The sequence below is a fragment of the Diadema setosum genome, chromosome 3 (genome assembly GCF_964275005.1).
Source record: "Diadema setosum chromosome 3, eeDiaSeto1, whole genome shotgun sequence".
Classification (NCBI taxonomy): domain Eukaryota; kingdom Metazoa; phylum Echinodermata; class Echinoidea; order Diadematoida; family Diadematidae; genus Diadema; species Diadema setosum.
The window spans coordinates 40,104,968-40,165,915 of NC_092687.1; the positions used below are offsets into that span (position 1 = coordinate 40,104,968).

The 60,948-nt window shown below is 37.8% G+C and overlaps 2 protein-coding genes across 2 annotated transcripts; one reads left to right on the forward strand and one right to left on the reverse strand.

The window, feature by feature from the left end:
* Positions 1-35,233: 35,233 nt before the first annotated feature.
* On the forward strand, positions 35,234-38,557 carry LOC140226590 (transmembrane protein 101-like). The gene is made up of 3 exons (XM_072307042.1): positions 35,234-35,373; positions 36,639-36,816; positions 38,108-38,557. The coding sequence occupies exons 1-3, from the start codon at positions 35,234-35,236 to the stop codon at positions 38,555-38,557; spliced, it is 768 nt and encodes a 255-aa protein (XP_072163143.1).
* A 3,970-nt stretch (positions 38,558-42,527) lies between these two features.
* Positions 42,528-60,704, reverse strand: LOC140246860 (nucleoporin NUP35-like). The gene is made up of 10 exons (XM_072326187.1): positions 60,594-60,704; positions 55,572-55,699; positions 52,838-52,964; positions 51,517-51,574; positions 50,120-50,237; positions 49,439-49,492; positions 47,439-47,508; positions 46,233-46,361; positions 45,675-45,863; positions 42,528-44,899 (listed from the first exon to the last, which is right to left on the reverse strand). The coding sequence occupies exons 1-10, from the start codon at positions 60,702-60,704 to the stop codon at positions 44,822-44,824; spliced, it is 1,062 nt and encodes a 353-aa protein (XP_072182288.1). The 3' UTR covers positions 42,528-44,821.
* Between the last annotated feature and the right edge of the window lie 244 nt (positions 60,705-60,948).

Sequence of the window (60,948 nt, forward strand, 5' to 3'; positions counted from 1 at the left end):
TATAACGTTCGAACAGCTGGCAATCTCTTTAATGAACATTAATTGGAGAGCTATTGTCTGACCATTATACATATGACCTGCTTGTAAAACATTGCGAAGGTGATCGATAGTTTCCTGAAGATAAAACAAATGTTTGAATCGTTATATTTCTAGCGTAAGTGACAAATGATTTAAATCACAGGTGTTGCAACAAAGACTAGGTTTGAAAGCGAGACAACCCAAGTGTATCTATTTTCAGAAAACGTGCTTTATTTTTTATGCCTCCGCCACAAAGTGGTGCCGGAGGCATTATGTTTTCAGGTTGTCCGTCCTTCCGTTCGTCCGTCCAAAATGAATTTTGTGGACAGCACAACTAAAAAACCTTTTGAGGTATCCTCATGAAACTTGGCATGTATGTGTATTAGGGGGTAAAGTTGTGCCTATCAGCTTTTGGGTGCACGTGCTCAAGGTCAAAGGTCAAAAGGTCAAGGTCAAATGCTCAAAATTTCACCATTTCCCCATATCTATGCAATGCCTCACGATATTTTCTTCAAACTTAGTGTATACATGTATTACCCAATTAAGATTGTGTGGTGAAAGTTTGGGGTCATGAGGTCAAAGATTAAAGATCAAAAGGTCAAGTAAAAATGTTAAAAATTTGCTTTTATCTCCATATCTTGGAAATGGTTCAAGGTATCTTCATGGAACATAGTATATATATGCATGTACTGACTAGCAGTGGTTATCTAGGAATTTTAGGTTCATGGGGTCAAAGGTCAGGGTTAAAGGTCAAGGTTAACACTTCGGAATTTTTACTATATCCGTCATATTTATGCAATGCCTGCATGATCATTTTCTTTTTAAACTTGGTGTATGCATGTTTAACCCAATAGAGATTCTCTGGGAAGTGTTTTCTTTTTTGCCAAAAAGGTCAAAGGTCCAAAGGTCAAACATAAAGTAAAAGTGCTGAACTTTACTTCTTCCTCCATATCTCGGAAGTGGCCCAAGTTATCTTGAAAATTAGTAATATTTATGCATGTTCTGCCTGACAATGATTTTCTTATGAATTTTAGGGTCAAAAGTCAATGGTCAGATGAAAATGGTAACAATACTATTCAATACAGAAATTGCACTTTTTCTCCGTACTTTGAAAATTATTCAATGAATAAACTTTAATATGAAGGGGTCAAAGTCAAGTGAAAGTCCTAAAATCCCCAAATACATGCACACCCATTCATCCAATCAAACCTAGGTCAAGGAATGTGAACAGTCAACACATTTGTGACAAACGAGTCATTTTGATATTTTGCCAATTTTGTGCAAATGTAATCACACATTGTCCACATGTACTGTAGACCTATTAAGAGAATCATACATTACGGCGGAGGCATACCAGTCGCCCTAGCGACATTTTTAGTTTCTTTTTTACAATCTGATGCCAGAACGGGGCGTTGCATAGTGAAAGAAATGTGTATGCATTATCGGCTGGGCATGTAAATCCTGTTTGTCAATCTCACGGCTAAATAAAGTGGTTTGATTCATCTAGCATCAAGGCCACTCTAGTCGTTGTAATTTGTAAAGGCGCTTGTAAGCTTATTACGATGATGTTTATACTGAATGGATGGATTCACAACATTAACTGAATTTCTATAACATAAATGGAATCACAAATATTTCATACAGGGGTTGCTATTTTGTATGAATACTTGTTTTGTTTTTTGTCCATCCCTTTATATTTTCTTTTAGGGATGCAAATTATTACACTTAGTAGCCCTTCTTTTGGTCATTAAATGTGTAGCTTGTTTATCCTGCATTATTGTCCACAAAATGTATTCCCTGCGACCACCTAATTATTCTTTGTTATTTACTTCATGAACTGTGTTATTATTTAAAAAAAAAAAAACCTATGAATAAAATGAATGTAAAATAGTAATCAAAATGATACATGTATATCCTCAGTCACAAGAACTTGATATTTGCATAATCTTCTCCTGAAGAATAGTGCTACTCCGCGTCCCCTATCTCTTTTCCTTTTACTGTCATTAAAATGTCATTGTGAATAATGAATGATCTAATAGTTATACTTCAATATATCGCAAGTGTAGTCTTTTATCGACAGAATAGGTTTATGCATTGGAAGTCGACAGTACACTGTTACTCTACGTGGAGTATTAACCTGTATAACAAGGGAATGTATTCTTAATCATAATGAAATTACATTTGGAAACGTTGATTGCAAAGTTGGTGGTATTGCAATTCTTGTTTGTATAAGAAGAAACAAAAGTCTAATATAATACTATGCACTGTGCTAAATAACAGTATAGTTAAACCATGAATGTTATAACATTTAATCGTGCCTTTTTCAATTTATTTTCGACGAACAAATTAAGAATTTCATCGCAAACGAGATAACTCCAGTCTTGTTAAGTTAAGATATTAGTGAGTAAAGCTGGATGGGATATAAAAAGGAGGTCCCTTTTGTGAGTGAGCTATAACTCCTGCACGTAACAGATCCCGCTTCATTTATTCACAACAAAGCGTAGGGTGTCTAACCCAGTGAAGTGGCCCCACCTTACACCCAACTGGACCCCATGGAATACTAACTATTGACCGATTCTGTGACGCGCTATGTGTATTTTTGGCATGGGCAGCGCCATTACTGCGGTGTCTCAGCCGACCCCCCCTCCTCTCTCCCCACCCCTCTCACGCGCGCGGAATGAAAAACTGATGCATGGTTGCATTAGCCAATAGGCGTCTCGTACTGAGTGCGCGAATGCTTGCTTAGTGCGCGAACCTTTGTTACAAGTGCGCGATAAACATGTTGCCCTGGGGGTGGGGGAGAGCAGGGGGGGGGTCGGCTGAGACACCGCAATTTGAGCTCATGGCTGCGCCCACTGCCGTAAAATGTCTGCTGCCCTCAACGAACCCGAATCGGTCAATATATTGCAGGCCTGGTGAATATGGGTTACCCAGCCATCTTCTCAGATGGAAAATGAAACAAGCGAACATGCCACAAGGTAAAAAAAAAAAATTAAGCATTCAGTATGACTACGCGCTATTAAAAATAGGTGAGATTATTTCAAATAAATAAACATAAAATTCGAACGTTCTGTCTACAACGCATGAACATACATTTATCATATCTGACCTTGATATTTTCGCGGCAGAAAACTAGTTCAGAAGTCAGTGGACGGCTTCCAATCAACTCGCACTCTAAAGCTCTGTAGGTTGTAATGCGGCTTTACCCAGGGAGGGTTTAGCCCATATGAAATTTGCGGGGTAACGTTTGAAGAGTGCGGTATACTTTAGAATTGACACCAAAATACCTTGAAGCACCGCAGAACCACTATTTACGAGGAACGGCAGGTATAGGGAATTATGAATTCTCCCTTGATCTCGTAGTCGGTTTGTTTTGTTTTCAAATCAGAAATTCTCGACAGATTTTTGGCGACGTTTGGAGGATTATTTACTTCTAATGGTGCTGGAAGAGCGTAATGGGAGACCGTATATTAATTCCGAAGAAGTAAGGTTGTGTGTTAATCAAGGCCTATATTCAACCCTCTGTCAAATTCTGACTGACTTTGCAGTCATAAAAATGCCTTCTTCATTGTTTGTTTGTTTGTTTTTTTACATTAAAAGAGAGACAGATTCGATGTGTTCCTATATACGTATATCATATTATATATCGCCATGGGTGTCGGTCTCGTGGGATGACCCCGCTTATACATGCATATGCATACATATGTTCGATTCTTGCTTGACTATTGTTTGTATATTTTACGTTGGTTGATTAGAGAAACATGAGTAAGCACATCATGCTCAATGTTATAAATCAGATCAATCTATATATTACATGTTTGTGACATGTTAGTAATAGATGATGAAATATAACATTAAAAGTAGGGACTTGTGTTCATTGTGAATTTTTTATATTATGAATAAAAAAGAATGTTCATTTTTTTATTACATGTATTGATTAGTGGCATAAATCTAGTAAATCATCATGAAGAATATTACTACACCTCCAATGCATGTTATCAGCAATCAGATACGACTTTATCTTACCGGATGTGAGATGTGAACGATTGTAAGTATATCATTCATCTATAAATCAAAGTAGAGGCATTTGCCTGTGACTGAAATGGCAAGACATAAACCAACAACAAAACAAAAAATTAAATCGTTTCATTCTAATTACTCTCTAAACAAAAATCGAGTGAAAATATTCACTCTTAAAAGAGTGAATACAAAAAAGAGTGAATTTCGAGTGAAATTGGAGTGAATTTTGAGTGAAAATGTTCATTTTCACTCATTTTGGAGTGATGTCAGGGATCACTCCAATATCTTCGAGTGATCCTTGACGTCACTCCAAAGTGAGTGAAAATGAGCATTTCCACTCAAAATTCACTCCAATTTCACTCGAAATGCACTCTTTTTTGTATTCACTCTTTTTAGAGTGAAAATTTTCACTCGATTTTTTTAGAGAGTACATTTATTAAATTGTAAAATTCTGATAACATAATATTCAATACCAACAAATTCAATAATAAAAATCATTCTCGAAATCAAACGTTATCCTTTAAATTCACATAATTATTCTCTATCATACCGGAATAAGTATAGAAGTGTTTGAAATATTATTACTTCATTTATTTATCATTTATTCATTCCTGTATAGTTGGAAGAGATATGACGAAAATTCATTAATAAATAACTGAAAAAACGGGTTATGTATTTAAAAAAAATTCTAGAAACCATCAGTAGTGTTTTGGGAATAAAAGTAACCAGTGGGACTCGAACGTGCCATCTACTTCTTTTCGGGCAGCGGCACTACCATCAGGCTGGCCCTGGTTGCCGGCAGTTAAACGATGAACATGATCCGAATATTTCGATAATGTTGGTTTCTTTTTTTTTTTTCCCGACATGTTTGTTAGTTTACAGATCAGCAGCAGCGATCTCAGCAAATTTAATTTGTAAAGGGAGAGAAATTGAAGAAACTCACATCTGAAATAAAATCTTTTCCCAAAACTTATTATTTCTTCTTTTTTTTTCCTGAAATAGTATTGATATTAATAAATGGGAAAATCATTTTACAAGTAGCTACAGTGAATCAAAGTTAATTCCCCTCAGTGATATTTTACAATAGCAACAGTTTACAATAGCACAAATGGTGGGATGCAAGTTTGTTTGTTTGTTGTTTTTTTTTTTTGTTGGATGTAAACAAACAGGTAAACAAACATTGAATAATGTTTGTTTACCTGTTTACAATATTAACAAATGGTAGACATTATATCAATATCAACAAGATGAAAATGTCACGTGGTGAGTATAGGTATTATTATTTAGGAGTTTCTACTGTACTGTCAATATCTTGTAGGAATTGGGTGTACAGTTATTTATCAAACCATCAAATGAAGAGTTTGTTCGAAAAAACCGATAAGTCCATTTTTGAAGATTTTGAAGTACGGTCTTTGTCATAAAGTACAAAATAGTACCTTTTAAATGATACATCGGTCACTACATATAAAGGTACATTTTTAAAGTTATGGTCAAAAGAAGGAACAATTTTCTTACTATTCTCTTTATTTTTCTTGACCTTTAATCGCAAATATCTCCATTTTGCAAATATTATTATTTATACTGAAACATTTTGTTTCAGGGGAAATCATACCTAAGTGCATGGTCAGTGCAAAGCCAAACAAGTTGAGGAAATGGATAGAAATGACTAATTTTCAATGGAAGTGGAAGATAAATGAAACGAAATGGACTTCTACCATCGAAAAGTACACGGGTCGTATTTGTTTTTTTCAGCTACAGTCCATGGAGCGACATATTTGGGAGGTCGGCGCGAACTCACTCATGTCAAAATGTTGTATATCATGCCAACTGAAAATGTGTGGTTAACGTGCAATGCAAGTAGAAAGGACGTGTTTTAAACCTTTTTGTACGGTAACCAGGTGGCCTCCGTATAAAGTCTATCGGCTAGTTCAGAATTCAGTATGGAACGGGTTAAAGCACATGGGATTGACCATCTTACGAATCTTGCACAAGTTAGAGTTCGTGTTTTGAGAAGCAGGCAGGCGAGGGTATTTTACAATGCGACCCATGCACGTCTGAAGCGCATCGATGTTGCACAACACTGTGAATATCAGAGAGTGAGCTGTATGTCCACTAACGTCACTTAATTCTCTGCATTATGTTTTTTTATAAAATCACGCAAGGCATTGTCACGTATTTAATATACTCTGAGTGGCGTTAGTATCGATACCAGTCATAGATACCCGGCTATCGGTGAAAATCTTCGGGCCGCGGGGCATGTTAGGTGAAATTAATGAGTAACGGGTCATATTATGATTGCGCGCCAGCAATATTTGTGTTCTTTGTTATTACGATCTATAACCATCACTTTAGATGAGTAACCTTTCATGTAATCACATGACATTAACGTTGTATCGATGGATATGAAGTGAACAGACTTAAAGAATCGATTATGGCAATGAATTACACTTCCGTCGTAAAAAGGCCGTCCCCTAAGCATAAACGGGTGGTTGCGGATTCATGCTCCAAAGGTAGGCCTACATAACCTTCAGATACACAATCCCCCATGTTAATCAACCTAATGGCATTACAGTAATACCTAAGGTGTACATAGAAAAAAAAAAAAACAGCAAAAGCATAGGCAGTGTACAAGTTTCACTTCATAGTATTTATATGGAACAGTATAGCGGAAGTGCAATAAGAGTAATCCGAATCACGAACTGTCTTCTAGGTATAGTCCCGTGATTGAAAAGTCAACATCGAGGCTTATAAAATGTTTTGAAATATCACTAACCTTTCATAACCAAAAATTTCATAACTTATATTGAAATCAATCTGGCAATTGAAAAAAAAATAGTTCTCCGTAAGGTTCTACACTATTTTATGCCTGTCAAATGGGGTACTTTGGACACAGTTGTTTCCTAAACAGAGACGGAAAAATCGTGCTGTTAGAATCCAGTGCGTGTTAACATCTACGCGACACACACGATAGTACAAAGTCCATCAAAGCCACGAAAGGTCTTTCAGAATGTCTTTATTCAGTGACGCTTCTTCGTAAACGTCAGCATTTGAAAAAAAAAAAAATCTTTTTGGGCTGATCAAAAAAAAAAAAAAAAAAAAAAAAAAACTTCACCAGAGCACTGAACAATGTTTCTACTTTCATCTAACACTAACATCATTTTCCATATTTGTGGGCGCCTAGTTAAAAAACAAAACAAAACAAAGAAAAAAAAAATAAACAGGAAATAGACATTTAACTTCCTGATTTCTGATCCTTCTTCAGATGTTTTTACTGAGGGTCATAGCCGCGTCTACCTCGCTGGCCTGCATCACAGCAGGTAAGAAAAAAAAAAGAGCATTCATTACCAAGTTATAATTTCCCGACCATTAGAGCATAACAAAGTCATAATATTTCCTTATCGGCATTAGATTATAGTCATTTGCTTGATTACCATGTATACACGCATGATTGTGATTGTATGGAATATCAATTTAAAAGCCTATGACAGGACAATTATCTTGAGAAACTTCGTTATTATCTAAATAAACGTCATTTTCATTATTGTTAGAACTGTAACCATACCATAAAAACGGTACCAATCACCATCGATATTGTCAATCAGTGGCAACGTTGAACAAAGTTTGTGCCTTTATCATGTGTAAATTTAGCATAAACTTATGACCATAAGGATAATGAGAAATATTTTGATTACTACTCTTTTTTTTGTGCATTACAAAAAAAAAAAGTGGTAGCAATAGAAGGAGTATAATCATCACTACGAGATATAAGACGGATACAAAATGAAATCATATTCAAAGTAATTTTTGTTAACTCTTTTTATTGTTGCTTTTGCTCCCATCCGTTTCCGTTTGAAAGGAAAATTATTGTCCTGCCGACAGTTTGAGCTTTCCAACCTTTGTGCTTTCACCCCCGCCGAACAACCCGGGGGAGGATTTCAGTTGACGCCAAAGTACATCACCGGTGACTCTCTCTCTCGCTCTTTTCACAGGCAGTCAAGATCGAAAGAACGTGACGGTTCAGCTTCACTGCACCTACCCAGGTTAGTGAACTCGGGGAAGGCAGTTTGCCAAGAATGTAAATTTCATTAATCACACTTTGTTTGATGAAACAATAACAGGTAAAACATATTAATTGTGTATGTGTGTGTCTATGTTTGTGTATTTTCGTAGACTGTTATGGTATGCTCCAAGGCTTTTTTTATGTTTGTGTGTTTCTTTTTTGTTTGTACTTTAACAACTTCTTACGGGTTTGTACTTTAAAATCTAAACAATATAATTATCTTTTAAGATATCTACCAGAAATTCAGATGCAGCACCACGTTGTTTCTTCCTCTTTCATCTCTTGTTACTACTGCCACTGCTGCTACTCCACACGACAACGACGACTACTACTTCTACTACCTCTACTCTAGTACTGATACTATTATTATTATTACTACCACTACTACTACTACACTATTATTACTACTGATATTACTACGGCTACTACTATTACTACTCCTACTACTACTACACTATTATTACTACTGATATTACTACGACTACTACTATTACTACTCCTAATACTACTACCCCTATTACAATTACTATTAATACTTCTACTACTTCTCTACCACTACCCTTTTCTACTACAACTATAACAAAATCATTACTTATACTATTCAATATCCTATACTACTACTACTACTACTACTGCAGTTTGCTCTCGCAATAACACATATAGTTAAAGTTCAGCGTGTCTTCGTAATAATTGCACTGCTTTTCAATCCCTAATGGTCAAAGCAGCTGTCTCACTGATACCTCATCATTTTATTGTTGTTGTTGTTGTTGTTGTTGTTGTTGTTGTTTTTATTCTCCCTCTTTCTGTTTCCTACCAGCGTGTTTATCAAATCCATGTCGCAACGGTGGGGAGTGTCATAAATGTCTGGAGGGCTTTGACTGCACATGTGTTGGATCATTCTACGGGAAGACGTGTTCAGATTGTAAGTGTACCCTCGTTTGCAAGCGGGAAAAAAAGAACAACAACAGGCAAATATTACTTTGTGTATAACCTACCAACCAATCACGCTCCTCCATCTACCGCACGGTTAGTCCTTCTCCCTTCCTTAATCAAGCTCCAGCATCTCCGATACGATTAGTCCCTGTCCCTTCCTTAACACTAAAGTGTTATTCAGATGCCATTCACGTTATTCGTGCCTCTCATGAGCATTGAGCAGAGAGGACCATTGGGGTTTTGTCGCGCATTCTTGCCCTTGCCATAATACCACGTTTCTTTTCTTTTTTTTCACAAGTGAAGTTCCTTCTTGTGCATGCTGTGCACAATAGTCCATACTGTTTGCTTATAATCATCCTGTAAGTCAATATAAACTTATCATCTGTTAAAAGTGGGGAGGGGTATAGTATCTGTTTAGGTGATGATTCAGCTTTTAACTTCATGTGGGACACTTATAAACCACTCTATGAAACGTTCAAAGGGATACAATTCTAACAGGAATTAAATATTGATTTGATGGAAATCGGTTCTGGAATGGCTGAGATATCAAAGAACAAAGAAAAAAAAAGAATAACAGTGGTTCTCACTTTTTATTAGATTCGCTGAGGTTTATGTACCTCAGTCATTTTAACACAGAGGTTTAACTCAGAGGTTTTTCATTATCTCAAAAGAAAGATCATCTTTCAATGTCATCTTTAAAATGTTGGAAACCCAAGTCCCATCTCAACCGCAAGTACACTGTCCCTTAAAGCTTCTCTGGCACCATAGAAACATTAGCTATATTTTTGTAAAGAAATATATTTCTTCTTATTTTTCAAAAATCGCACATTCTATAACCCGAACTCAACTCTGCTGACAAACGAAAGCATATTATATATACTTCTCCAATCCCAGCTGAATATTACTGTGAAACCAGCTCAGGCAAATATGAACCCTGCAAGATTACAGATTGAATAATTCTATGATAATGCTATTATTTCTGTACATGCGGAATTTCCAAACACTAACAATAGATGGACAACATAGTGACGTTATAAAATGGGTTCAAGAATGTAGCCAATTGGAAGCGCTGAAATGAGTCACGTGTGCGTGCATTAATTTCTTAGTAAATGCATAAGAAGAGTCTCTCTTCCACCTCCCTGGCCTGACGTACGTCACAATGTTTACACTAGCAGTGCGCACTCAATCAGTTGTTACAAGTCGTGGGTCACGCGCTACTATACGCGCTGTCAATCCTGTAAACAACTTCTAGTTCGGGCCGCGGGCTGCCACAACAGCCGGCGGCCTTTCTTGTGCATAACATGTGGCGTACGTATACTCTTATACGTACGTACAGTACTTATGTGCGGGATTTCCGAGTGCGACGTGCGTAAATGTTTGGGACGAACGTCTTCAGACATCTTGACTTTTGAGCGAGTGCTACATGTAGCTGACTGGTATTGACCCACAAAGGTACGTGAATAATGCTGTTAGTTTTCGACCCATTTTATAAAACAAATGATGCACAGGATTATTTCGTGGCGTTAGTGAAGGTGCGGCGCACTCTCGAGTATTGACAACGGTTGCAAACATGCACTCGGCTGCGCCTCGTGCATGTCGCACCATTGTCAATACCCTCGAGCGCGCCGCACCTTCACTAACACACTATCCTGTGCATCATTGTATAATATGCTCATCTCAATCATATTGTGATAGTAATAACTAGAACGTTTATTAGTGAGATTACCGAGGCTTTCTTGTCTCATTTCATGAACACCCAAATTGTCTTATTGGTTTATAGTGATGGTCTTAAAAGCATTGTTTATGACACGAGTTTGATCTTTTATATAGTTCCATGTATTTGCAAAGAGTATAAGATGCCAAAATTACAGGTACGCGCAGTTCAAGAAAAACAAACAATGAAACAAAGAAAGAAGCACAAACAAAATTCCATACAAAACATTAAGTAATAGGAAATACAGTACTCATGTACGAATATAATTGTCGCAGCATGCTTTCATATTTGATAGTTATAGTGGTCATAGACAGAGTTTGCTGTAAATAACGAGATCAGAATATGCGACAAATGTGATAAGAATATGGATTGACATTCAAGAACATCAGACAAGTTTTGTCACTTATTGCAGCAGGCCTTTATATTTAATTTTACTCCAGCCGGAATAGAGTATCTTTACATCTTTCGTGTCATATTTGGCGGCCATAAAGCCATTTTAGATAAGTATTTGGCAAAATAAATTTATCAGTGATATCTTGTTTTTGTTAGATACGTATAATGTTAATTCAATTTTTTTTGGTACGCGTATTAACACAATATGTGGCTATTTTGGATACCATTCAGTTTTTACTGATTTGACAAATTCGCTAAACTGACTTGTGCCCCCCCCCCCCCCTCCAAAAAAAAAAAAGAGTTATTGCTTTTTGCTCAGGGTTTATTCCCCTGCTTCACTTAAAATCACGGTATTTCATTTATAAAAAGAATGTAAAGCAACTTGCATTTATACAAGACATTCTTGAACATCTAATAACTTTCGAAGATGCAAGAGTTGCACCAAGGAGGTTCGGCTTTAGCACCCTCGAGAGTTAGGAAATATTAATATTGCAATTCCTATAGAATGCACAAATCGCATCAGCTAGATTCGTCTTCAGTTCCCACGAAATTCCTTGAAAATATCCAATTTATTTGTTTATTTTTTTTTACAATTTGGAAGGGAAAGTCCGTGTTTAATGGCCATTTTGGTAGTGATCTTGAATAAAAGACTCACGGATTCGAGGGCTGAAAATACCAAATTCTGACAAAATGTAAATATATCTGTTTTTTTGTTTCTTTGTTTGTAGCTATGTCTGCGTTTCCCAGAGTGTGTTTTGTTTTGTCCTGCGTGTTCTTTAGATAATCGTCTGCCCTGGCGATGCATTGTCCCCAGACTCCTGCTATATCTACCGTCAGGACGAGCAGCCGCAGCCCTGGGAGGTGGCGAGGGATGTGTGCGACGATCTGGGAGGATATGTGGTCTCCATAGAAACGCCAAGTGAGTTGTCCAGCATCCGAGAGGACGTTCTCATCTCGCACTACGGAATGACAACCTTCCCATGGATCTGGATTGGCCTGAATGACAGATCGACGGAAGGACTACACATAGGAGGGTGTCGGCAGCACCCTACCTAAATTCTCAAGTAGTATGTGGAAGTCAGATCAGCCTAATCCATTCTATGCTGCCGATCAAGTCTGTACGAGCTTCAATGGGTTTAAGTTCAGGGATGATCCATGCAGCATGGAAACTAGCTACATCTGCGAATTTGGGCTTTGACTTGACAATGTCGGCACGTTTAAAAAAAAAAAGAAAAAAAAAAGCTCATAACAGATTTTCAATCAACTGACTTTGCATTGATCATTTAACACTTCCCATCCCCCTCATGTTTCTTAGTTGTTGCGTTTCCCCAATATCACTTCATATAAACTTTACCGGATAATAGTACGACTGTATAATGATTATGCCATTATCATACGCGGATGCATTACTGTACTACCTAGATATAAACATGTGTTACTGTATATATATATATATACATGTATATATATATATATATATATATATATATATATATATAATTGAAACAAAGAAAGAGAAATCTGACCAGAAACAAATGATAAATAGCGAAACTTTGAGCAAAGAAAATGAGAAAAGAAAACGAAACCGATGGAAACCCATTTTGTGTGCTCAAAGTTTCCGTTATTTTCATTTGTTTGTCATAATCATTATTGATATGTAGGGGGATTCAAACCGCTCTTGGCCCTAATTGATCATTGAAGAAGTATGGAAGAAATGACAAATGGGACAAAATAGGTGTACCAGTAAATTCCAGTTGAATGCTCACAGATGCCATTTCCAAAAATGCCCGAAATGCCTGATTTGACCCTTATTTGACCTTGAAAGTGACCTTGAGAGGTGATTAGTGACCTTGAATTGCAGAAGTGATATTTAGAATCACATTCTCTAACCCCGTAAACCCTTCCACATAGGATTCATTACTTCGATCAACCTTTTCAATTTGTAACTGCAGTTGACCTTTAACCCGGATGGCGGCCATATTGGATTTCACCAATATGGCGGCCCCAAGGATTTTTAGTCTTGTCGCCCATCAAAAATGGAAAGAGTATGGTACAAGGGACATATGAGCCAAATTTGGTGCTTTTGGAAGAATTTGAACCAAACAACCCCCTTTTCAGCCCTTAGGCCCCCAACTACAAGAATAGTCAAAGGTTCAACTTCATCTTCACTGCACTAACCCAGGTAAGTAACCTCGGGGGAAGGCATTGTGCCATTGAAGAGCTCGGTCAGTCTCTCAGCCGTAATGGAGGTGCAGCACTTAATACTACGATGCAGCAAGTCAACTATGTTAAATACAAATATATATGTGTGTGTGTGTGTGTGTGTGTGTGTGTTGTTTGTGATGAACAGATAAAATGGGACGTCCACATTGACAATGTGGTAAAAAAAATGGGGAAAATGATAACCTACCTTGGTAGATTGAGAGGTGTCCTAAATGATTCTATATTAAACCTAATTCTTAATGTTGTTATTTTACCACGCTTTGATTGTGGTGATGTTGTTTATGGCTCTGATTGTAAAATGCATGTTGATAGATTACAGAAACTACAAAATAGGGCCGGCCGGTTAATACTCCAGATAAAACGGGAATCTCATGTTTCTAATCTGGAGATTCACACTGCTCTGAAATGGGACACTTTGGTAGAAAGAAGAAACAAACACCTGATGACATGTTTGTTTAAAACACTCCATGGTATGACCACAGACTATTTGTCTGAATCTTTCGATTATCTCTCTCACCCTTATTTTTTGCGTTTCGGAAACGAACTAAGTTTACCCAAACCAAATACTGAATTTCTCAAAAGATCATTTACACATCGAGCGGCTTTTATGTATAATAACCTACCGCCGGCTGCTCGATCAACCTTAAATGTGAATGTTTTCCTATTAAATGATATGTACAAATTTATGAATCCCACTTGTATTGTTTGTTGTGACAGGATAGCCATGTTTATTTTTGCTCTGTTCTGTTATGTAATATTTGATTAAGTGATGTCATGGTTGTTTGTTGTAACCTTAATCTCTGTCGGTTTTTTTTTTTCTATTTCCAACTTTATCTCTATGTATCATTCTATTTCTTTGCATAATTATTGTAAATGCTTGTTTGAATATTATGTAACTGGACCCCATGGAAGTCTAAGGGCGGCCATGGCGGCACCGCTGAAAAAGGGCATTGCAGCCGTTTTAAACTGTAATTTGTATAGTTTTCAACGGAAATAAATACCTATATCTACCTACCTTATAGTCAGATACTCAATTGACTGAAAGCATCCTTTCCGACGGCGTGAATAGCGAGACTTGCTGGAGTTGCCTCCAAAATTCAAGAAATGACTGTGACATGAGCCTTAAAGGCTGCATAAAGCGAGAGATCCTTATATTCACCGATGACAGAAGAGCAAGAATACGACTTGAATAGGCAATAGCTATAGATGTACGAGATTTAAAAAACATCCTAACGATTGTAAGAATACATTTTGATTTCGGACCATTGTAGCTGAAAGGGGGCGAAAACTTGGGGGGGGGGGGCGTCATTCCAAAGAATAAGTAAGGTACTTTCAACGGATTGTACAATAAGCCAGGTTTCTTGCTGTGTCAGAGCATAATTAAATAAATATTCTCTTTTTTTGTTAGCCATAATGTAGTTCTTAGTTGGATATTACAGTAAAAAGAATAACCCAACCAAATTGGTCTATTAGCATGCGTGTATTATGTGACCGTGCATCACAAAATAAGTAAAAGGTCGTACCCCTTGATTTTATGTAAGGACTAAAAAAGGTGAAATTTGTCAACCAAGTCATATTCAGTTTTCTAAAGTATTCTAAAGTTTGGGAGCATAACATGAATTTGAAAGTGTGTTTTCAGCAGTTTTTCTACAACCCAATTTTGAGGGAGCCTAGAATAATCAGTTAGGTCTGAGAGGCCTCCTTTCATTTCTTAAAATCCTCTGCACACTCTTCACTTTCCAGTCTAATAACTTTTGGAAGGATAATGCTGCTGCTTTGAAAGTTGGCATTAATCATGGAAAGAATGTGTTAATAGAACATGTTTTATTTCAGCTTAATCTTAAAATCTCTTCATTGTTGTTGCTCCACTGGTTTACATCCCGTGTTTTGTCCCTTTCATATCAGCACGGCTGGCACAGCTTGTAAGAAATTAATCGCTTAAATAGACTCTGTACTTCACAGCCTTTTTTCTAAGTTCATACTTTTCCACAGTGTGTGCTTTCTCTCCAGTATTTAGATACGTTAGGGAAGTCCATTTGAATTGAGTTATATATCATTTTAAAGCTTAGAGTCTGCTCTTTAAGAATCTGTTCTTAACTAAAGATCTATGTCTGGCGACTTTTTGTTGGTTTTGTGATGCAGGGCACATATTTATTATTGTAAATGTTTTATGTTATATATATCATTGTCTGAACTATCTTTCTTTTTAGTACCAGAGATGTGTTCGTCAACTGTCTTATTGTAACATTTCATAAAAATTAGTGCAGTTTTGAAGTCATTTCTGACTTCAAAAATGGTCGTCAAAAATGAACAAATTAACGTTCAATGTGCATGCACTTTGCTTAGACTATGATACAACAAGTCTCTATGGTGGGTACGTAAAGATGACATTGTTTATAACATTTTTTTACAAGAGACATGAAATATTATTTAACTGTAACATTTATAAAATTTATTCACAAGGAATTCATATGTGAATTAAAACGAAAAAAAAAATCGTTACTTTCAATCTATTTACGAATTTGGATTAGTTATAGAAAACCACATAATATTTCTTCATGAAATTAACCATGCACCCGACATGTTGTCTTTGCAATGTGAAACATTATGGTTGCCTTGACTTTTTTCGTCTTTTTTTTTTCTTGTTGATTAAAAAAAAAAAAAAAATTTTTTGTATTTTTTTAAGCAAATGGTCTTCAGTAGGACTATTACTTTACTCACGTATGTTGCTGAAGAGAAGTTGCGCCATCTACGGCGAGTATTCACGCCGAGATGAAATTAGGTTGATGAGAGAACCTAGTAAAAAAAAAAAAAGAGTAATAGTCATTATAATAATAACGCTCAAGGTGGAGAAATTGTATGAACGACAATGGCATGCACCCAAACATAATGACAAGTAGTTTGCTTGCAGGATCACTTGGCAATGACGATACGAGCTGTTTTGACGAACTAATTAACGTAGGATCTTTAATGAAAACTGAGATCAATCAATTTACGTACGGCCTACGTCAGCATGTACACGACGTTGCAGACTTGTATGATCGATTCATATATATCACTTGAATATACATATATATGAAGACCTGAATATAAGAACGACCCAAGTCCAATTTTTGGCCAAATTCAGTTTGACATGGAAAATTGTAGCTTATGCATTGACTCATCTTGTGTATAAATGATAAATCCGAATTACCCCCGGAAGTGCCTGAAATGAATGGGTTAAATATTATATGAATGTAAGAATGAAGGATTTGGGTGATTCTTACATTCATATTATAGCGCCCTCTCTCATCCTTCTCTCATCTCTATAGCAGAATATCATGTATATGATTCACAGAACGACCCAAGTCCATCACATATAATGTCCTCTCCACAATTAGTGTAAATGTTAATTGTCATAATGATATATGTTCTAATTTGTATATACAATGTTGCCTTCCCATCACAGTTAAATAGAATATTATTGGACAAATAAAAAAAAAATGATTGTTTTTTTGTTTGTTTGTTTGTTTTTTTTTTTGTTTACTCGAAATGGTCTTCCATGGACTTGGGTCGTTCTTATATTCAGATACTCATATGACCGTGCATCACAAAGCAAATAAAAAGTAGCACCCCTTGATTTTACGTGAGGACTGAAAAAAGGACGGTGAAATGGGTCAACCGAGTCATTCCTTTTTTTCTTTTTTTTTCTGAAAGAGCTATCCTTCTTCTACATCATTCTTTAGTTTGGGATCATAACATGGAAAAATGTGTTTTCACCAGTTCTTCTACAACCTTTTTTTTTTTTTTTTGGGGGGGGGGGGGGTACAATGATAACATATTTCTTAGAGGCTCATTTTCATTTCTTGCAATCCTTTGCACACTCTTCACTTTCAAGTCTAATAACTTTTAAAAGGATATATACAACACCATATGTGACCCTGCACCACAAAACCAACAAAAAGTTGCCAGACATGGATTTTTAATTAAGGGCAGATTCTAAAAGAACAAACTCTAAGCTTTAAAATGATGTATAACTCAATTCAAATGGACTCTCCTAACCTATTTAAATTTTGGAAAGAAAGCACACACTCTGATAAAAGTGTGAATTGAGAAAAGAGGCTCTGAAGTACAGAGTGTATTCAAGCACTTAATCTTTACGAAACCGTGCTAACCTGTGCGATGAATAGGACAAAAAAAAAAAAAAAACAGGATGAAAACACTGTAGCAACAACACTGTAGCGATTATCAGATTAAGCTGAAATTTAGCATGCTTTATCAACACATTCTGTCCATAACTAATGTCAACTTTCAAAACAGTAGCAGTATCGTTTCAAAGATTATTAAGAAAAATGAAGAGTGTGCAAAGGATTTTCAAGAAATGAAAAGGAGCCTCTCAGACAAACCTGACCACAATACTCTACCAAAAAAAGGTTGTAGAAAAACGGCTGAAGACCCACTTTCCCATTCATTGTTATTATTCCAAACTCAAGAACTGACTTGGTTTACTCGTTTCACATTTTGTGAGTCCTCACGTAAAATCAAGGGGTGCGACTTTTTGTTTGTTTTGCGATACACGGTCACATATGCCTTTACAATGAGAGCCTGGCAGTCTCGAAAGCATCCCATGCTTGTACTAGGATGCCTATTCATAAAAAGACTGTACTTTTCAGTCACACCATATAATATTTTACAAGTAACTCTGAGTGAAACCAAATGAATAAACAAGACACCATCGCAAAAATACACACACATTACACACAAACATAACACACACACACACACACACACACATGCAATAGGCCTGCATAGGGACAGCCGAAGAAATAGAGAGAAAGAAAAAAAAAATAATGTCTACTCATATCCAGTTATGGTAAACATTTTTTTTTTTTTTTTAATGCATAGGCCTACCCTACAGTAATGGCACATTGATACTTCTCCTGCTAACACTGGACCAACTACAGATCAAGAGTAATAAATGACATGCGCACGACGTACATAGGCACAAAATATTTTGCTTGAGTGGTCTGAGAACTGTAATATCATTATTATTAATTTGCCCAGAAACATTACCCGTCTATTCGCCTCGGCAGTCTGAGCGTCGATACTTTGCAAAACGTTTGCGTGATTGCATCGAAGCCAGTGTCCTGCAGCTGCTTACCGACTCAAACAGTGTCATAGGAAAGTGCCGAAAACTGAGGTCAGTTGATGTAAATTACATTGCGGAATATTTTCTTCTGATGTCAGAGATTATCAGCTGATCAACATACATTCGAGATGTCGTTATGACATATTGATAATATACATTGCCTTTATTTTTAACAGGTGTAATGCAGACTTAACTTTTATTGTCGCCATGAGAGTTGCATTTTCAACAAACATAATTATGTCTCGAGAGGATGTGCATAAATGTATCCATGAAATTCAACTGAATTGTATTTAATCGAAACAAGTATCGTGTCTTTTTTTATAGCCATATTATTTGAAAATCTCGCGTGCATTGGCAAAAAAAAAAATGCTGTATTTGTAAAGGGAAAGACGCAATACAATACATTTGATTTATTTCGACTATAGGAGATGAGGATGCAAATATGACTCAAACGAAAATTAGAAATTAGAAGAAGTGATTATGATTTTATAATTTTCTGCTGTAACTGTAATTAACCATACGTTCATAGTATAATTTTGGCTCTCATTTATCAATCATGACTAATTCAGTATTCACCACTTCTTTTTTTACCAGAGAATCGCTACATGCATAATATTGCAATTTTTATTCTTTATAAATGTGACCCGCTGCAACAAAAGGATCCGAAAGTCGGGGGAGAAAAATTTTCTGACAATGGCATGACATTATTTTCTTACTCTTCTACTAAATGTCATATATAGCACAATTCATAAAAGTACGCAGTTGCGGAGATATCGACAATTTTATTAGCGGATGTCAAGTGCTTGTGGAAATCAGAGTTTCGAGAAAAACGCCTTCAAAGTTTATCTTCCGACGCTATCATGATCAAGGGGAGGCGAGACAGTTTTCACGGCTTGACAGTAGAAGGTATACTCCTAGCGACCTCCGCGATGACGACCAATCAGTAATCAGGATGCCACTCACTGACCAATAAGATCACTCCCTCGTTGCTAGGGGCGAAGTCTAGCTGCGGCGCTAAATCAAAATCTTTGGACACGTTTCTATTACGTTGAAAGTCGGAAAATCATGGCCCAGAAAAACGTTGATATCTTGCCTTTCCTTTCATCATTTAGCTTCGAAATTTCGGCAGATGATAGGCAAAACATTAAACTACAAAATTATGCCAAAAACAGAAATCAGATTGTTTTGACCAATCTTGATGATGTGATTTCAAACTCGATTTTCTCGGCTCAGCCGTCAGCGACTTTAGGATCCCTTTTATAAAACTAATATATATATATATATATATATATATATATATATATATATATAAATATACATTTAACAATTATATATATCTTTTTTTTTTTAAATTCCAATGATAATATATACGCTAGTGTATACATTTAATTCAGAGATAGCAAACGTGTCAAACTGGAGTTAAATGAACAGATTATCACATAGTAATGAAAAAACACAATATATCCATTTGGGCATATAAAAACTCACACGAATGATTATTTAAAAATGATTGATTATGATAAATGACAAATTATACAATTAATGTTGGTCTCCCGATAGCAACAACGCATATCGTCCCCTCTTTCAGTAAACCAATTTTATTATTCTAAATTCCAGCCTATCTGCCATTGTGCACCTTCAAGCACCTGCACACACATTCACCACCACCACCACCATCACACACTAGAGTTTATTTTCCCCTGCTACTTTCGCAGCAGAATTTATATCGTTACGAATCTAGTACGTCCTTATCTTTTCCTCGGGCCGGCCATCTTTTCAAGCAATGCTTAATGGCGGCTCTCTGCATAATCGTTTCTTAACTATAAATGCTATTCTTATCACTGCTGCATAGACATGCATATTGTATATTATATTTCTTTCATATCGTTGTTTATGCAAGTCAAAAGACTGTGTTAAATTTATTTTATACATTTCCTACATGTTCATGATTATGTACTTATATGTATCGTGGTTTATGCAAGTCAAACGACTCTGCGTTGAATTTACTTTGTATACTTCCTGCATCCTCATGATTATGTAACTTATGTATATTGATTTGCAGAAAATAAAGTATCTATCAAACAAACAAACAAACAAATGTATCTGTTTAACGTAAAATTTCGATAATTTTTAGGTATTCTCATCGATGAAAACATAACTTGAAATGATCACTTACGTTATGTTACAACCTGTATTTCCAGAAATATAGTTATTCTTTGACAGACGAAAACTTATCTTTATGAACATACTGTTTTAATATTTTACACTGCCTTAATTTCTACCATTATGGATTGTAATCTAGTGTAGGCTACAAGTGCAAAGATCTAAACTCAACTTTATTTATTTATCTCAAAAGAAAGTTATTTGAATTTGGACTGGCTCAAAATAATTAACCGACACTAATCCGCTTTTATCAATTAAAAACACTGGATATATTTCATATAAGTACATTTTACTCTTTGCTTTTTATGTTAAAATTTTTTCAACTTTTTCCTTCTACATGTTAATGATTTCTTCAAAAATAACACTGTTCATTCGTATCCCACTCGTAATTCGTAAAATTTCCATTATGTAAATCCCAAATTGTTAATTGCACAAAAACCTATGAGACATACTGGACCAAACCTTCTATTTTTTTTTTTTTTTTTTGAGGCAAGATTGAAATTTACGTTACTGTCAGATTTTCATGTATAAATACAGGATCTAAATATAGATTTTGTTTTGTTTGATCGGATTTTTTTTTTCAGAAAATTGGATTTAAAACAACAGTGAATGATTATACATCACAGTACACAATGTTTTTGTACCTACCATTGCATTGACATTGCCACGACCGTCGTGTTCAAGCATTTGCATATACTGGCAGTCCTTCTTCCGCATGATTTCTCATAGAATTGTTCAGAAATCTGGAAATAAAATAGATATTCTATCAATAGCAATGATTTACACACACATATTTTCCTTCTTCGTATCATGCAAATTGAAATCTGTATTCTGATATTTTATGTGAAATTACTGAAAAAGAATCTTCATCAGTATTCAATTGTGTTAGAAGAAAAATAAATCAAGCAACCAAAACAAACAAACAAAAATAATTATGAAGAGTTAGTGCACAAAAATCCATTTGTTCCGACTTGATTTATTTCAGATTGCTGGAAAACTCAAGCAACAATAAAACACTATGTCCTTGTTTTGGTAAAATTTTAAAAAATATTCAAACCTGTGTAACAAGTGCAGTATAATTTAAAAGTTCAATGATTACCTTTGTTTTTCAAAACTTTGAAACATCTCTTCTGTTTTTTTTTTTTTTTGCATTCATCCTCTTGAGTATGTATTTATGCATTGTTATCGCAATTGGAAAGAGCACAGTGTCCCACATTGTGTCGATTGCGTGAAATTTTAAGTATCAAGACGATTCACACTGTGGTGTGGTTTTCATATAGTGTTCACACAGTAATGTTTTGTTTCACACTGTGAATTAACGATTCACATTGTGTTCATAATGTGGTTCTCACACTGTGGGGCACTGTGTTCTTTCAAGCAGGGATAAGCAAGCAAAATCATCTGTCACGACAGATTACTCATAAATTTCATCTCGACATCACAGAATGAAATAAAGAATAGATTCAATAAGCAAGGAAAACTTGGAATGAAAACGTTGAGAAATGCACGGGACTTATGGGCTGAAAGCTATATTCAACAGGATCAATTCAACCGAACAAAGGATTGAAAAGTTGAAAGTGTTAATATCCTTGTCATAGCATTTTATACTAGTAATCAGTTTTGTTCAAGCTGAAAATAATATGTAGCATGGGCGGCAGTGATAGTGATAATGTGTATTGCTAATTAACGACAATAACTTGTGATGCATATGAAATTAGTTTTAACTTCTAAGCAATTATCCATGCAATTACAAATTAGTGTATAATAGGAACGGTTAGGGACGTAAGAGTATAGTGCAGAAAATAATAACGTTTCTATAATTATCTATGAAAGGCAGACACGATGGCCATGGTTACTGAGGATATCACTCACTGTTTAGTTGACCAATGCCAAGTTGGCAAATTCATTTCTGTTGTGATGCCTATACCATTTACCTTTACGATGATATTTGATATGGCATACAATGTATATCTAAAGGGATTGTACAGTTTCGGTTGAGACCTGGCTTCAGATTTCTAACATCTTCGGTGAGATAATGAGAAACCTTTTAATGAAATATAAAAGAGCATGTAATTTTAAGAGGAATTCAGGGTTCATTTGATGAAAATTGGTTTTGAAATGGCTCAGGTATCAAAAAGAAAAAAAGAAAAAAAGAAGAAGAGTGATTAAAGGTTGGACCCAGCTTTTATTATGATCGCTTTGTTTTACTTTGTTTTTGGGTGCCTCAGCCATTTCATAACCGATTTTCATCAAATAAACTTTGACTTCCTCCTAGAATGATATCCTCTGTACTATTTCATTAGTGGTTTCCTGATATCTAGAAAAAAAAAAAGTTAAAAGCCAAATTCTTATCTCCACGAATAATAAACTATCTCTTTAAAGGGAATGGCTAGTAACTGATCAATTGGAATCAGTGGAAATGCTGGGATGATTGTTCCAATCCTTGTGAGATTCATTTAAGAGTACATTATATATCTATTGTTGTGTGAAAATTATTTGCTTTGGAATGGTCTCATAGTCAAGTAATGTGCAGTTAATCGTCAACGATCGCCCCGTTACTGTACAGTCATGGTAACCTGGAAACATTTAACTGCACATTACTTGACTATGAGACCATTCTGAAGCAAATAATTTTTACACAACAATAGATATCCACAAGAATTGGAACAATCATGCCCCAGCATTCCCACTGATTTCCACTGATCAGTTGCTAGTCATCCCCTTTAAGGTTATATGTACACATGTATACGGTGTTATGGCAGGTTTCTAGAGGTTTACGGCTTCGGGGGACGACAGTCAGACGGAAATGCAATTACCTTGAAAGGGTATTTTACAATAACGACCACCCTGTTTGATAATTCATTATCTTGAAGTATGGTTAATTATAAAGATGGGCATTTTGCCTGTTCTGATATTGACTTCATTGCGATAGCGTGCCTACCGTGTATTCCACAGAAGGAATATTTCCCGTTAATTGGTCTCGTAACGATTTTTTTTGTTTGTCTGTTTTGTTTTGTTTTTCTTTTAATACGAGTAAGACTGGTGCTGCTGTCTCCGTCAACCAGTCAATGACGGCCCCAGAGTGAGGTTCGGAACACACCATGCAGCCTCTAAAATGGCTTCACGTTGAAATGATTGTGTCCATCATAACCTTACCCGGACGTAAGTAATGACTTTTATGGTGGCATGGTGTAAATTATTAATGCTTAAATTGCATTTCTGTCAAAAGACAGGTGATGTCATAATGTTCCTCTTATATACTTTCCTCTCTTTCTCTTTCTCTCTCCCTCTCTCTGTCAACAACACCTCATTTATTTTTATATTAAGAATAACAGCGACCTATAATGAGCAAACATCCTAGTTTCAAGTTTTCAAGTTTTCAAGCTTCAAATTTCTTTATTTCACCAAAACAAGGAATATAAAAAAAAACATACATGAACAATCATTCGGATGCATTGACAAATGTATCAGTAAACCAGTGAAAGAAAACAAAATATATATAATGACAATTTTACATAAGTATGTAGGTTTACAGACATGCTATGGTAGGTAGCGGCCACAAAGAAAATGTCAATTATTTTCAGCTGACCTAAAAATTAATCATTCAATTTCAATTATCTATAATGTGTTCAATGGAAGGTAAAACGTACAGTAGGAACAAGACAAGACAAAGGCAAAACAAAACAAACAACGACAATGACAAAATACAATATGTCTCAAAGTATAAGGGATAAAAGATCATACTCTTGACTTCAATAAGTTTAGGTGTAATTATCGTGGAGAAATTATTTTTTTTCTTTTTTGCCTACATGCCGACACATACGCATATTTATGCATTATTCCCACAGTTATCAACTGTATAAAAATTATATATCCATGTTCATATACAAATTATACACATATATTATTGTATGCGTTGGCGTTTGCAAGTTTAATTGTATTACAGTAAAATGATTTATGTTTGTTTGCTTGCGTTTTTCGGGGGGGGGGGGGGGCAAACCATGATTCTGTATGTAGAACGTATGAAGGGATGCACGTTTTGATACGTAGCCAATTGCAACAAAAAGATAGATTTGATAAATTTTCACCACAACAAGGATTTCAGTATTAAAAAAAAAAAAAAGTATACATGATTTCATTATTGCACTTCACACAGGAATTTCATTTTGGTGAAAAAATGTTGCTCATACAACATTACATTCACAAGTAAGTGCATACAATTTCCCCCCTTGTAGTTTGCCTCGCTCTGACTTCAAGCGGAGAATCATGTCCCAGTTTACCATTGGACATTGAAAACATTTGCCCCGATATCTTCTCGGAGAAGACCGGAAGTTATGTCCGATCGGCTCCCAAGTACATTTCAAGTGAGCATCCCCATTATGACGTCATAGTTCCAGAAGCAGCGAGAGGAAAGACCAACCTTTACTGTGGCCATCCAGGTAGGTTGTTGCTTCTACTTGTTCTTGATGGAATTGGCTTGATTTGACTGATTGTTGTTCTACATCTGAAACATAAGGTCGAGATAAGAGATAAGACAACCGTTGCACTCATGAAATGTGAAGAACATAGTTAGAAAGCAAAGTTTGTATTGTGTCGGTCCAGACATGAGGATGTCTTATTCATAAACTAGTAAAAAATAAGGATTATAACTATTGTATTTAATATCAGTTATTTAAGTCATTTGTAGAAATATACAAGTAGATATTTTGAGATACGCAGGTAGGGAAAAATAAAATTGAAAAAATAAAAATAAAGTATATAGGCTGATATAATTGGCAGCATTGGCTGATAATTAGGATCACTTTCAAAAACCTGCAATATAAGTAATCTAGAGTGAGGCCCAAAAGGTTTATGCGAAATGAAAACGTTGACGTTACAAGATCCCGGTCTTGTTGGCTGGATTGATATGCAAGAAATTGTGACCCTGCATCACAAAACCAACAAAAAGTCGCCAGAAATGGATTTTAAGTTAAGGGCAGATTCTGAAAGAGTAGACTCTCAGCTTTAACTCAATTCAAATGGACTCCCCTAACCTATCTAAATACTGGAAAGAAAGCACATACTCTGGAAAAGTGCATGTGAACTGAGAAAAGAGGCTCTGAAATACTGGGTTTATTTAAGCGCTTTATATTTACCAAGCCGTGGTACCTGTGTGATGAAAGTGCCAAAACACAGGATATGAACAACCCGATCAACAACAATGAAGGGATTATCAGATTAAGCTGAAATTGAGCATGCTTTATTAACACATCCTGTCCGTGAGTAATGCCAACTATCAAAGCAGTAGCCTTATCCATTCAAGAGTTATTGAACTTAAAAATGTAGAGGAGGCAAAGGATTTCAAGAAAAAAAAGGGGCTTCTAAAGACATATACCTGATCATTCTACTCTCCTCCCCCCCCCCAAAAAAAAAATAAAACAAAACAAAGTTGTAGAAAAACCGCTTAAAACACACTCTCCCATATATGTTATGATCTCAAACTAAGGAATAATGTAGGAGAAGGATAGTTCTTCAGGAAATATGAAAAACTCAAGATTGAATCGGTTGACCCATTTCACCTTTTTTGAGTCCTCACGTAAAATCAAGGGGTGCGACTTTTTGTTCGTTTTGTGATGCACGATCACAATCATATTGATATAAACCTCTCATGGTAATTACCCGTTTTGTCATGATGTATTTCTGTGGTGGCATTGAGCAAAATAATGATAATAGTAATAGAAGTACCAAGAAGAAATAATTAAGATATGTATGTATGGGCGTTCTTGAAATCTATCGACAACATAACAGTGTGCAATATTACTGCACATTTATGATTCACAGCTAAAAACGGGATGAAATTATGTCGGCAGCTGTATATACTGAACAAAATGTATAAGAGCCGCGTAGAATCCATGTCAGAAAAACGAAGTATGCTAAGGAACTGAATAATTAATACACATCACTTGGAATTTTCCTTCGTGATTCAGGAACATAGTCGTAACCGAAGCAGTGTGTTATGCGTTCGGCTCGATATCTCACATTTTATCTAAAATAATAGACTGTCTGCCAGAACCCTGTCTGAATGGAGGCAGCTGCTCGGAAACTCTGGAAAGCTACACCTGCAAGTGCCCGAGGTTATTTGGTGGAAAACGATGTGAAGTGGGTATGTGCCTCTCAAAGGTTATATGTAAAAATTGTAATGCCAATAAGGCCTCTTATAAATGAATTCATATTCATATATGATCCACTTTAACTTGTATAATGTGTAATGGATACAGAGAAACGCAGCAGCTTACAGATCACGTATGATAATGCATCCGAATTCCGAAGAGAATCAGTGATATTCTGTATGTTTGTAGTTTAAATGTTTGTTTCAAATATCTAGCATATCAAGTACACTTTCCGTCTAGCCGAATTGAATGAAGGGGTAACTCGGGTTAATTGTCAGAATCCTACAGTGGAACATTATTATACATTGGTTGTACCGTACTTGGTACAGAGTTTCAGAATTTATAGTGAATGAGATAAGGAATCAGAATAATTTCAAAATTGACAAGAAATAACAATAAACAAGGATCATGACTTGGACCCCGTTTACAGTGCGGGGCTAGCCCGAGCCGCGGCCGAGCCCAGCCTCAATTGCTGGGCCGAGCCCCGCAATTTTGTCCGTTTACACTGCCGGGCTCGGCCGCGCTTGTAATTCAAACCTTTCAATATTTTGTCGCATTTGGCCCAGTTTGCGTTTACACTGAGAAAAGGCCGGGCTCGGCCGCGGCCGAACCGTGGCCGAGACGTGCCACCTCCAGAGCGTGGCCAAATGCGCGGCCAATTTTGGCCCCGCATTTGGCCTTTTGCGCGTTTACACTGAAATGAAGGCGGACTGGGCCGCAGCCGAGCCACGGCCCAGCCCCTCACTGTAAACGGGGTCTAAGCAGCTTCGCCATGCATATGAATAGTCGTGGCTCACGGAAGCATAACAAAAGAACAAAGCATGCACGAATCATACACAGGTGATCTTCTTACGCAAGCTGTATTGTAATGGATTGCATTGCTGCTTTTCTGAAATAGAATATATGCAAGCCTTTCGATTCATGCATACTTACGGTGAGCCCCCCCCCCCCCTTGCCGCTCATGCAATCTTATACACGACGTATCAAAAAAAGTTACACTTTTGAAAAAAAAAATTGTCTAAATTACATTTCAAAACATGTGGAGGATCTTTTCATATTTATGGATGCCCAATAGTCTCATTTATCAAGTGCAATCAACAAAACAATTTTTTGTTCACTCTTGGCTGAACACTGGCCCTCTTTGTCCAGAGTGTGAAAAATGACTTGCGCCAAATTGAAAGAATATAGAAAATTCAGCCAGCAGTCCAAATAAGTGGTTTCATTCAAACAATTAGCTCTTTTGCTCACAGTTTTAATCAGGTTGTGATAGTTTAGGAATTTTCTGGCGATTTTCTGTCACGTTGTAAATGATTCCTTTGTGTTATGGAAGGTGGATTAACAACATCAAGATCTTTTAAGCACAGTTAATCATGCACAGACACAGCGAACTTACATGCCACTCACTCAGTAAAGAAGAAAAGTACAAAATTAATGCATCCTCAGATCATTCCATCAGTACCATCAATCCAATCAATAAATCAATCAATCAGTCAATCAATAAATCCAATCAATCAATCAAGCAAGCAAGCAAGCAATCAATCATTCATTCAATCAGTCAATCAATCAGTCAGTCACAATTGTATGCATGTTGAAAGTGGCAGATCGACATAGGGAATATCATGCACCTTTCAATCATTCAATCAATACAATCAATCCAATCAATTCATCAATCCTATCAATTAATCAATTAATCAATCAATCAATCAATCAATCAATCAATCAGTCAATCAGTCAGTCAGTCACAATTGTATGCATGTTTAAAGTGGCAGATCGACATAGGGAATATCACCCCTCCGTGGCTTAAAGGCTCGGGTTTTTTGTTTTGTTTAGGTTTTTGGAATTTTGTTCATCCAAAATGGCCACTGCTCTCTTCCCTTGTTGTTTCCACCACCAGCGAAAGAGCAACTTGTTTGAATTGGAGCACTTATTTGGACTGCTGGCTGAATTTGCCATCTTCTTTCAATTTGGGGCAAGTCATTTTTCACACTCTGGACAAAGGCCGTTAGTGCTCAGCCAAGCGGGAACAAAAATTTGTTTTGTTGATTGCACTTGATAGATGAGACTTTCGGGCAATCATAACTTTATGAAAAAATCTTCAAAATATTTTGAAATGTAATTTAGACAATTTTTTCAAAAGTGTAATTTTTTTTTGATACGCCCTGTAGTGAAACTGCTACATGGTTCAGTGCACTTTGTTTTGGGTTTTCAAAGTATTGGTTTCACTGCTCAAGGACCACATTATAATCACACAACATGTGGCGTATAAAATCACTTGCTGTAGAAATCGTCCATTTTGTCCTAAAATTACCGCTTGAATGTATTATTTCACATGGTAGGCGTGATTATATCGGTCTGTGTTTATGAGTGTTCTAGCTCATACTTCTTTCACTTGACCTTCCTGCTGGTCGCCCAGGTCCCGTCTGCCCTGGCTCTCCGTCCTCCACAGACTCCTGCTATTTCTTCAGCAACCAGGACAGTCAGTCATGGGAGGGGGCGCGGGATAGATGCGACGGACTTGGAGGTTATCTGGTCGCCATAGAAACGCCAAGTGAGCTATCCCGCATCCGAGAAGACGTCCTCATCTCTCACTACGGAGTTACGACATTGCAAACTATGTGGACAGGTCTGAATGACAGATTGTCCGAAGGAGTCTACACGTGGGAGCGAGCCGGCGGCACCTTACCCGTCTCAAGTAGCATGTGGATGAATGGACAGCCATGGGCACCTTCTGGACAGGACCAAGATTGTGGGGGATTCACTGGATATGCAGTGCTAGATAATGTGTGCAACGAATACAAACAATATCTTTGTGAATTCAGCGAATGATTCGACAATGTCGTAGTTAAGATGGCACAGAAACGAAGGCGTCTAGCCGTCTGTGGGTGGTCACCGTTTGTTTAATTGATTGTTTGTTGCTGTATTGTTACCCTAACACAGGCCTACATTAATTTTGACATTTTTCCAATACTCTATCCTTGTCATTCAAATTCAAGTTCAAGTTTTCTATTTTTGTTGAATTCAACGTAAATACGGTACAACAAACATTTCATACAATGAAATAAACAAGATTGATATGAAAGCTTAACTAAATAATAATTATACCAGCTCTAATTAAGATGAGCAGAAAGACACACACACACACACACACACATAATCTAAAACGGTACACATGGTATCCCTTATCCTAAGATATTATAATGTCCTGTATAAAAAAACAAAACTCATCTTTGTTCCTTTGGTTAGTCGTCTTAGTACTTACGATGTTGAAATGAATGACCAATAGTTTTGATTACGAAGTAACGAAGGTTATAAGTTTAACTCATAATAATTAAAAAAAAAGAACAAAATAATTCTAACATTAACATAATGTACATTGTCATGTTATTAAAAGAAAAGGCAATGAGTTTTAGTCGATCGGAACGAAGAATGCATAACTATGTGGATTTGCCGGTGATGTTCCTTATATTCCGAAGGTTTGGTAATCCAAAAGTGATGTGAGGTTAGTTATTCCGAGGGTTTGTTTGTTTGTTTGTTTGTTTGTTTGTTTGTTTTGTTTTGTTTGTTTTTACTTCGAAACACACGAATGCACCTTATGCATGATTTATCCTGCTGATGATGTGGAAGACGGGAAGAATTCCATACGGAAGAGGAAAATTCGTATTTTCTTGTCAATAACAGTAACAGATTACAAAGGTATTCTCATTCATCAATGAGAAGGTACATCACGTGCATATTTGCATGTCGCTGCGCGTATGCCTGTGTGGCTATGTTTTTCTGTGCATTCGTCTTTTTATTGCTATTATTATTATTATTATTATTATTGCTATTACTATTATTATTATCACTGTTGTTGTTGTCATTGTTATTATTATCATCATCATTATCATTATCATTTTATCATTATCATTATTATTATTATTTAGGACCTACGTGAAGTCCTTATTTTTGTGCTAACTACCTAGTATTGTGTCACTTCATGACGATTAGAGTTTTTTTTTTCTGAGGGGGAAGGGGGGGGGGGGGGAGGAGGAGGACGAAGAACAGGATGTCATTTTCGAACCATCGGTAATCGGGGGAAAATACGCACTGGCGCAGGGCGCGCAAATTGGTAATGGTCAACGCCGGTCGAGATTCTCACAGTTGTTTGTATAGGTCCTGCGTAAAGGTCATAAAATCAGTCATAAAGCTGTACACAATTCGTTACGGGCATTCCTGAATACAAATCCCAACTCAGTGAATTCGCAATTTTGTACCCGTAATCACTGGTTCGGAGTTACTTGAACAGTCTATTAAGACATTATTTTAACAGAAATTTTCTCACAATACTTTCAGCAATCAAGACGCGCCTATCAGCAATTATTATTGCATACTGGATGATATGAACGACTCTCTAGACTTCAAAAATAATTGTATGGAAGATAGACAAGGATTGCTGCAGCTGACCATTCGCTGCACAACGTACACAGGCATACAAACTAAATGTGAAGATAACTGTATAATGCCAGCTTTTTCATTGAATACCTCTAACTTTGTTTAGCGAAAAAAAAAACAATAAAAGTGATAAACAAAAATCAAATGAATACATGCGGAGGATAGTATTTGAAGGCAGATGTAAAAGAAATATAACTGTAGAGATAGCATGGACATAATCATAAAGCAATAAAAGCCGTCGCTTTTGGTATTGTGGTTGAACCGTGTTACGAATCAATATGTTGATATAGCGTTCGAATGATCACTTGTTTTTGATTCAATGAATGTAAACTGAGTGAAAACAAAGTATTCCAAATTGCTGGCGGAATACTTACGGACATCATTAATAATTAAAATATGCAATTCTTTCAGTGCAGTGCTCGTAGTGTATGTTCTTTCTCTTTGCCCAATATACTTGTGCATCCCAAAATGTTCGATACTGACTGTTATAGTAAACGTTGAACTAAGAGACGACGCCATACGTAAACTTTAATCTAGTATTACACCTATACGTGAGAATGTAGGCATTATAGTTATGAAAAAAAAAGGATACGCAGGAAAAAATAAGAGAGAGAGAGAGAGAGAGAGAGATGGAGTCTCAAAAAGATTGGGGAGGGAGAGAGAAAGAGAAGACAAAGAGAGAAAAGCAAGGTTGTGCACGGGTGTGTGTCTATGTGGGTGTGTGTGTGTGTGTGTGTGTGTGTGTGTGTGTGTAAGTTTTTTTTTTTTTCAGAGAGATATCAAGATCTGCTACTGTCATAGGGGTAACAACATCATCATCAGATGACTGGACCAATATTATTGATAAGCTTATTTGCAAAAAGGGGTTTAAAAGGTGATATCATTTGCCCTACGCCTTTCCTGTTTGAGTAAAAAATGCGTTTCTTTCACCTTAGATCTTAATTTAGAGGTTCCTTCAAAGGGAAATAATGTGATTTGATTATCCATCAATCATAGTATGTCGTTCTGTGACAGAGACTCTGATATAATTTGTAGGCCTACACGATTAGTGTATACTTGGCAGTTGGGTTTAATTTCCTTGCCAATTTTCTCTCCAAGTACACACAGGGTGAACCGTTCACCGGCAGTTTGGTGAACATAAGTGAGCCCCGTCTTTACCAACCGGTAAAAAACAAAACAGAACAAAACAGTACAGAACAGAACAAAACAAAACAAAACAAAACAAAACAAAAGTCAATGTAACTTTACGCAGTACGGTCCGTGTCTCTTAAGGCCCCGTCACACTACAGCGTATAAATCAGCGAATGCCTAGCGGATGGGGAAAATTTGGCAAAGTCCAGATACGCTCAAATCCGCTCGAATTCGCAAGCAAAATGTGGCTTTCGAACGTTCGCCTAACGAAGGATGAGCATATGCTAACCGTGTTGCGAGCGGATAAAGTAACGAATGAAAGCGAATGCGTACAGTCCATCCAACGGATGCTGAGCGGACAAAGCGAATGAGCAGCGAATGCCCAACATATGCAGAGCGATACTGCGGCGATCACGTGACGGATCTCGGCTGACGCACACTAACCACTAACCCTTCACCAAATCATTTTGAGCAGTGACAGTGTCAAGTAATGTGGTGACTGTGAAAATGGCCCCCAAAAGAAAGAAGCAGAAGTCACCAACAAGTCACTACCCTCGACAGTCCTCAAGATTCCCCTATTAAAGTGCACTTCCTTCTGATGACCACGTTGACGCATAATGTTGGTAGTCCAACATCCTCCATTGCGTCTGGTGCCTCCAACTGGAGTCGAACTTTCACAATTCCCATCGAAATTCCATGCAGAGATTCCCATTTACTACAGGTTGACTTTTATAGCAGCGGTTTACAATAATGTTCTCGATACAAGCACTGCAAGTGCGGTTATTATCTACCATAATATACTTAATGCCAGAATACGTATAATGTAATGTCATGTAGGGGTGTACCATAGTGGATAAGACTCCCGATTCCCGAACCGAGGACCCGGGTTCGAATACCGCCCAGTGCTTACATCCTTGGGCAAGATTTTTTTACCTACGATATCCTTCTCGACCCAGGTGTAAATGGGTACCTGGCAACGCTAGAGTAATAATAATAGCAGGGCCCTCTGGTAGAGCAGTGGCCAGTGGCGTATCTAGGGAAAACGGCGCCCGGGGCAAGTACGAAAATTGCGCCCCTAATTTTTGAAAAAGTGTCGAACCCCAACCCCATCCCGGTAGGGACTTTAAAAAAAATCCACATGATGCTTTTTCAAGCACTTAAAAGGGATCTTTTGAGGGTGATTTAAATGTAATGAATTGTGATAGATTTTGGCGAGCGAGCGAGCCGAAAATTTTTATATTTCAGCTTACAAAACATGGAATCCTTGTCATTTTTGCTTACCAAATCTTACAATTCTAATCAAGATATAGTGACAGCTTTATAGATATCGATTTACACCAAAAAACTGAGGACTTTAAAAAATACTCTAAATTAGTACTCGCGAGTGAGCTGAAATTTGTAAATGACCTCGTCATCATCACGTATTGTTCTTATCTTTTTTTATATAAATTTTGGCAAGCGAGCGCAGCGAGCGAGCCGAAAATTTTTGTATTTCAGCATACAAAACATGGAATTCTTGTCATTTTTTGCTTATTAAATCTCACAATTATAGTGACGACCTTATAGATAACGATTTATACCAACAAACTGAGGACTTGAAAAAATACTCTAAATTAGTACGAGTGAGTGAGCCAAAATTTGTACATTTCTGCGTCATCATTACGTTTTTTTCTTATCTTTTTTGATTTTTTTTTGCGCCCCCCTCCCCCGTATGTTCGAAACCGTTGGCGTCCTCTTTTGATCCAATTGGCGATCGCTTCAGAACGAATGAAATTGCAGCCGCTGCTCCGTGAAACATTTTGCCTGCTAAACATGTGTAAACACAATAGACACTGTCATTTTGTCATCATCACGTTTTGTTCTTACCTTCTTTTTTATATAAATGTTGGCGAGCGAGCGCAGCGAGCGAACCGAAAATTGTTGTATTTCAGCTCACAGAACATGGAATTTTTGTGTGAACACAATAAACATTGTCATTTTGTCCGCGTCATCATCATGTTTTGTTTTTATCTTGTTTGATTTGGTTTTCTGCCTCCCCCCCCCCCCCCACCACCATTCTCCCTCTCCCTTCCGGGCGAGTTTTTTTTTTTTTTCTTCTTCTTCTTCTTCTTCTTCTTCTTCTTTTCTTTTTTTTTTTCTTCTTCTTCTTCTTCGTTTTTTTCCTTTCTTTTTCTTCTTTTTCTTCTTCGTTTTTTTTTTTTTCGTTTTTTGGCGCCCCCAAGGAGTGGCGCCCGGGGCACGTGCCCCCCTTGCCCCCCTCTAGATACGCCACTGGCAGTGGCAACACTGAAGAGGCTACAGGCTGGGTAAATAAGACCTTTTTCTTATTATTGTTATTATTATCATTATTATTATTACTATATGTGGGCTATGAATATCTATTTGTTTTTTTCCTACTTCGTAACGTGTGTTGCTGTTCAGATTTGGCGGGCGAATTTGGACGAACGGCGGACGAATAAGAAACGAACGCAGAGCGACCAAAACTTTCGATCAGCGGATGCTAAGCGAACGCAGAGCGACCAAAACTTTCGATCAGCGGATGCTAAGCGAACACAGAGCGGATTGTCATTCCGTTCGTCATCCGCTCAAGATTTTGGACATGTCCAAAATCAAAATTTGGCTCCGGCGGATCTCTGCGAATCTCTGCGAACAGCTAGCGGATACAGCGAACGTCAAGCGAGTCACGAACGACGAGCAACGGATGTGAGGGTATCTCAAAATTTTCGGATCCGCTGGGCATTCGTTGGCTTGATCCGCTCTAGTGTGACGGGGGCTTTAGTTTGTACAGAGCCCTCTTTGTGCAGTGCCGTACGCCGTACGCAGTTTCGCAGTGCGCCACCAACGTTACTAAACATCTCGACTCAATCAAGATGGCAGCTCCCACGACTCACCGTAAACTGTCTGCTCTCTCGATGCTAAAGGGTGTATCAGCATTCATAATGTTTCGTTTTCCATTTCTGTCTGCACTTACTCTGACAATGTTATGTTCGGAGCGTGAGCAGGACCACAGGTATTTTAATAAATGGTCAATTTGCATTGCTTTTATGATTAATAGTCTACTTCCTGTCGACGCCTTTGGGACACTGTGGTCCCGGACGTAGCGTATTTTGCTGCAAAATGTTGACTCGTAATAGTCGTATCTGGGACTTGCTGATAAACCAGGCCCTATAAATTTGTAATTAAATGTACGTGCGTTCTACAGACCTACTTGCTACTTGATTCGGTAATATCTTAGGCAGCTCACACTAGGATTATTATGGATAAATTAATTGATTTAATTTTAAATTTAACGTTAGGCCTAGTGTTAACGTGTTTTAGGCTTTCTTCCCGGCCCTGGTATGGTGAAGTTGACTGCTTTGATGTACATGTACAATGGTCAATGGTAGGTGCTTTTGCGGCAACTTTAATAGCTAAGTTGCTAGAAAGCCTTGCGGGAAGAATGATTAGTAATAATTGATGATAATGGCAATGAACTATCAGCAACCCTCACCAAGGTTCAACCGTGCGCAAATATAGAGAGAAAGAATTGTCTGTCCGGAGGCATGATATTAGGCACCTTTTGTTTATTGAGACTATTTTCATCTATTATTATTAGAAATCTATTATTGTTTTTTTTTTTTTTTTTTTTTTAATGTTATCGCTCTCCTCTGTAGGAGGGGATTCTGTGAAGCTAGACGTAGTCTTCGCGGAACATATCCCCTGACGTTCTAGGGGCTAGGGGTCTAATACTAGGTACCGACGCGACGCTACTGATCTTTCAGTCAAGCACAAAAACTTACTCTCTAGATCTAATGGTTAGTACCTAGAATAGAGATTCTAACATTAGTTTAGAATCTAGGTTTCTTCATATAGCAGGCATTGAAATCTTGAATGGCGTTGTAACATGTTGCAGTTTTGATAAGGCTTAGGGATCAGGGAGTTATTGTTACAGAGGAAGCAAGTATTAAACATCTTAATCAATATTATTGTAGTGTGGACTTCATGAAAGAATACAGCAGCAGAGACATACACAAGTGAAATTGTGCAGTGTTAGTGGTACTAGTGGACACAAAACATTTGTTTGGTGGGGGGGAGGGGGAAACAAACAAACAAACATGCTGGGGGCTTAATAATAACCATGGACCTTAAATCAACGTAATCATCTTCTTCATCCCAACGTTAATATTCTTTTTGCAGTGCCGTCATGTATGCATGGAGGTAATGTACTCTTTCTCTCTCTGTTATTTGATAAATTTCCACTTGCTGTAAATGTTAATCTTTCTATTTGTTCTACAGGTCTGAGGGATATCCGCTGTTCTACATCTACATTCACATTGCTGTTCTCTTCACTTGCGGGACCATGATGTCCTTTGGGTCGCAGCGCTCCCTGTTTGCTATTGTCACGGCTGTTGCCATGGCACTCTTCACCACGGTCACGCAAAGTCAGCAGAGTTCGGCCAAGACCTGGATGGTGGTAAAGCACATTAATTTTTTTTTTTTTTTTTTTCTGGTGTTCTTTTCCTCCTTCTCCCCAAAAATCCCTCTTTACAGATTAGTTGAAATACAAAATAAAGAAAATCAAAAAAATAGACATTTGCTTGTTTTCCCTGTCCACATTATTTTTACCCCTCTGCATCAATTTAAATGTTATTTTGAACGCTAAAAAGACAAAATTTGATCAATGTTTGCTGTTTCCCATTGTTAAGCCTCACTCATACACAGCTTACATATTGTACCATGCTTAAAAATGACAGGTAACTAGACTAGAAGGCGCGGTCAGACTGGCAAAAGATCGAGAAGTTTAAGATCGCGATCTTTAAGATCTCGAAATTTTGCCAGTGTGACCGCAAACTTCCTGCGAAACTTCCCGCGAAACTTCTCGATCTGTTTGTGGGCGGTGCCTCTGAAGCGCGAGGTCATTGTCATGTGCAGATGCGCATTGTTACGTCACAATCACTAGCCATCGGACGGTGCACTCTTGCTTGCGCGCGTACCAATGGCCCAAACTTCGCGATCTTAAACTTCTCGATCTTTTGCCAGTCTGACCGCGCCTTATCTGAATAGTTTGTGCAGTGAATCAGCCATTCTTATGTTTCATCGTGTTGAGAAAAAGACGACAAAAAAATGTGCCCTTCAGTATCATTTTTTTTTTTTAAGGTAGGACTTCAAACTAGTACTATATAATATATGAATTTTGTTGTTGATGGTGTTTTTTGGTTCTTTGCTCAGCCTTATCGACTTCCTCCCCAGCGTTGTTAGGTCTTTCTTTGTTGAAAAATTGTAGAGCTAGTACTGAAGAAATAAATCCAAACTAGACAGTGATACAAGTAAGACCAAAGTTACCTGGTACAAGACAGTGTGCTAGATGACTCCAATGGAAGGGGGCCCTCAAACCACAGCTGAAAGGCAATCCAAGGCAGACATCCCAGGCTAAGAATCTACATTGTATGTGGGTGGATTATGAATAGGATTTTACAATGTTACTGCCTATGTTGCAGATAGTGTCCTAGACAGACTTCTGAAGCCGAGCATACAAAGGGTCGGCATAACAAGGGTGGTTGGGGGCTAAGGTTCCCCCCCCCCCCCCCCGTTTCCCCCCCCCCACCCCTTTTTGTGCTTAATACAAAGGAATACTTGCATTCCCCCCTCAAGTACCTCTCTTTGCTGGCACATGATCTACATCTTGCCTGATGTGTAAACATGTTCTTGGTACATAATTTGCTTTATTTGTGTGAATTGTTCCTTTCCTGTTTCATCTCTGTCAGGCGAGGGTAGCTTCCCACGACGTCGGCGTCATCGGCGTGTTCCTCATCATGGCGAGCCGCGCGGCGGAGAATCTGGGCAAGCGCTACCGTCTACACTTCCTCTACCCGTACGGCAAGAACCTCATCTCTATCTTCTGCATCATCAGCGCCGTGCAGCTCTACCGCACGCCCGAGGAGCGGCGCGCCTTCCTCCACACCCTGCCCCACTGCCAGGTTGCCATGGCTACGCTGGGCATCGCCCTCCTCCTCGGCGGGTTCCTCCTCTCCTCGGAGTGGCAGACAAAACGGATCAGCGGCTTGGTTGCTGTGGCAGTCGTCTGTTACCTCCTCACCATTGACAGCAACCTGCAGTACTGGCACTTCAAGCTACACGTCGAATATTGGCTACAGATGAATATGATCTTGAACAGCGCCACCATTGTCTGTACACTAATATTCATGGCCTCATAGCAGTGATATACCTGCACTTTATTCCCTGTGCTTCATAGTTTCTGTACTCTACCTTCCGTTGCATAATTTTTGTTGTTTGGATATAGTGGTATAATTGAATGTTTGCTTTTTCATGCTTACTTTTGCCTTTCTTTGTGGTCTTATTTGTACATTTCCTGGTCTTCATGAAGATGTTCTCATAACATGGAGTCCCGACAAGTTGAGTTTGAAGACCATTCGTCTAGATCCACATCTACTATGCAGCACAGAAACAATAATTGCAAGAAACTGCAATGTTCAATATGTGGTTTGTAATACATCCATAAGTACTTGGCTAAACATTGCCAAACCATGATGCCATTTATTCTTGCATTCGTCTTTGGTCAAATTTCCATGCTAATAGTATGAGCAATAGCAGGAATTTGTCAGTGCTTAAAAGGAAATTTTAGAAAAACAGCAGCAAAGTAATTCTTATTATTTGTTACAGGTATGACTAGGAAATCACTCAGAGTGCAGACCTCCGCTGAGCAACTCATTTCATATGCATTTATTTGCAGAAAATTGCCTTATTTCCAAATATTCAAGAATTCTTTAGACCAAGTAAAGTGTTCCTACCCGGTACCCACTGAAGACGAGTCCCGAGTACATGTATACTTGGGCAGGGATCATGGGAAATGTCTCTGGTAGCAAAATCAGTCTGTCCTCAATGGGTTAACTTCTTGCTGTACCTGGATCACATGGTCAGTTCGTATGTGCGGCTTTAATTCTCTCACTATTTGCCCTAAGAGAATCCTTTTAAAAAAGCCCCCAAAATCTTGGACCCAGATGGTGATAGGATCACTTCCATCAATTCACTTTTCTATTCATTGCATCATTGTCAAGTTTCATTCAAATTCTTACTAGAATTTCATTCAAATCAGTTTTTAACTTTTTGAGTTACATAGTATTTTGCAATCAAACAAACAAACCAACAGCAGCACAGACATAACTGTATAACCTCCTTATAGCAAAGGCAATCATGTCTCCGGAATACCAGCCGAGAAATTTCACTTCTGGCCAACTTTTTTACGAGTCACAAGTATATGTTTTCAAATTGTGTACTATGAGCAGTCTTAACAGTATAACAGTACACAAAATGTCCTAATCAATGGCTTTTAAATGCTACTGATTGGACAGGGCTTATTTGATGTCCAGTGTAATTTGTCTTATGATTGTTAAACCAGTTGAGGACGAATCCCAAGTATACTTGGGCAGGGGTCTATGGGAAATGCGTGTTGTAGCAAAGTCATTCCGTCCTCAAGGGGTTAACTTGACTCAACAGCACTTCAAATTCCCCTTGGATGGGATCTTTTGTACACGTACTGTTACATTCCCTTCCTCTGCAAGTCACCATCTAAACCTAGTGTGCAGGAAGTCACTAAACACACAAACAAGGTCTGCTATTCATTGGGTCCTGCTATAAATGAGGTAACCAGCTGATCATCCCCAAAAGTTTGTAGGCCTATATCTCATGAAATAAGAACAAAGGGCAAATGTTAATGTGCTGTATGTGGACATTACCACATATGACCAGTTTAACCGTTACAGTGTACAAGTTGTATGACAGAAAACAGAAGTGATACTCATTATGTACAAACTCCGTATGTACCCATAGCTATTTCAGTTTGGTACTAACTTTACTTTTTACGAGTTCTTCTTTGCACTTGTTTTATGAAAATTGCATATTGCATTTAGGCTGATACATTTTGAGTCTTTTTTTATTCTACTAAGTATGTATTCATTTAGCATAAAAAAAATACTTAAATTGAAATACAGCTGTACCACGTTTCCAGCATTTGTAATACAATATGTATGTAATATCTCCATGTGCACCGATTAAACAAGTAACTTGAATGTGAATTCTTCAAACTATTTCTGTGATAAAATGTACAGTGAGTATGAGATTACAGTGGTCCATTATTCAAACATACAGTACATGTACAATGTACAGTACATGTATATGGAAAGTATTAGGTCAAACATGAAGTCCACAGGTGACTACTTTTCTGGTTGAACATTGTGAGTTGTATAGCCCATTCCTGTCAATGCAGTTGAAGAAAAAGATAATGATAATAATAATAATAGTAGTAGTGATAATAATAGTAATAATAATAACAATAATAATAATAATAACAAAAATAATAATACTACTAATAATATAATATAATAATAACAACAACACACACACACACACGTCACACACACACACACACACACACGTCACACACACACACACAAACTCATACAGGTTAACAAAATTTTGCTGATGAAGCGGGATAAGGCTTGTGGAATTAGCAGTGAGATGTTAAAGGAGACCTCTGGATGATTTTGTATACTTTTGCATTTGAACATCTAGAAATTGGTCATGTTGGGTACAGAGTTTCAGAATCTATAGTGACTGTGATGAGGAATAAGAATGTTTTCAAAATTCATAACAAATCACAGCGAACAGGGGTGATGGCATGGCAGCTTCACTTTAGAATGCATGATAAAAAAAGACAGAGAGAGAGCATGCATAAATTCACACAGGGTGAACTTGTTTAGCAAAATTTAATCATTTTGTAATGAAATTATGAGCCTCCTACATGTATGTCATCATCCTTGTTCGTCATATGAAGAACTTTTTTTCTTCTTTTTGTTGTTGTTGAAAGTATGGGTTTATCTTCTCAAGGACCACGATAAAATCCACAAATCTATCCATGGCACTATTGCGTAATGTACGCGATATGAATTTTATAAATCATATGGAATACCCCTTTACTATATTCATGGGCATTCTCCTGTATAGACAAGCTTGTATGTATAAAGATTTTGTGCCAAAATTGAATGATTGGCAACAAATTAAACACTTTGATTAACAACCATCATAATGTGTCTCTTTCTTCATTTGTTAGTGTACTGAATACCCAAGTTTTAGAAGGGGGTAATATTTCTTTAAAGTCATTGTTTTTGTTTAAAAATTTTTGTTCACTTCAAAGATACGTAGTAATGACTATATTATGAATATGTGTTTAATGCTTGTAATGTCATAATTGATGAAAAAGAAACAAACAAAACAGAAACAAAACCAAAAACAACAACAACAAAAAAATATCTGGCCACAGTACCATTACAACTAGTGCTGGCCTAAAAGAGAGGAGAAAAAAACAAACAAACAAACAAACAAGCAAACAAACTACAAACACACACACACAAGGTTGTGGTCAGTCTTAAAGGTACAGTTTACCTTTGGGAACAGTGATCTTAAAAAATTTCAAGTTATCGCATTTGATGCATATACAGTAGTATGTAGGTCAGTTGCATCACAAAACATCCTACCATATAAACGTTTTACAATAAAACCTAAAATATAGGGAGATATTCCTGTGTTTCTCATTAAACCATAACTGTAGACGGTTTAGTCTAGAAACAATTTTATTATAACTATTGTTCACATTTCGTATATTCAACAGTACTTAACACTGATTATAATGCTTCAAATTTTTACATTGGTTGTTTCCATCTCTAATGCACATTTAAGAACTATTTTGAAGCACTAAAGCTGGTTTTTTGTTTCATCTGCAAAAGGTAAATTATGCCTTTAAAAAAGACACACACACATACACACACACACACACACACACACAAGATGCATGGGGTGTGTACGCATCTCTTCATTATGCTTGAATTTTATGCATCAGAAATAACCCAGAAGTTATGCTGCATCAATCAGTATAAACACCGTTGTTTGCGTGCTCATTTTAGTACGTGTGTATGTATGTTCGATGTATGTCTACATTTCAGCTGGTACCTGATAAACACTCTCAACACAGATAGCAGCAAACAAGCAAAAAAAAATTAAAAATAAAAAAAATGGGGGGTAAAAATAAATAAGGCTACCACACCGCAGCACAAGTGAATGGGCAACTTGAGACAAAGAATGCAGTAGAGTTTGTAGACCATAATATGTGATAGAAATACATTATTAAACTTTATTAACAGCCACATTCCCATTTTTGATTAAAATCTGTCTGGAACTGGACAGAGTACACCCTCAAATCCTATACAGCATCCGTAGATGAACACATACGTGATCCCATACCGTCCTGCAATCAAGATATGTGTGTGTGTGTGTGTGTGTGTGCATGTGTCTGTTTTTGTAGTGTAACACATTATGTATACCTTCGTAGATTAAATGAGCAGTATTATCTTGTACATTTTTGTTCATAAACATTGTGTGGATTTCAAGGCTTTATTTGTCAGACGTTTGATTATATGGGGTTCCTCAAAAAACAAAACAAAACATAATTAAGTGTATTAGACAAATAAACGACAAGAGATATGCAAATATTACCAATAGTAAGTTGGAAATTAGTAAGTACAAATTGTACTTTGTCAGCTAACCTAAGGCATGTAAATGAATCATCTGAAATATTAAAAACTAGGTATCTGTATTCCTCACAATTCCGGTATAAAAGGGGATATCACAGGTATACATAATCTGCAGTACCATATTAACAATACATTTAATCTTCAATCTAGAATAATGGGAATGTGTACATACATGAACAGTGTTCAGCCATCTTTTTTTCCTTCATTTTGTTTGTATGCTGACAATCTGCCCTATCAAACTGTACGGTCTGTATACTGCTTTGAAGGAAGACATATTCTTTTAATTTGCTTATCTGTTAAAAGTCTACATAATGAGAGAAAGCAAACCTTGCCACAGGCAAGCATGAGATGTTTCTAGAGAAGCTGGGAAATCATTTGTGACCATGCACCACAAAACAAACAAAAAGTCGCACACACTGATTTTGTGTGAGGACTGAAAATAGGTGAAATGGTCAACCTCACCGATCTTGACTTTTTCATATTTTCTGACAGAGCAAGTCTTCTTCTACATTATGCTAAAATTTGGGATCATTAAAAGGGAAGGAAAGTGTGTTTTTCAGCAGTTTATCTTGAACATTTTTTGGTAGAATAGTGTGATTAGATGTGTTTTTAAGAGTCCCCTTTTCATTTCTTAAAAACCTTGTACACACTCCTCACTTTCAACTCTAATATCTTTTGAAAGGATGATGCTACCGCTTTGAAAGTTAGCATCAATTATGAACAAAATGTGTTGATAAGGCACGCTCAATTTCAGTCTAATCTGATAATCCCTTCATTGTTGTTACTCTGGTGGTTTACATCCTGTTTTTTGTCCCATTCGTAGCACAGCCAGCACGGCTTGGTAAAGATCTAGTGCTTGAATAGACACTGTACTTCAGAGCCTCTTTTCTCAGTTCTCACTTTTCCCCGAGTGTGTGTTCTCTTTCCAATATTTAGATAGGTTAGGAGAGTCCATTTGATTGGATTTATACATCATTTCAAAGCTTAATGTCTGCTTTTTTAGATTATGCTCTTAACTATTAAAAATTTTATGTCTGGCGACTTTCTGTGCCTTTTGTGATGCAGGGTCACATTTTGAAGAAATACAATAATCTGTTACAATGGGTATAAGTAGTAGGAATTACATGAAGTTCGAACTTTTAAAACAAAGAAAAGAAACCTTTCAGCCACAGATTGTAACTACATGTGGCTGTACTATTCCTGTGCTTATTTTTATATGATCTCTGTAAAAGGGTTGTCAAACAATCCCGGGATTCCCATACATTTTTATCAATGAACACAAAATCAGACGAGTCTGCAGAAGACTCTCATAAAATCAACCCCTTTTAACAGGGTAACAAAACTTTGACATCCAAAAACTATTCTACTAGGTGCTGCTAAATATCAGTGTGAACTTTTTGGGCAAGGCAAATTACAGTCAACCTCCCTTATATGTCGACTTCAAGAAAGAAAAGTGCGTATAACAAAAAAGGAAATAAATAATCAGTCATATGGATATAAATGCATTTTTGCTCTAGATTGTATCAGTCAAAATCAGGCAGTGGTCTGCTTTATACTCCTTTTTTCCTGTTTAATAGGATGGGCTTATATTGCTATGACATGCATTTCCCATAGACACCTGCCTAAGGTTATACTCTGGACTAGTCTTCAGTGGGTCTCACAGAAGATGCTGCTTCCAGTGGTGATTCTGATGGTATAGTTTGTGTCCCAGGTTAGCCACCGATATCCTATCATCACAGGCAATGGCTTTATAGTTCATTTTCTCCCTTCAGTGGAATGGAACAATCAGAACATGACAGGGACCCAGTCAAAGGGCAGAGCAGTCCACTATAAAGCTAGGGGGTGTTTTGAAGGTCTTTCTGATGGAGGGAGACATCACCATCCAAACATGTACTCCAGTGTCTTGCTAACAACATTGCTTGATTTCTGTGGTGTCTTGCTTTCTTGGATGACCTGCATGGAAGAAGAGAGTGGAGACAATTGAATGCTTGGTGTGAATGGGAAGAGAAGTTAAACATTATTCTGTGTGAATGAAAGGGTGAATGAATTCCCTGCTGTGGATGTAAGAATGATAAAAGTATTTTGTAAGGATGAAAGAATAGATGAATTCATTGGTGTGAATGAGAGGAGAATGGTAACAGCATTCTGTGTGAATGAGAATGGATGCATTGCATGCAGCTTGGCATGAGGAGGTAGATGGTTTTTAGTTCTTTCCTATCCTTTTTGATACACAACATAAATTGACTGGCCTAATCAAAGGGCAGAAAATGGCAGTTCCAAACTTTCAATTCACTGCAACAAGGCCTTCACCCTGTTGTTAGCATTGACAGTCATAAGCAAATGAGTTAGAGATCCAAAGGCATAGGTGTCATTTTGAGTGTCACACTAGATCTGCCATTTTCATTCTTATTCCTGAGTAGGAAACACGTTGTCTGTACACCATTTGCAATGAGTAGTTCAGTAAAACAAATATTGCTAAATTTGCCCACAGGCTTCTACGTGTACAAGTACTGTAAAATGAGGAATGTTTGCGAGCATTTTAATTTCAAGAATTTTGCGAGAGCCAAGTTTTGCGAAATTAAAATGCACGCGAAGGCTCTTGTCTGCACTATATGCATTCAATGCCAGAGGCACTTTGCGAAAATTTCATGCTGTGGAAAAGGTCGTCGGCTCCAATTCGCAAAAAAAAATTCATGCCGCAAAAAATGTCAGGTTTTACAGTATTCACCTCATGTGGATTACTAGCAGCCTTGTAAGCTGCTGTCAGGGGTCGAATGGGGGTACATTTTGTGGTCAGGGCTGGGTCCATGTTCTCCCCACTCTGGGATACCAGTCGCTTGGCAGGGGTGACCGGCGTGTCCCTTACACCGGTGGTGTTCAGGGCGCAGGTGTCTGTAGTGCCCCCACTCATGACATCCTGTGATAAAAGAGAAATAATAATGAACAAATAGATGGATACATGAAAGAATGAATATATCAATGAATTAATTAATGATTCAATCACTCACTCACTCACTTAATCAATAAATCAATCAACCAATCAATCAATCAACCAAGGAAGCAAGCAATCAATAAACCAATCAAAATAATAGCAATGTGAAAAATGTAACCATCTGATGTCAGTACACGATGTCAACTCTTCACGGGCCATGATCATACACTCGCCTCCAACGAAATGCTGCATTTTAATATCATAGTCAACATGACATGGTAAAGTGATAACAGACAGTAATGTACAATCCTAATGGCATGATGATTGCTCTGTCATCATGCTGGGGGAACAAACCTTGTCTATACAGGGAGTGACGCCAACCATGATGTTGCCACCAAAGACTTTCCCGTTCTTGCTTAGGGCTTTCCTGGCCTGGATACGAGAGCTGTATTGTACATGCATCCAGTTACCTGAACTGGCAACCTTGAAAGGCATTTGTTGGAAATGAAAAAAAAAAAAAAAGGAAATGGAACAGTCAAATCATTTTTTTCTAAATATTTTTATTATTATTATTGCTATTATTATTATTATTATTATTATTATTATTATTATTATTATTATTATTATTGTTAGTATTATTATTATAACTATTATTATCATTATTATTAATAATAATATTATTATTATTACCACTACTACTACTACTACTACTATAACAATTACAATTACTATTACTATGTTTATTACTATTACTATTGCTACTACTACTTTTCATTATCATTATTTCTTCTATAAAACATTCCATGACATCTCAAATGGCACAGAGGTGCGACAAGATGATTCTATTTGCCGACTACTGCTAGTAACCTTGGACTAACCATAAAGGGTCGTCGTCATAATTAATACCTGTTTTCCAGTGTGGGGGAAGTGAATCGCTTCGAGTATACACCCCATCAATATGTTCATGAGTTTGTCTACAAGGAGACTTTAAATGAAAGGTGTTCATTAATGTGACACATATGCTCCTCCAACAATTGCTCCAGTCTTATTTTCTCCAAGGACTTTGGGTTAAGGATAGAGGTGTGATAGGGTTCTAGGTTTAGTTTGATGTGAGGATTGGAATTAGGGTTAGGGTTATGTTTGTAGGTACATGTAGGTTTTACGTGTGGCTTACATGCAAATATTTTATGGGAGCAAATGTCACAGGAACAAATCGTCGCTGGGGCGACAAGACCTCGTATCTACAAAATGTCAAGTGTTCAGGAGAGCCAAAAAACATGGCGGCCAAAGCACTAAAGTGAATGGGATAGCATTTCCTTTGACATGCCGTGGTGGTTTCATTTATGGGGTAAGACAGTTGGGATTTGGACAGGACACCACTTAACCCATTATTTGACCATTGATCCAAACAAGTCATTTTCACCAAAATTGCAGATACAAGGCCTTGTCACCCCAGCGACGAAATGTCATGGAACCATTCACAATAAGTTTATAAGTTGCTCCACTTAAGCAAAGAGCAGAACTTTTAAGTAGATGAATTGAAAGCTCTGAAATACTTACCACATGTCTGACCATGTTGCCGTACTGTGAAAACTGTTGTAGGATGTAGGATGTTGCAGCAGGTTGAAACCTGCAATAGTGTGAAAAAGTAAAAAAAGAAAAAAAAAAACAAACAAACTGGAGATAATTGCTGATCTTCTCTTACTCCTAAACCAGCTGATCAGGGAAAAGGAAGCCTGAATAGATACATGAGAATTAATATTCCATCAAGGGTTGACTTGGGGCTGCCAAATTATACAGACATGACAACATACAGCTGCACAATAATCTTCCTCCCAAAATAAACACATTTTGAAGGCAAAAATAATATTTTGCTAAAAAAAAAATACCAACAAACAACAATAACAACAAAAATGACACATAAAGTGTTATGTATGCCACTGAATAAAATTTGGAAATATAAAAAAAAAAACATAATACGCTATTATAAACATACTTTCTTCTTTATGATGAAGACATTAACGAACAACATACTGCAGAACAAGCAAATACACATACTATTTCGTAGCTCTATTGAATGCATGAATCAAGACTGTCAGAAACACTCAAGTCTGTTTAACCATTTGAGTGCACTGGGCGCTGATTAGCAAAGAAAATCCCAAGGCATTGTATTCATTGTACAGAGTCCCTCAGGCCTGACATGTGAAGGGTTAACAATAGAAAAAAACAGATCACACTCAGCAGGACAAGAGTTTGATGTAAAAATGTGTTGCCTGATTCAAGTACCAGTACTGGACTCTTCCATTATTGGGCAGGGGTTAAAGAGTGGTTTCTGTTGCTATTCTTCAATACACAGTAACTAGTTCACGTGCATTACAGCTGGTGTTATTATGTCCAATCAGTATTCATCGCATAATCGGGCATCTGATAATCGGGAACCTCGCTTAAATGACATACGCTTCCCAGAAACATTTCCAATGTATGTTATTTTCACTGGATAATCGGGTGGGGACCTCTGATAAACGGGAAAATTTTTCTTCAAGCGATCTTTGATTTTGTTGATATTTTACACAAAAAATCTACCAAAATACCACAGCAATATTTCAAAGATTCCCTATCAGTTGTCGTTTTACATCGAACTTACAAAGCAAGCTTCGGACTGGTGTGTTTTGACCTCCGTCCATCCAGTACAGGTACATTTCAGCTCGCTGCCCGCCTTCGCTTTTCTGTACATGTGTATGTATGGCGAGCTAGATCGCTACATATTGACAACACATGTACAGTGCAGTGATCGCGGCAAGTAAACAATCAGGCCGTGATGATTGAATGATTGAAGGACTTTTCATTGACGTTCCCACATCAGTTCTGGGTAATCATTTCCCATGGTTGTGGATATGTATTTATACGGAACGCCCTACGTATCCAAGAATTCTACGAATGTTTAAGAAAGTGCTAGCTACGTGTAACTTTTAATCCACATATTTTGTGTTCGAATAGAGGTGACAGAAGAAGAACCCGGTTGCGATTACTCTACATCATTGCGAGAATGCAGGGAGAGCTAGAGGGTCGCGCCGAGGGGTAGCGTGGTTGTGTATTCATGTACATGTACAGTACGTCAGTATGCATGTGTGTGTGTGTGTGTGTGTGTGTGTGTGTGCACTACATGTACATGTCGTATGCCGTTAGTGTATGGTGAGTGCTCATCGTGAAATCGGGCACCCCGCTTAAAGGGGCCGTGTTTGCTACTCCCAACCTGTCCCGATTATGCGATGAATACTGTATTTCTTTTTTTATTATTACTATCATTTCATACAAGCTTTTGGGTTCTCAAAGACCTCCCAGACTCGTACACTTGTAGAACAGTTATGGCAAGTGTTTCACACCTTGGTGCCAAGCTGTTGTACTATAGCACTTCCTACATTTCATTAAATCACAGCAGAAGCAAACTACATGTATTTCTTGCTCTTTTCATGACACATTCATACATTGGAAGCCTCACTGAGAAGGAAAGAATCAGCATTGCAAAGAATGATAGAATTCTTCTTGAGAATCGCCCTTACCCAAATATTGTGACCCATGTATCATCCAGTTGATCATCTGGCTGTAGCTGTTCTCTGTTTCAAGAGATAGTTACATACAAGGACATTAATGAACCTCTAAGCAGGGAACTATGGCCATACAGAAGCAGAGCTAAAGCTTACAGGTAAGAACAGGTAATCATGCCACAATTATCCTTACAGAGGTAGCAATAATGAAACTGTCAACCTCTATGCGGACAATAAACAGCACAAAAAGCATATGACATGTATAAAAGTGTGATAGATTAAAGACGGAGGAAAACCCTGAAACCTTTCTGTACAAAGATGTAGCAAACACTTTCTCCTTGAATCATTTTATGAAAAGTTTAATTCAATGATGTGCTATGTTTGACAGTATTAAAACCAGATGTGTACAGCAACACAGAGTAAATGCAATTTGTGCCGTGGGTGTTTCCTAAAGACACTAAAACTTTGAAATTCTACAACTTTATTCTCTCACGAGTACAGTGGACTCCAGTTATAACGAAGTCATCGGGACCGGCAGTTTTCTTTTGTTATACAATGTATCAAACTTGTTATATAACCAAACAAACAAAAATGCATAGAGTCGATTATGTTGCAGCTTGAATTTTCACTTTGTTATAACCATGCTTGTTAAAACAGGAGTACACTGTACATAATGATAAATGAAAAGCTGCTCACCCCTGTGTGTAGAATGGATCCACCTGGGGTGGTGAGGGTGGTGCCTGCATGGACCACTGGCTGGACTGTACCATACTTGTGCGAGAGGGCGAGAACAGGCGACTTGCGGAGGGGGATTCTAGAAATATGTAGGGGGTAAATACAATTGAAATCAGTACAAATATTTCAACTTACCTTATCTGAAAAAAAGGAACAAGGGGTACGATGATTTCTTCAAATAGAGTTCTATACTGGCTGTCTCTCTCTTTTTTTTTTTTGTCCCCCTTTACCCTTTCTCATCATTCCACTGCATATTAATGTATACTCAAAAGAACGTTTCCCTATGTGAAATGGGAAATTAGCCAATCAGAGTAAAACGCTTACCTTGCTTCTTCCTTCTCTCAGCAAATGAAGACAGTACTGTCTAGATTCAAACTTTAAGCTTATAGGCTATAATAAATTCTTCTCTTGAGATGAAATGCACATCCACATTTTGATTTTTTTTGTGCACATGATATGATTACGGTATATCAATACAGCCTTTGGCTCATGTCAACTGCAAACAACACTAATAATGACTTTTTGCAGAAGGTGATGGACAGAAAAGTCCTTGAAACTAATGGGACATTGCACTGCTGTATGCCATGAGAAGTATACAAATAAATGACTGAACATGTTGCTGTGAAAATTGCCATAAGAAGATCAGTCACATATATGTGACCCGCTACAACAAAAGGATCCGACAGTCGGGGGAGGACAATTTTCAGAAAATGGCATGACATTATTCCTTAACTCTTCTTTAATTTCATGTATAGCACGACTCATAAAAGTACTCGGTTGCGGAGATATCGATGATTTTATTACCGCATGTCAAGTGGTTGAAGAAATCAGAGTTTCGAGAAAAACGCCTTCAAAGTTTCCCTTCCAACGCTGTCATGATCAAGGGGAGATGTGAGAGTTTTCACCGCTTGACAATATAAGGCATGCTCCTAGCAACCTCAGGGATGTTCATTCAAGCTTAGCGCCAGCGGTCTACGCATGGCCAATCAGTAATCAGGATGCGACATGTGAGCACTGACCAATAAGATCACTCCCTCGTTGCTAGGGGCGGAGTCTTACTGCGGCACTAAATCCAAATCTTCGGACACGTTTCTGTTACGTTGAAAGTCGGAAAATCATGGCCCAGAAAAACGCTGATTTCTTGCCTTTCCTTTGATCATTTAGCTTCAAAATTTTGGCAGATGATAGACAAAACATTAGACTACAAGATTATGCCAAAAACAGAAATCTGTTTGTTCTGACCAATTTTGATGATGTGACTTCAAACTCGATTTTCTCTACTCAGCCGTCAGCAACTTTAGGATCCTTTTGTTGTAGCGGGTCACATATATATTTTTTTTTTTTAAATTCTAACTTACCTGTTTGTGTCTGAGATAGCCTTGGTGTTAGTGGTGGTGCTTGCATGGAGAACTCAAGCTGGTGGGATCAATAAAAAATATGAATTTTGATATTACGAAATTAAATTCTTAAATTCTTAATAGTTTGAATTGAACAATCAATACCAATAAGACTACAAAATTATGCTGTACTCTACATGGGGATTTTGAGGACGGACTGATTTTGCTAATACAAGCATTTCCCATTAGACACTTACAGGAGGATACTCGGACTTGTCCTCAACAGGTTAAAGGTAGGGAATCCCATTCGCATGCCTTAAATGAAGAGTTGTATAAATACAGTGGTATATTGAAGAGAGTATCATTTTAGAAACTCCCATAAAGTATTGAAATTGGAAGGTAACATTTAGTACATTTTTATTGATCGTTAGATTTTGAATTGAATTTTTTTCGGGGCTCACCGTAACTTCCGGTACATTACTAGGCTACCTTTGCAGACCCATGCACTGCATGTGTGTCCATCATGTATATTTTGTGAAGAAAGTTCATCAAAACTTACAAACATTTCTATATACATTCTTGCCACACACTCTATATGTTATTACATCAGCTCTTATACTTTTAGATTTGTGTTTATAGATTAAAAAAAAAATACAGAAGACTGCAACAAAAAGGCTTAAGTGTGGCTGACACACAGAACTACTGAGTAGTTGAGTTTTGTGCATTATTCAAATTGTAGATAACTGTTGACTTCCAAATTTCTCAGCAGTGGCCTAAACAAGTCCCCTGAGGTTCATATTTAATGTTTTGCTGCATTTTGGGAGGTCTGTAAAAGGTATCCCCTACCTTTAAAATAGACAGCTTTATGAACAGAAACACATTTGATGCCACTTATTCTTTCCTCAGTTCCTACAAAAACACATAGAACATAGAATACCATAGGAGTAGATATATCATGTGGAGAGCAGAACTAAACTGTCTATTTGTAGTCCAGTCAACAATAACCTGGAGCTTAATTTTTGTTTGCCTTTGTCTAATTTTATGTATTATTGGCCAATGTCTTAGCCTTCACAGTGACGACATTGAGACATCAAACATTGAAATGCCACAGGAGACTTGTCAATTGAGAGGAAAAGAAATAAACACTGCATGGAACTTTACATCTTCCCATTCGTGAGCTGAGTATCTGTGCTTTTTCGCACAAAGTACATGTATTTCCACAATTGTAGATTTGACTCAACAGTATTTTCTATTTGCTTAAAAGAGCTTTCCCATGGAACTGCTGTTTGTTCTTTGGTTTGTTTTTATTCTCTTGCAAATATATTGTAATGTATAAACTTACCTGTCTTTTCTCTGGCATGTCATAAACAGCAGGGCTCCCTCTACTGGCATCCACAGGGTCATAGAGTCCAGCCACCGGAGGGGCATTCCCCTTGTCCTTGGGTGTGTGGGAGACTTGAGTTGGGATCCTAGAAAGGAGACACATTTGAAATAGTAAGGGATGCAAAACTTGTAAACAGCATGGAGGTATCATGAGGGTTATAAAGGAGTGCTTTGGAGGAAAAGCAGTATTTTTTACCCGTCCTACGATTGTAGAATAGACAAATCTGTACATGTAATAACAAAACTTGGTGTGAAAACAAAGCATTACACATTACGTTTTTGTGTGCCAAACTGTAAACCCCCCCCCTCCCCCCCCCCCCCCCCCCCCCGAGTTCCTAGAAAATTCCAAGCTTTGATGTCATGTAAATTTTGTGACAAAGCTACAACTTCTCTCACAATGACTACCAACGGTAGTACAGCAGTGGCTACATGTATGCTATGTGCTTTTTGACCAGGTCTGGAAAGCGTGAATTTCGCACACATAACCATGAATATAAATCAAAATTTACTTTAAAATCTAGCAGCAACGCCCCTACCTATTCAAGCACCAGCTAATGCAAGCTGCATGTTTGAGGAATGGGATAGATAGTGAAGCTTTCATTGTACCAAGGCATTTGGCAATTTATTGTTTGGGAAGGATTAACAGTAACAAACTTGGCACGCTGATGACTGAGTCAGGCATGCAAATGTGGTACATAATGAGTTCAACTGGTTAATAATTTATGTAAGGAACCTGTGGTATCTTTGGGGGAAAAAGAAAGGTATAAAATCCTGTGAAAAAGTAGCAGTCAGCATCTCTGCAATATGCATGTGATAACTGTTCAGTATGACAAATGCGGGTAAATACCTTTCTGAGGTCCTTTCACATATCACGTTGACTGCTAATCACTGCACACAGTAATAATCCCTAATATCAAATTTAAACTAGCCCCAAAAGAAGATATCAACATACAGAAAAACTAGAAATGTCGCTATGGCGACTGATGCCTCCGCCACAATGCATGATCCTCCAAATAGGCGTATAGTACAATGTCTTCACAATGTGTGATCCATGACAGTTTCACATAACTGGCAAAATATTGATATGACAGGTTTGTCAGAAATGTCTTGAACTGGGTTTGCTATAATTTTCTAAGAGTGCAGGTACACATATTTCGGGAATTTTGGGGAAGTTTATGCATTGAGTAATTTCCAAGGTATGTAGAAAGAGTGTGATGACGGTACAGAATAGATTTTTTTTTTTTTTTTTTGGGGGGGGGGGCATTGAAACCTGGCTTTTGACCCTTAACCTTTGACTTTTGACCTTCTGGCTGGAAATTTCCCGGAGAATCTCCATTAGGTAATGCATGTATTAAGTTTTGAAACTAATAATGCAAGCATTGCATATACTAGTATATGAGGGAAATAGTAAAATTTTGAGGAGTTGACCTTGACCTTTGACCCCTGACTATTGACCCATGACCCCTAAATTCCCTAGATAATCCCTGCCAGACAGTACATGCATATGAACCAAGTTCCACGAAGATACATTGAACTATTTGCGAGAAAAGTGATATTGCAACATTTTCACCTAACCTTTGACCTTTTGACCTTATGACATGAAATTCTCTCTCTCTGGAGAATCTTTACGCAATAGTACATGTCCACACCAAGTTTCAAGAAAATACCTTCAGGCATTGCATAGATATGGGGGAAATTGCAACATTTGTAGCATTTGACCTTGACCTTTTGACCTTTGACCTCTTGCCAATGTCACTAAAATCTACTCAACTAATTGTCCCATCATACATCATCCTTGGACCAAGTTTGGTGAAAGCTGCTTCATCCAGTTTTGAGTTATCACATAAACAGATAAATTTTAGGATTTGACCTTGATCTTTGACCTTTGACCTCTGTCCGATTTCATTGAACAAATTATCAAGAAATTGTCCCATCATACATCATCCTCCACCAAAGTTTGGTGAAATTTGCTCCATCCAGTCTTAAGTTATCGCGTAAACGGATACAAATTCATGATTTGACCTTGACCTTTGACCTTTAGCCGATTTCACCCAAAATCCAATCAAATAATTGCCCCATCATACTTCATACTTGGACCAAGTTTGGTAAAATTCCAGAAAATATTACTCAAGTTATCGCGTAAACGAAAGTGGACAGACGGACATAAGGACGTACGGACGGACGGACAACCCGAAAACTTTTTGCCTCCGGCACCACTTCGTGGCGGAGGCATAATGACTTTCCCTGATGTCATGTACATACCATATCTCTCTCTTTCTCTTCAAACCTGCAACTTCCAAATATATTGTCCTGTAACACAAATTTATCTTTGGATGTAAGAGGGTGGAAGACTTTCAATATCAAGGATTTTAACCAAATGAGGACAAGCTGATTTAGCCACTAAACACACACTTCCTATGGCCACCTTAACCCGTTGAGGACGGTTTGATTTTGCTACAACACCTGTTTCTCATAGACGCTTGCCTGAGTATACTTGGTACTCATCTTCAACGGGTTAAGATAAAGATAGGTTTAATACGGACCAAGAGTGTATAAAACACAGCTATTCAGCATAATAGTAGGGCACAGATGCTGTGCCATGGTATTTTCTTCTTTTCTTCAGTCGATACGAGAGAATCCTGTGCATCCTGAACGGGGTAAGGATTCAACCCATGGATGCATCACAGGCCAACCTTGGTGTCTGGTAACTGCGACTCTCACTCCGCTCCAGTCTGAGGGCGCTGTCTCTTGCACCGAGTGTCGACGGCGTCAGCGAGCGCGATGGACTTCTTAGGAGGGATCTTTGTCGCCCGGACCCTGGCTGTAAGACAGAGAAAAACAAACAACAACAGAAATGTCAAGAACAATAAATGAGGCATGTCAATAAACTCTTTGTAGTGGTTTGCTACTACATGTATTAATCTTTGATATTTTCATCAAGTGTATGGGCAAATGCTGTTCAAAGTGTAAAGCTTGTAAGTCTGGCACCAATGGAAACTTGAACACACTGTACAAATGACCCACATACACACAGGCACACAGAAATGCGTCATGAGATAATTGTGAATGCTACAGCAGAGACTCCAACCCTAAGCACCTTCTGATCTGGAGATTCTCCCGCCTGAAACCCCTAGCAAACGGGAGACTCCAACTTGATGTGCGCGAAGCGCATGTCACGAGCGCAAAGTTCCTTGCGGCCGGGGTCCAGGGCCCGCTTGGGCCCTGGAAGCTCTAATGATTAGGGTTCTTGATGCTGTCTCGTGCTATCTAAAGGCTTATTTTTCAACATACGAAGACACTAAAGTAAGAAATCATTTCAAACGGGAGACACAGAGCCAGGACGGGAGAAATTAAATCTCAAACGGGAGAACGGGAGATTTTGCAAATGTGGGCTTTCGGCGGGAGATCACCCGTCGAAAGCAGGAGAGTTCTGCCCCCCCCCCCCCACGGAAGAAAGCAGTAACTGCATAGCTGCTGAGCTGAGATAAATGCGATTTTGTGTTTTTTGCAGATTCTTTAAAAACACAGAAACATTCAAAAATAATTTTGTGGTATGATTATGCACCATACCTAGTTGTCTAACAGTACCTAGGAAAAAATGATGTTTCCGTTATTTTTTAAATGTTATTTAGGAAAATGCAGTTACTGCGGTGGCTCACCCTTGATTCTGGGTAGTTTCCCCACGGAAAAAAGCAGTAACTGCAGACGGCCAGGAGTCTGCTGTTTTCCCCATGGAAAAAAGCAGTAACTGCACATGCCACATGACCATAGGAGGAGAATTGTTACCACCACCAGGTTATAAAGTTCTTCTACTTTCTGGTTATTCTAGATCTATAAGATCTAGGACCTATCGCTAGGCCTAGACTAGGTCTTGTAGATTGAATGGCATTCTGTGTAAAAATAAGGTAGACACCTATGTACCCTAATTGAACTTTGGAGTGCCCGGCCTGGCCCCTGACACATGACCCTGGACTAGACAATAAAGTCAAGTCTCTTCGTCTTAGATCCTAGTCGAACTCTGACGTTACACTTAAGCTAGACTACAGATCTATGCCCAATGTTAGTGCTAGACCTAGATCTATTACGTTAGATTAGGCCTAGGCCTACTGACATTTTGTCTAACACTAAACAGTTAACAATAGATTAGAATCTAGATCTACATGTACTCTGTAGCTTTAGATCTGGTAGACCTATTTTAAACTTTAGGGCCTACATCTAACATTAGACTAACGTTAGTGCATTAATGCTAGTGCTCATCTCCCTTCAATATATTTTCAGCTCACCTAGATTTTCTGGTTCTGGCCAAAGCCATGGCTACCATGACTTTTCCTCTGCAATTCATGATAGATTTACAGGCATGTCTGGACCGCAGAAACTGTGTGACAGCATGGTTAGCACTGGCATGATCACTCAAACTGTACCAGACCTGCAATACTGTGCATGCAAGTGATGACTGTGATGTGATGCAATGTTTAGCTAGTTACTGTATGCTGCAGAATTTATGCGCATGCAGCTGCTGCACGCGTATTCTGCACTCTGAGCGCGCTGAGTCTGCCAGGTTTGCTAGTCTCCAGAAAGAAGCTTTTTCTACAACTTGTCATATGATTCCCTGCGGGCAGAGTCAAGTTACTGGTGAAACAATCTTTTTATATCTACTCTCCTAAATTATGGGAGAAACTGCTGTTTACATTGTTAAAAAAAAATAAAAATTAGTAGAAAAAATAAATGGTATTAGGGAAAAAAATATACAGGAAGGACTATACAGAGTCTGAATGATAAAGACTAAATTGTTAGTTACTGCTTTCTTCCGTGGGCTTTGTTAGTTACTGCTTTTTCCGTGGGGAAACTTGCAAAGTTGAATCAACTGGATGCAGTTACTGCTTTTTGCAAAAGTGAAAAATTTTATTTTTGGTCACTTTCATTTTTCTTTTTGCAAAACTGACCTATTAACATTGGAGAGCATTGGGTAAACTATTCATTTTTGCAAAAAAGTAAACATTCATAAAAATGTCAGTTACTGCTTTTTTCCGTGGGGGGGGGGGGGGGGGGCAGAGTTGGAGTCTCTGCTACAGTGTATAACAAAATACGAAAAGCAGAATTAGAATACAATACACGGTACTTGAGATATAAAATTGTACATGTACATATACAAAATGTATGTATAAATAATAACAATAGTATAATACTAATAACTTAATGTACAAAAAACTGTACACACAAATGTGGCTAGGTACTACAAGATTCATTGTAATAGTGCTGCAGCAAAAGACAGAAGATGAATTCAAAGGAGAGATAGAGAGAGAAGATCTAGAGTGAAAATTAGTCACTTACTGACATTGCTGGGCTTTGATCACCAATTAGATATGCTGGAAGAAACTGATTTGAGAGACTGGCTTGTAGACTAGTTGTAGACTAGTTGAAGATGACTGGGGTGACCCCAAGGTCATGGGTTCAGCTCCGAAAACTCCTAACACACAAACAAAGCAAACCAAGCAAGACACATGTTTAACCTGTTGAGTTGTACAAATGGTCAATGCTGTAGCTGTACAAAGTCCTGATACAATATCAGGCAATTCGTACTGGAACTTTTTTGTTTGTTTGTTTGTTGTTGTTGTTTTTTTTTTCTTTCCCCTCCCTGTGCAGGGACATGACCGCATGATAATGAAGCTTTGACCCATTGAGGACGAGTCCCGAGTATACTCAGGCAGGTGTCTATAGTATGGGAAATGTGTGTTTTAGCAAAATCAGTCCATCCTCAACAGTTTAACATTACTATTGCATGGCATCGGACAGATGATGGGATGACCTGCTAGGAGCAAACTACAATGAAAAAATATTAAGAGTCACAATCCAGCAGTGTCTTGATGCCTGACCAAGCTAGTTAGGGATGTGGGGACATCAGACAAGGGAATGAGGTACCGATAGTAGGCACCATAAATATACATAGGGCCGTAAAATGCATGGTTAACGACAAGGGCTTCACATAATGCAGTCTATTAATGACATTAATTTGTTAATAATGAATGGACATCAGGAAAATATCACTAACAATAATATTCGATCCCTTAATGCCCATACGCCCAATTCCCTTCTTGAGAATGAGACAAAGCCAAAGGTAACTCTGCCTGCGCCTGGCTGATGCCCCAACACAACACAACAGCAACAACAAAATATAATCACAATCATATTCACAATTTAACTTTTCACAGTAGGAACCTACCGTTAACACATGCACACATTTTTTTTCTTTCTTTTTTTTTGCAAACCCAATTTTCACCATGTTGAATAGCTGTTTGGCCCTTAGTTATGAATATAGTGACCTGCTATAGAAATTAGAATCTAACAGGTTAAGTTTATCATGTGAGCAACCCAACAGGAATGTAGGACCATATTCATCAATTTCATGATAGATCTATGTCATTGATTATGTGTATTGTATTGTACGTTGTACTGTAGCTGATCTGTACTAAACACATGACTAAGCAATTGCTAAGGTACTACTTAGACCTAGAGTCTACTCCATACAGGCTAGGTCTAGATCTTAATCACCGGTCATTATGCCGATCACTTCACCTGTCATGTCACCGAGTAGAACTCTTTTCTACGAGTGCAAGAGATCAGTGTCATCGATCATGATCATGTCTGATCAGGCATAATCAACAAATTTGAAATTAACCCACACAAATATATACACATGGGACTGGGCAAAGGCAGCGCAAATTGAACGAATGATGGGCGCGCGTAAACGAATCTTTTCAGGATTGTGGGTTTATTTATGCATGAGCAGACTCCTGGAATTCCACAGACGATGAAATACATGTACAAAGCATAAAATAATGAGAAGGCAATTATGAGCTAACAAGCATAAAGTTAACTTTACTTACCTTGTCCGTCCATTTCGGCCAACAGGGCTGTAGCTGTGCAGGATTGAGTACTAGACCCGCGATATTTTTTCCGTACATGGAAACGCTACAGGACATGAATTATTCATAAGTTTAGCTGAAAGAATGAAATGCGCATGCGCACGGACTTGCGAGAATGAACGCCACATGCACATGATGCTGCAACGAGCTAGCTAGCTACTAGTACATGTGTATGAGTGTGTGTGTGTGTGTGTGTGTGTGTTGCGCACAATGGTTGCGCATGTATATGTTCGTGCGTAAACATGTCACTGCACTCACGAGGTGCGTACGATCGACCAATATCTGCTGCAGCTGCAGAGGAACTGCACTGTCGCTTGCGATCCAACACGTCACATACGTGTCATTTTAATTGCACACACGTAGCACTCTGTACATTGGATACAATCACGCTCACATATAACTTCTAATTGACTAATATTGGTTTGAAAACGTAGAACTAGACTCTACTGAAGTTCGATCTACTATTATTAGTTTACATATGGATTGGTCATGACTTATCGTTGTACATGAATTTCGAAAGTGCACTCGCGATGCTCGAGTCACTAGCATGGCATCACTGAGAAGTCGATTGTATGCACATTCGCTTCATAGGCGAGTACGAAGTAGGCCTACTGTTCTGTGGTAGCGGTTTATTTATCGACAAAAAGGGCGTGCGAAAGATTTCGGAAGAACTCTTTATTTGGCCATTTATGCATGTACGAATAGTGGTAATGTGGCATCAATTCCAGCCTATGGCTGTAGTTTAGGTTGCAGCTTGTAAAGCTGTTCATTTCACGCGAGCTGCGTATGTACCTGCTTCCAACAATCGACTGCACTTTCTTCGAACCCTGCATGCTCGCTCATGCTCGCCACGCCGGCTGCCCTGGCTGCGCTGACTATCACGATGCTGTCTGCTCCCCGCATATTTACCAGCGGGGTTAAGTAGGGCGCTCATAAGATTTTGTTTCTTCTTTTTTATTGTTTTCATAGCAAATGGCACTTAATCCCACGCGTACAATTCGTTCTTTACGCAAACAGCCATGATACGCAGGGTGCCGATGTCAAGGTACCCTGCCGATAGGTGGTACCCTTACCATACTCAGTACACTGTATGTATGTACAGTATGCGAGTCCGTTCATTCGTGTACAAATTGGCCGAGCTATAGAA

Bases quoted from the DNA above. Each gene is read 5' to 3' on its own strand.
- LOC140226590 (XM_072307042.1), top strand. From the start codon at position 35,234: ATGGCAGCTCCCACGACTCACCGTAAACTGTCTGCTCTCTCGATGCTA. The intron at 35,374-36,638 runs GTATTTTAATAA...TTTGTTCTACAG, and splicing joins GAGCGTGAGCAGGACCACAG to GTCTGAGGGATATCCGCTGT. The intron at 36,817-38,107 runs GTAAAGCACATT...CATCTCTGTCAG, and splicing joins CGGCCAAGACCTGGATGGTG to GCGAGGGTAGCTTCCCACGA.
- LOC140246860 (XM_072326187.1), bottom strand. From the start codon at position 60,704: ATGCGGGGAGCAGACAGCATCGTGATAGTCAGCGCAGCCAGGGCAGCC. The intron at 55,700-60,593 runs GTACATACGCAG...TCTGTCTTACAG, and splicing joins CAGTCGATTGTTGGAAGCAG to CCAGGGTCCGGGCGACAAAG. The intron at 50,238-51,516 runs GTAAGTTAGAAT...ACATATTTCTAG, and splicing joins GCTATCTCAGACACAAACAG to AATCCCCCTCCGCAAGTCGC.